This window comes from Triticum urartu, chromosome 5A (assembly GCF_056163025.1).
Source record: "Triticum urartu cultivar PI428250 chromosome 5A, HENAU_Tu73, whole genome shotgun sequence".
Taxonomy (NCBI): Eukaryota; Viridiplantae; Streptophyta; class Magnoliopsida; order Poales; family Poaceae; genus Triticum; species Triticum urartu.
The window spans coordinates 478,251,238-478,323,326 of record NC_141877.1 but is presented as its reverse complement, the minus strand read 5'-3'; positions in this window follow the sequence as shown (position 1 = coordinate 478,323,326).

Sequence of the window (72,089 nt, the reverse complement as noted above, 5' to 3'; positions counted from 1 at the left end):
TAATAGCACCCTCTCACCAGCCTTTAGTTGGCGTAGGAGGTGTTGCCCTTCCGGATTCAATCCGGCGCCATCTGCAATTTTATTTGTCAGATTCGTACCAAAGTCGTGCTTCGCCACATACTTATCTTTCGAGATGTATATTACCAGAGGGGGTCTCCTTAGGCTCCCCTGTCGCGGCTAGTGCGGCCTCCAGTTGGGCTTTGCACTCTTCCAGCTCCTAGGACAGTAGGGAATTCTTTTCTGTAAGAACCTGCATTTCAAATGATCCTTAAACTAGTTATTCTAACTGTTTTCAGTCTCGGGGGCTACTGCTACATATATATTTACCAAAATTTTCTTACCCGTATGTCTTTTACATATTGCTCCGTGGCTCTGGCTAGACCATTTTGAGCGGCACGGAGGTGTGCATCTCCCGAATTGAAGGCATCTAATGCCTCTTGGGAGAAACAAGCGTCGCGAAGAATTGTCCGGCGATGCCTGTGGTTCATGGCACTTTCCACCTCAGAGTTGGTGGCAGATAACCCGTCCGCATCCTCCATCGGAGGAACGTCTGGCACACGCCTTGCATTCGCTTCCGCCCCCGGACCAGGCTTTGGAGCCTGGCTGGTGGAGGCGCGATTAGCAGCCTCTCCGGATATAGTCCGACGAGGTCTCTTTGTCCTGAAAAAGGGCACGAGTGTCAAATGTGCCTCGAAGGTATAACAACTGGGATAAAGAGGTGCGCCATACCTTCGCGCTGATGCCTCGGTCCGGACTACACCTCTTTTCTGCCCATGGGGCCCTGCGGCCCCTGGTTGTTTTATCGCTGCAGGTTCGGCCATTCGCCTTAGAAACCTCCCCTGCAAAGTTCGGTTGCAATCAGGAAATTGAACACGCGTGGACGGACCCCTGTCCGGGGTACAGGGACTTCGGTCTCAGGTACCTGGGGTGTTCGGATTAGCCCTGGGTAATCGGCCGTAATGGCCACCAAGGCGTTGTCCTTGCTCAATTGATGGAACACTCCATCAATCAGCTCCACAGATATGTCCGGATCCTCTTGAGAGGCCGGGTCAAGAGACCGTCCTGGGTCCTCGGGTTGTGGAGGTGGGCTGCTTATGTCCTTAACGGCCCAGCGCTGTTCCTGCATTGAAGTCATCAGACTAAGTATTTAACAATGGGAACACTAAACGGATGAGCTAGTAAATCCGACCACTTACCCAGCTTCGGGGATTGTGCATAGAGAATCCACCCTGTGGGTTGACGCGGAGAAATTCCTCCTCTTCTCCCTTGGACAAAGTGGACAAGATCTTTAATAGAGCGGCAACTGAATCTGGCCCTTTACGGCCGTAGCGGGTGGCGTCGTCCTCCCCGTTGAAATCTCACAGGGGGTGGCTTCTGTACTGAAGCGGCTGCACCCCCCGCATGATGCATTCGGCCATAACTCTGATCATGGTTAGTCCGGAATGGGCCAACAATCTTATTCGGCCCATGAGATAAACGATGTCCCTGTCACTTTCCCTTCGAGGGCTCCGTGGACGCCAGCTTAGGCGCTTCTTTAAAGGAGCACTATCGAACTCTGGGAGGCCGATCCGGAAAGGATCCGACAGCGGGACGTCTTCTATATAGAACCATTCCGAGGGCCAATCTTCGGACGCATTCTTTGGGGTTCCGGATAGATATCCGGTCCCGGCGATGCGCCATACTTCGGCTCCGCCCACTTGATACATTGACCCTTTCTTGGAACGGGGCACGAGGCAAAATAGCTCCTTCCACAGTCCAAAATGGGCTTCGATACCCAAGAACAGCTCGCAGAGGGCTACAAAGCCCGCGATATGCAATACTGAGGCAGGCGTGAGATGATGGAGCTGGAGGCCGTAGAACTCCAGCAGCCCCCGGAGAAACGGGTGGATGGGAAATCCGAGCCCCCTTATTAAGTAAGGGACAAGGCACACCCGCTCTCCTTTGGATGGATTAGGGGCATTTTCTGCTTGCTCTCCACCGTTATAGACGGCAAGACCGGCTCGGACCGGGACCATATAGGCCGGGGGGAGAAATCCCTTGGTCTGAAGCGTCACTAGCTCGCTATGCGGAGTAGAACATCTCTCCCAATATCCAGGCTTAGGGCTAGAAGGGCGAGCGGAGGAGTTGCGGCGACTGGCCATGGTGGAATGGACCTTTGTCGGATGCGCTCTGATGAACACTCGTGGAGGGGAGAAGATGTGGATTGGATCTAAATCCTTGTCCCCTTAAAAAGGGCAACTCATTTACGCGGCTAGGGGTGTGAGCGTAAAAACACTCAGACTTTTCATATTCGTTTGGCATGTGGAAAACTGCCATTATTGGGCATAGAAACCAAGAAGCGCAACATCTACAAGAATCCGGACTTTATTCAAACAGGTACACGGAATTTGGAGGAGAACCCGCCTTGCAATGCCGAAGACAATCTGCGCGCCGGACTCATCATCATTGAAGCCTAGTTCGGGGGCTACTGAGGGAGTCCTAGATTAGGGGGTGTTCGGGTAGCCGAACTATACCTTCCGCCGGACTCCTGGACTATGAAGATACAAGATTGAAGACTCTGTCCCGTGTCCGGAAGGGACTTTCCTTGGCGTGGAAGGCAAGCTTGAAGATACGGATGTTCAGATATCCTACCATTGTAACCGACTTTATGTAACCCTAACCCTCTCCGGTGTCTATATAAACCGGGGGGTTTTAGTCCGTGGGACAACATACACATCAACAATCATATCATAGGCTAGCTTCTAGGGTTTAGCCTCTCTGATCTCGTGGTAGATCAACTCTTGTAATACCCATATCATCAATATTAATCAAGAAGGACGTAGGGTTTTACCTCCATCGAGAGGGCCCGAACCTGGGTAAAACTTCGTGTCCCCTGCCTCCTGTTACCATCCGGCCTAGACGCACAGTTCAGGACCCCCTACCCGAGATCCACCGGTTTTGACACTGAAAAAGGAATTTCTCCCTCCGGCATATATGGTGCCCGTTCAAGCCGGGCTTGCCACCTACAATGGCGGGGAGCAAGCGGAGAGCTTTCCTTGTCCCTCTATGGGGGAACAGGTCTGCCTTGTTCCTTATTTATTAAGGGGACTCGGATTTCCAATTCATCCGTTCCTCCGCGGGCTCCTGGAGTTCTATGGCCTCCAATTACACAATTTCACCCCTGGCACCATTCTACATATCACCGTCTATGTTGCTCTCTGCAAGTTGTTCCTAGGCTGCGAGGATCACTTCGAGCTATGGAAAAGGCTATTTTGCCTCGTCCCTCGCACACAGAGGGGGTCACTTTATCAAGTGGGCGGAGCCGAAATATGGCGCATCGTCGGTACCGGATACCTGTCCGGTACCCCCAAGAAGTCGTCCGAAGACTAGCCTTCAGAATGGTTTTATATGGAGGACGTTCCCCTTCCAGACCCTGTTTGGCGGGGTCTTCCTGAGTTCAACAATGCTCCTCTGAAGAAACGCCGAAGTTGGCGCCCACAGAGCCCCCAGGTGGAAGTCAATGGAGAAGTCCTCTATCTGATGAACCGGATTAAAGTACTGGCTCAATCAGGATTTACAGTAATCGAAGTTATGTCGATTTTCATAATGCGGGGAGTGCAACCACTTCAATATCGTGGCACCCCTTGTGGTGTTTTACCGGGGCGGGTGATGCCCCCCGCTGCGGGCGTAAGGGTCCGGACAATGCTGTCGCCTTAGCAAAAATTCTGTCCGAATTGTTCAAGGGAGAGGAAGAGGAGTTTACCCGCATCAAGCCACGGGATGGATTCTCCATGTACAATCCTCCAAGCTGGGTAAGTTATATCCCTGTACTCCCATTTTTCCCCATTCTTTGTCGTAAGTATTCTTGTATCTTCACGGCCCACCTGTCCGGCCCACGTCACATAGCCCGGACACCCGAGGACCCCATAATCCAGGACTCGCTCACCTGGTGCTCTTCCCGGATGGCCACCGGCGCTGCGCTAGCAGAATGAGGTGTGGCGGCCAGGAAAGCACCCGGGGCTCAAGAGGACGAGGCGCTACCATCACCGATAGGCTGGTGAGGTATCTCTTGAGATCTTGAAATGCCATGTTGGCCTCCGGAGTCCACTCGAACGTGCCCTTCTTCTTCATCATCTTGAAGAACGGGAGGGCGCGCTCCCCCAGCTTGGAGATGCAGCGCCCTAGTGAGGTCACGCAGCCCGCGAGTTTTTGCATTTCCTTGAGAGTTTGCGGCGGGCCCATGTCTTCTATTGCTTTGACCTTCTCCGGGTTCGCCTCGATCCCCCTGTGCGACACGAGGAAACCCAGTAGCTTGTCGGACGGGACGCCAAACACACATTTCTCTAGGTTGAGCCGCAAATCTACCTTGCGCAAGCTGGCAAAATTCTCCTCCAGATCCTGAATGAGGGTCCTAGCTTCTCGAGATTTTACCACAATGTCGTCAGCATAGGCTTCAGCATTCCTCCCGCGTTGTTGGCCTAGGGCGATGTTCATCAGCCGCTGGAAGGTCGCCCCAGCGTTACGCAGCTCGAAGGGCATGCAGGTGTAGGAGTACACCCCGCACGGGGTTAGGAATGTCGTCTTCTCTACGTCCTCCACCACCATATTGATGTGGTGGTATCCTGAGAAGGCATCTAGGAAACATAACAGGTCGCACTCGGTGATGGAGTCGACAATCTGATGAATGCACGAAAGCGGGAACGGGTCCTGAGGGCAGGCCTTGTTGAGGTTGGTGAAGTGCACGCACATGCGTTCCTTCCTTCCCTTCTTGGGCACGACGACGGGGTTTGCCAGCTACTCCGGGCATCAGACTTCGCGGATGACACTTGCCACCTGTAGCTTGCGGGTTTTCTAGATGATGAAGGACTGCTTCTCTATGGATTGTCGTCGCGCCTTCTGCTTCACCGAGCACTCATTGGGGCACACCCTCAAGTGGTGCTCGATTACTCCCCTTGGGACCCCCACCAGCTGCTTGGGCTCCCAGGTGAATACCTCCTTATTCGCGCGCAGGAATTCCACCAGTGCCTCTTCTTGATCCGGGTCAAGGTTGGCGCCTATGGTGAAGGTGGATCCCGAGGCTCCGTCATCCTCGGCTGGTACTTGCTTCGTCTTGGCTCGATCTTGCGAGAATAACTGCTTCTTCTTCGCCGGTGCAGCCCCTTGGGTCTTGGGGGATACTTCTCCAGCGGGGTGCACCGCCGCCGCGGCCCTGAAGACGAGGTTGAGGGTCGTCAGGGCCTCCTTGGTGTCTCCAGCCACGGCGAGGACGCCGTTGCTCCCCAGCATCTTCATGAGGTTGTATGCAAGGTGAGTCGCTTCCATGAACTGAGCCAGGGCAGGGTACCCGAGGATGGCGTTGTACGGGAGGCCGATGCGGGCGATGTCAAAGTCGATAAGCTCGGTGTGGTAGTTGTCGCGGGTGCCGAAGGTGACGGGGAGGCGGATCTACCCCAGGGGGCTGGTGGAACCACCACCGACTCCGGAGAAAGGCCTGGTGTGACGGAACTGGCCGAGCGGCACATGGAGCAAGCTGGAGGCTTCCACGGAGAGCATGTTAAGGCCGGCACCTCCGTCGATGAGGGTCTTGGTGACCGCTACGTTGCAGATGGTGGGCGTGCAGAGCATCGGGAGCGCGCCCGAGCCCGCGGTGATTGCTGGACGGTCTTCTGAGTTGAAGGTGATGTCAGCTTGGGGCGCCGCCCATCTCGGGGGTGCCCCCTACTTCACGCGGGCGGCGCCCATCTCGCGGACGAACTGCTTGACGTGACGACCCTTGGGCAGTGCCTGCGAACCACCAAGGAGGGCTGCTACAGCGGGGGGCGCCTGTGCCGCAAAGCGCGCGATGAAGAGGCTGCGCAGCTCCTCCCAGGAGGCTATAGAGGACCCCGACAGGTTGAGAAACCAGGCGCGCGGCACGCCAGCAAGGGCCATGGGGAACTAGTTGGCCATGACTTGGTCATCGCCTCCGGCTACGAGCACAGCCTCCTCGTACGTGATACGTCTCCAACATATCTATAATTTTTGATTGTTCCATGCTATTATATATTCAGTTTTGGATGTTTAATGGGCTTTATTATACACTTATATATTATTTTTGGGACTAACCTATTAACCCAAGACCAAGTGCAAATTCTTATTTTTTGCCTATTTCAGTGTTTCGCAGAAAAGGAATATCAAACGGAGTACAAACGGAATGAAACCTTCGGGAACGTGATTTTTTGGAACAAACATGATCCAGAGGACTTGGAGTGGATGTCAAGAAACAACCGAGGAGGCCACGAGGAAGGGGGCGCGCCCTCCCCCCTCGTGGGCCCCTCGTGGCTCAACCGACCTACTTCTTCCTCCTATGTATATACTCATATACCCTGAAAATATCCAGGAGCACCACGAAACCATATTTCCACCACTGCAACCTTCTGTACCCAAGAGATCCCATCTTGGGGCCTTTTCCGGAGCTCCGCCGGAGGGGGCATCGATCACGGAGGGCCTCTACATCAACTCCATGGCCCCTCCGATGATGTGTGAGTAGTTTACTTCAGACCTTCGGGTCCATAGCTATTAGCTAGATGGCTTCTTCTCTCTCTTTGGATCTCAATACAAAGTTCTCCTCGATCTTCTTGGAGATCAATTTGATGTAACTCTTTTTGCGGTGTGTTTGTCGAAATCCGATGAATTTTGGGTTTATGATCAAGTCTATCTATGAACAATATTTGATTCTTCTCCGAAATCTTTTATGCATGATTGGTTATCTTTGCAAGTCTCTTCGGATTATCAGTTTGGTTGGCCTACTAGATTGATCTTTCTTGCAATGGGAGAAGTGCTTAGCTTTGGGTTCAATCTTGCGGTGCTCGATCCCGGTGACAAAAAGGGAAATGACACGTATTGTATTGTTGCCATCAAGGATAAAAAGATGGGGTTTATATCATATTGCTTGAGTTTATCCCTCTACATCATGTCATCTTACCTAATGCGTTACTCTGTTCTTATGAACTTAATACTCTAGATGCATGCTGGATAGCGGTCGATGTGTGGAGTAATAGTAGTAGATGCAGGCAGGAGTCGGTCTACTTGTCGCGGACGTGATGCCTATATACAAGATAATGCCTAGATATTCTCATAATTATTCGCTTTTCTATCAATTGCTCGACAGTAATTTGTTCACCCACCGTAATACTTATGCTATCTTGAGAGAAGCCACTAGTGAAACCTATGGCCCACGGGCTATTGTTTATCATATAAGTTTCCAATCTATTTTACTTTGCAATCTTTATTTCCCTATCTATATCATAAAAATACCAAAAATATTATCTTATCATCTCTATCAGATCTCACTCTTGTAAGTGACCGTGAAGGGATTGACAACCCCTTTATCGCGTTGGTTGCGAGGTTCTTATTTGTTTGTGTAGGTACGAGGGACTTGCGTGTGTCCTCCTACTGGATTGATACCTTGGTTCTCAAAAATTGAGGGAAATACTTATGCTACTTTGCTGCATCACCCTTTCCTCTTCAAGGGAAAACCAACGCGGTGCTCAAGAGGTAGCAAGAAGGATTTCTGGCGCCGTTGCCGGGGAGTCTACATACCAAGTACCCATCACAAACTCTTATCCCTCGCATTACATTATTTGCCATTTGCCTCTCATTTGCCTCTCCCCCACTTCACCTTTGCCATTTTCTTCGCCCCTCTTCTGTTCGTCCTTCTGTTCGCTCATGTTTCCATGTGCCTTCTATTTGCTTGCATCTTTGCTTGCTAAAAATCTATTGATATGGATCCACTTAAAGTGTTCTACTTGGATTATCTTCGATCCTTATGCGCTCGTGCTGAAACCCCAACTAGCCTAGTTGATGGGAAATCTTTAGATGAGCATGCTCATTTTGTGCGTCACCGTTGTCTGAAAAAGGGGGACTCTTATGGGATCAAATAAACAGATTGCTATGTCATGCTTGGAATCTTTTTTGAAATTTGTGATCTTACTTGTTGCTCTAAGAACCCTAAAAAACACCTCCCCTACCTATGTGAGTTTAATGATAATGAAATCTTATCTTCTTATGCAAAGGGTGTTTATAGTTACTATGGTATAGAACAAATTGTAGCATTTGTTTGCTTTTAAGGGTGCTTATGAAGTTGCTTCTTTGATTGAAAAGTATGATGTTACCCACTACGAATCTGAAAATTTTGACATACTTAAATATTGCCATGAAAACTATGCTCATAATGTCTATGTCAAAGAATTTATTAAAAAAATGACCATTGCTTCGAAAGAAATAATGATATGCATGAATCTATAGATAATTATGATTCCGGTGATTTGATTGAAATATCCCTTGATGAACATGATGCTTGCTATTCTTGTGGCCATGATGGCAATATTTGTGAAGATGAGTTTGCTATAGTTCCTTATGTTAAACATGAGATCGTTGCTTTTGCACCCATACTTGATAGTTCTTTCGATGAAAAGCGTGATTGCAATGATGTTACTATAAATTATATTGATGTCAATTGTGCTAATAATATGCAAAACTCTAAGCTTGGGGATGCTAGTTTTGCTATGACTACTAGTTGTTGCAATGATCATGATTGGGGTGATTCTTCTTATGATCTTGAAAATTTATTTAATCCCCATGATGAATATGAGATTGATAATAGTGTTTGCAATATTATTGAAAGTGGGTTTGGAAGAGTGTCAACTTCAGATCCCACATATTTGGAGAATGTTCAATCTTATGAAGTTTTTGATAAAAGTGGGTTTGGAGAGGTCATGACTTTATTTAATGTTAATCCCACTATTTTGGAAGAGTGTCAACTTTGCATGCATGTGGATTGTGTTGAAAATATTTTGTGTGATAGCTATTTTGTTGAATTTGATTATAATCCTACATGTAATTATTATGAGAGAGGAAAATATGGTGGTAGAAATTTTCATGTTACTAAATTACCTCTCGTTATGTTGAGATTGCTATTGTTTCTTTCCGTTTCGTTGCATTTGCTAGTTTTTTCTTGCCTTGATAATTTGTTTGCCTATAAGATGCCTATGCATAGGAAGTATGTTAGACTTAGATGTGTGTGTGTCACGTGTTTTATGATGCTCTCTTTGTGCTTCAATTCTTGTCTTTCATGTGAGCATCGTTGAAATCTTTTGCCTAGCTAAAAGGCTTTAAAGAAAAGCGCTTGTTAGGAGACAACCCAATATTTTTTCCTTGCTGTTATTCAATAAATAATTCATCTAGCCTCTGTTTAGATATGGTTTTATGCTTTTAGTTAGTGCTTGTGCCAAGTAGAACCTTTGGGAAGACTTGGGAAAAGTCTTTGCGATCTTGCTGTAAAAAACAGAAACTTTAGCGCTCGCAAGATTTATTGACATTTTTTTACTGGAGAGTGCTATTTAGTTAATTATTTTTGCATATGATTAATAGATAAATTCCTCACTTCCAGAAATTTATTTTAGAATTTTTGGGGTTCTAGAAGTATTCGAAACCTATAGATTCTGTTTTCCTGTGTTGTTTGCTTATTTTGATGAATCTATGGCTAGTAATAGAGTTTATGAACCATAGAAAAGTTGGAATACAATATGTTTAACACCAATATAAATAAATAATGAGTTAATTACAATACCTTGAAGTGGTGGTTTGTTTTCTTTTACTAACGGAGCTCACGAGATTTTCTTTTAAGTTTTGTGTTGTGAAGTTTTCAAGTTTTGGGTAAAGATTTGATGGATTATGGAACAAGGAGAGGCAAGAGCCTAAGCTTGGGGATGCCCAAGGCACCCCAAGGTAAAATCCAAGGACAACCAAAAGCCTAAGCTTGGGGATGCCCCGGAAGGCATCCCCTCTTTCGTCTTCGTCCATCGGTAACTTTACTTGGAGCTATATTTTTATTCACCACATGATATGTGTTTTGCTTGGAGCATCTTGTATGATTTGAGTCTTTCCTTTTTAGTTTACCACAATCATCCTTGCTGTACACACCTTTTGGGAGAGACAGACATGAATCGGAATTTATTAGAATACTCTATGTGCTTCACTTAAATCTTTTGAGCTAGATAATTTTGCTCCAGTGCTTCGCTTATATCTTTTAGAGCACAGTGGTTTTATTTTATAGAAATTATTGATCTCTCATGCTTCACTTATATTATTTTGAGAGTCCTTTAAAACAGCATTTTAATTTTCTTTGGTTATGAATTTAGTCCTAATATGATAGGCATCCAAGATCGGTATAATAAAAACTATCATAAAAAGTGCATTGAATACTATGAGAAGTTTGGTACTTGGTGATTGTTTCGAGATATGAAGGTGGTAATATTAGAGTATGATAGTTGAATAGTTGTGAATTTGAGAAACACTTATTCTAAAGTTTGTGATTCCCGTAGCATGCACGTATGGTGAACCGTTATGTGATGAAGTCGGAGCATGATTTATTTATTAATTGTCTTCCTTATGAGTGGCGGTCCGGGACGAGCGATGGTTTTTTCCTATCAATCTATCCCCTAGGAGCATGCGTGTAGTACTTTGTTTCGATAACTAATAAAATTTTGCAATAAGTATATGAGTTCTTTATGACTAATGTCGAGTCCATGGATTATACGCACTCTCACCCTTCCACCATTGCTAGCCTCTCTAGTACCGCGCAACTTTCGCCAGTACCATTAACCCACCATATACCTTCCTCAAAACAGCCACCATACCAACCTATTATGGCATTTCCATAGCCATTCCGAGATATATTGCCATGCAACTTTCCACCGTTCCATTTATTATGACACGCATCATCATTGTCATATTGCCTTGCATGATCATGTAGTTGACATCGTATTTGTGGCAAAGCCACCATGCTTAATTTCTCATACATGTCACTCTTGATTCACCGCAATCCCGGTACACCGCCGGAGGCATTCACATAGAGTCATATTTTGTTCTAAGTATCGAGTTGTAATTCTTGAGTTGTAAATAAATAAAAGTGTGATGATCATCATTAGAGCATTGTCCCATGTGAGGAAAGGATGATGGAGACTATGATTCCCCCACAAGTCGGGATGAGACTCCGGACGAAAAATAAAAAAATAAAAAAGAGGCCATAAAAAAACAGAAAAGGAGGCCCAAATAAAAAAATGAGAGAAAAAGAGAGAAGGGACAATGTTACTATCCTTTTTCCACACTTGTGCTTCAAAGTAGCACCATGATCTTCATGATAGAGAGTCTCTTATTTTGTCACTTTCATATACTAGTGGGAATTTTTTCATGATAGAACCTGGCTTGTATATTCCAATGATGGGCTTCCTCAAATGCCCTAGGTCTTCATGAGCGAGCAAGTTGGATGCACACCCACTTAGTTTCTTTTTGAGCTTTCATACACTTATAGCTCTAGTGCATCTATTGCATGGCAATCCCTACTCACTCACATTGATATCTATTGATGGGCATCTCCATCGCCCATTGATACGCCTAGTTTATGTGAGACTATCTTCTCCTTTTTGTCTTCTCCACAACCACCATTCTATTCCACATATAGTGCTATGTCCATGGCTCACGCTCATGTATTGCGTGAAGATTGAAAAAGTTTGAGAACATCAAAAGTATGAAACAATTGCTTGGCTTGTCATCAGGGTTGTGCATGATTTAAATACTTTGTGTGGTGAAGATAGAGCATAGCCAGACTATATGATTTTGTAGGGATAACTTTCTTTGGCCATGATATTTTGAGAAGACATAATTGCTTAGTTAGTATGCTTGAAGTATTATAATTTTTATGTCAACATTAAACTTATGTCTTGAATCTTTCGGATCTGAATATTCATGCCACAATAAATGAAATTACATTGAAGAATATGCTAGAAAGCATTCCACATCAAAAAATCTGTTTTTATCATTTACCTACTCGAGGACGAGCAGGAATTAAGCTTAGGGATGCTTGATACGTCTCCAACGTTTCTATAATTTTTTTATTGTTCCATGCTATTATATATTCTGTTTTGGATGTTTAATGGGCTTTATTATACAATTTTATATTATTTTTGGGACTAACCTATTAACCCAAGGCCCAGTGCACTTTGTTGTTTTTTGCATGTTTCGGTGTTTCGCACAAAAGGAATATCAAACAAAGTCCAAACGGAATGAAACCTTCGGGAATGTGATTTTTGGAACAAACGTGATCCAGAGGACTTGGAATGGATGTCAAGGAACAACCGAGGAGGCCACGAGGCAGGGGGGCGCGTGATAACCCAAAAGTATAGGGGATCACAACAGTTTTCGAGGGTAGAGTATTCAACCCAAATTTATTGATTCGACACAAGGGGAGCCAAAGAATATTCTCAAGTATTTGCAGCTGAGTTGTCAATTCAACCACACCTGGAAACTTAATATCTGCAGCAAGGTATTTAGTAGCAAAGTAATATGATAGTAGTGGTAACGGTGGCAAAAAGTAACGGTAGCAAAAGTAATATTTTTGGGTTTTGTAGTGATTGTAACAGTAGCAGCGCAAAAGTAAATAAGCGAAGAACAATATATGGAAAAGCTCATAGGCATTGGATCGGTGATGGAGAATTATGTCAGATGCGGTCGATCATGTAACAGTTATAACATAGGGTGACACAGAACTAGCTCCAGTTCATCAATATAATGTAGGCATGTATTCCGAATATAGTCATACGTGCTTATGGAAAAGAACTTGCATGACATCTTTTGTCCTACCCTCCCGTGGCAGCGGGGTCCTATTGGAAACTAAGGGATATTAAGGCCTCCTTTTAATAGAGTACCGGACCAAAGCATTAACACATAGTGAATACACGAACTCCTCAAACTACGGTCATCACCGGTAAGTATCCCGATTATTGTCACTTCGGGGTTAACGGATCATAACACATAATAGGTGACTATAGACTTGCAAGTTAGGATCACAAACTTACATATATTCATGAAAACATAATAGGTTCAGATCTGAAATCATGGGACTTGGGCCCTAGTGACAAGCATTAAGCATAGCAAAATCATAGCAACATCAATCTCAGAACATAGTGGATACTAGGGATCAAACCCTAACAAAACTAACTTGATTACATGATAAATCTCATCCAACCCATCACCGTCCAGCAAGCCTACGATCGAATAACTCATGCACGGCGGTGAGCATCATGAAATTGGTGATGGAGGAAGGTTGACGATGACGATGGCGATGGATCCCCCTCTCCGGAGCCCCGAACGGACTCCAGATCAGCCCTCCCGAGAGAGTTGAGGGCTTGGCGGCGGCTCCATATCGTAAAACATGATGAATCCTTCTCTCTGATTTTTTTCTCCCCAAACACGAATATATGGAGTTGGAGTTGAGGTCGGTGGAGCGTCAGGGGGCCCATGAGGCAGGGGGCATGCCCAGGGGGGTAGGCACGCCCCCCACCCTCGAGGACAGGGTGTGGGCCCCTTACGTGGATTCTTCTTCCAGTATTTTTTATATATTCCAAAAATAATCTCTGTTGATTTTCAGGTCATTCCGAGAACTTCTATTTCTGCACAAAAATAACACCATGGCAATTCTGCTGAAAACAGCGTTAGTCCGGGTTAGTTCCATTCAAATCATGCAAGTTAGAGTCCAAAACAAGGGCAAAAGTGTTTGGAAAAGTAGATACGACAGAGATGTATCAGCGTGCCTACCCCTCTGGGCGCGCCCTCCCCCTTGTGGGCCCCTCGTGGCTCAACTGACCTACTTCTTCCTCCTATATATAATCATATACCCTGAAAATATCCTGGAGCACCACAAAACCCTATTTCCACCGCCACAACCTTCTGTACCCAAGAGATCCCATCTTGGGGCCTTTTCCGAAGCTCCGCCGGAGGGGCATCGATCACGGAGGGCCTCTACATAAACTCCATGGCCCCTCCGATGATGTGTGAGTAGTTTACTTCAGACCTTCGGGTCCATAGCTATTAGCTAGATGGCTTCTTCTCTCTCTTTGGATCTCAATACAAAGTTCTCCTCGATCTTCTTGGAGATCTATTCAATGTAACTCTTTTTGCGCTGTGTTTGTCGAGATCTGATGAATTGTGGGTTTATGATCAAGTCTATCTATGAACAATATTTGATTCTTCTCTGAAATCTTTTATGCATGATTGGTTATCTTTGCAAGTCTCTTCGAATTATCAGTTTGGTTTGGCCTACTAGATTGATCTTTCTTCCAATGGGAGAAGTGCTTAGCTTTGGGTTCAATCTTGCAGTGCTCGATCCCAGTGAGAGAAAGGGAAACAACACGTATTGTATTGTTGCCATCGAGGATAAAAAGATGGGGTTATATCATATTGCTTGAGTTTGTCCCTCCACATCATGTCATCTTACCTAATGCGTTACTCTGATCTTATGAACTTAATACTCTAGATGCATGCTGGATAGCGGTCGATGTGTGGAGTAATAATAGTAGATGCAGGCAGGAGTCGGTCTACTTGTCACGGACGTGATGCCTATATACATGATTGCTACCTCTTGAGCACCGCGTTGGTTTTCCCTTGAAGAGGAAAGGGTGATGTAGTAGAGCAGCATAAGTATTTCCCTTAGTTTTTGAGAGCCAAGGTATCAATCCAGTAGGAGACCACGTGCGAGTCACCTCGTCACTACACACACAAATAAGAACCTCGCAACCAACGCGATAAAGGGGTTGTCAATCCCTTCACGGCCACTTACAAGAGTGAGATCTGATATAGATGATAATAATAAGATAAATACTTTTGGTATTTTTATGATGTAGATTGAAAGTAAAGATTGCAAAATAAAGTAGATGGAAACTTATATGATGGAGAATAGACCTGGGGCCATAGGTTCACTAGTGGCTTCTCTCAAGAAAGCATAAGTATTACGGTGGGTGAACAAATTACTATCGAGCAATTGATAGAAAAGCGAATAATTATGAGAATATCTAGGTATGATCATGTATATAGGCATCACGTCCGTGAAAAATAGACCGAAACGATTCTGTATCTACTACTATTACTCCACACATCGACCGCTATCCAGCATGCATCTAGAGTATTAAGTTCATAAGAACAGAGTAACGCCTTAAGCAAGATGACATGATGTAGAGGGATAAAATCATGCAATATTATGTAAACCCCATCTTTTTATCCTCGATGGAAACAATACAATATGTGTTGGTTCCCTTTCTGTCACTGGGATCGAGCACCGCAAGATTGAACCCAAAGTTAAGCACTTCTCCCATTGCAAGAAAGATCAATCTAGTAGGCCAAACCAAACTGATAATTCGAAGAGACTTGCAAAGATAAACCAATCATACATAAAAGAATTCAGAGAAGATTCAAATATTGTTCATAGATAAACTTGATCATAAACCCACAATTCATCGGATCTCGACAAACACACCACAAAAGAAGATTACATCGAATAGATCTCCAAGAGAATCGAGGAGATCTTTGTATTGAGATCCAAAGAGAGAGAAGAATCCATCTAGCTACTAGCTATGGACCCGAAGGTCTGAAGTAAACTACTCACACATCATCGGAGAGGCCATGGAGTAGATATAGAGGCCCTCCGTGATCAATGCCCCCTCCGGCGGAGCTCCGGAAAAGGCCCCAAGATGGGATCTCCTGGGTACAGAAGGTTGCGGCGGTGGAAATTGGGTTTCGTGGTGCTCCTGGATGTTTGCGTGGTATGTGGATATATATATATATATATATATATATATATATATATATATATATATATGAGTAATAAGTAGGTCGGTGGAGCAACGATGGGCCCACGAGGGTGGAGGGCGTGCCCAGGGGGTGGGCGCGCCCCCCTGCCTCGTGGCCTCCTCGATTGTTTCTTGATGTCCACTCCAAGTCTCCTGGATCATGTTTGTTCCAAAAATAACGCTCCCGAAGGTTTCATTCTGTTTGGACTCCGTTTGATATTCCTTTTCGGCGAAACACTAAAATAGGAAAAAAAACAGCAATTTGGGTTGGGCCTCCGGTTAATAGGTTAGTCCCGAAAACAATATAAAAGTGTAAAAATAAGCCCATTAACATCCAAAATAGATAATATAATAGCATGGAACAATCAAAAATTATAGATACGTTGGAGACGTATCAAGCATCCCCAAGCTTAATTCCTGCTCGTCCTCGAGTAGGTAAATGATAAAAACAGAATTTTTGATGTGGAATGCTTCCTAACATATTTCTCAATGTAACTTTTCTTTATTGTGGCATGAATGTTCAGATCCAAAATATTCAAGATAAAAGTTTAATATTGACATAGAAATAATAATACTTCAAGCATACTAACTAAGCAATCATGTCTTGTCAAAATAACATGGCCAAAGAAAGTTATCCCTACAAAATCATATAGTCTGGCTATGCTCTATCTTCATCACACAAAATATTAAATCATGCACAACCCTGATGACAAGCCAAGCAATTGTTTCATACTTTTGATGTTCTCAAACTTTTTCAATCTTCACGCAATATATGAGCGTGAGCCTTGGATATAGCACTATGGTGGAATAGAATGGTGGTTGCGAAGAAGACAAAAAAAGGAGAAGATAGTCTCACATCAACTAGGTGTATCAACGGGCTATGGAGATGCCCATTAATAGATATCAATGTGAGTGAGTAGGGATTGCCATGCAACGGATGCACTAGAGCTATAAGTGTATGAAATCTCAACAAAAGAAACTAAGTGGGTGCGCATCCAACTTGCTTGCTCACGAAGACCTAGGGCAATTTGAGGAAGCCCATCATTGGAATATACAAGCCAAGTTCTATAATGTAAGATTCCCACTAGTTTATGAAAGTGATGACATAGGAGACTCTCTATCATGAAGATCATGGTGCTACTTTGAAGCACAAGTGTGGAAAAAGGATAGTAACATTGTCCCTTCTCTCTTTTTCTCTCACATTTTTTTTATTTGGGCCTTCTTTCTTCTTCTTTTTTGGCCTCTTTTCCTTCTTTTTTTATTTTTCGTCCGGAGTCTCATCCCGACTTGTGGGGGAATCATAGTCTCCATCATCCTTTCCTCACTGGGACAATGCTCTAATAATGATGATCATCACACTTCTTTTTACTTACAACTCAAGAATTACAGCTCAATACTTAGAACAAAATATGACTCTATGTGAATGCCTCCGGCGGTGTACTGGGATATGCAATGAATCAAGAGTGACATGTATGAAAGAATTATGAATGGTGGCTTTGCCACAAATACGATGTCAACTACATGATCATGCATGGCAATATGACAATGATGAAGCACGTCATAACAATGAAACAGTGGAAAGTTGCATGGCTATATATCTCGGAATGGCTATGGAAATGCCATAATAGGTAGTGTCGGAGTAATGGGCCATGGGTAGGCTAACCCGAGGCCCAGAACCTATCAAGACATCGGGGCTGACTGCGCCCCTCAAGACACCAGGATGGAGAGCCGCCTTCCAGAGGCCGGCTAAAGGAACAGTCGACTGCCCGCATGCGGCCGAGTCCTAGAGGCGAGGTCAAGACGGGCCGACTCCCGCCAGGCGGCTCCCAGAGAAGCCGGCCACGGGGAGTCGGCCCACCACACCAACAAAGCCCATGCCCTCATAAGGGGGGATGGGACGGGAGTGGCCACAGTAAAGCCCACTCCCTCCCCTTTTTATGGGATGGCTAGGCCACAGTGCGCCATACCAGCGGAGATCTCCGTCCGGCGAGGCACTGTTGCCGTGCCATCCCTGACATCAGCAATAGTAGGTGGAGTCCTGCACCCACGACGGCCTGTCGGTACAGTCTACAGACGATGGGCCCTACCGGTCAGCGAGAGTCCAGAAGACGGCAAGAGCGCCACCAGCCGGACCCGAAGGGAGCCGGCCCCCGGAAGTCGGCCTGCCCCTCCCACGGGTCCCACGCACCATTAACCAGATGAGACGGGGAGTGGCTACAGTAATCGCCCGCCAGGTAGCAGGGCTGTAGCCATGACCCCATGATCAATCATGCGTCATTAGAGGCACGGCTACAGTAATCGGCAGCCGGCAAGACCCGCAAGCGGCGGGTATGGCCTGTCGGCTCCGTACCAGACCAATCGGCGGGCCCCAGCAGTCGGCAAAGAAGCCGACGGGCGGAGAGACTGACGGCTGGGCCCTGTGCCCAGTCGGTTTACCATTGTACCCCGGGGGGTAGGCCTATATAAACCCCCCGGGGCACCCATGCAAAGGGTTCAGACCCATTAGAACAAAACCAGACCTTAGAGAAGGAAGAGTGCTGGCCTAGCCTCCTCCTGTCCACAGATACAGCTCGAGGAGCACCATTATACCCACTTTCGCCTTAGTGATCATGCGGAGACCCCGCAGAGCAGGACTAGGGGTGTTATCTCCTAGGAGAGCCCCGAACCTGGGTAAAGTTTGCCGGCATACGTGTCTACGCCTCATCCCGTTTCCAGGCACCGGCGACGTTCTAATCGCCCCCACCATGATAAGCCATCCATTGGCATATGTCGCACCCAACCCCCGACATTTGGTGCCCACCGTGGGGCCTGGTGCATCGTCATCCGGAGACCTGTTCTGGACGGGAACCCTTTTCCTCCCTGGCAAGCGCAGCCAGCCCGGCACGCCAGACGGAGTCTGCGCCGACGCGCTGCATGGCGCTGAAATCGCCTGCACGGCCAGTTGCCTCGCCGATCTTGTAGGCGAGGTCTGCCTCTCCGACGAGCCCGCATCCGACGCAGGCACAGGCAGCTCCGAGAGCCTCCTCGCGGGCCTCCTCGATCAACTTCACGTCGCCAGCGAGCTAGCTGGGGACTTGGAGTCCGTAGGCTCCACTGATCCGATGTTGGTCGACTCCGACACAGTGTCGCTTGACACGTTCCCCACCAACGTGGTGGTCTATGACGAGCCGCTTCCTCACGCGGAGAGTGGCGGAAGCACCGTCACAGAAGTGCTTGTCATCGATCATGGCGAGCACTCCGGCGGGGGTGATCACGACCCGCTCCATGCGGCGCTGCAAGACCTGGCATGGCCCATCCCTGAAGATGCCGACGCCGACGCTGGAGGCACGCCCCCTTCAGCTAGTCGAAGGCGCCAAAAAGCTTGCCAACATGAGACGCCTATCAGAAGCCTACCTGCGCGAGATGGACCACGCGGTGGGCGGCACGCCGGCTCCAGCTGGGCCTAGCCGCCTTGGCACGGTCCAGCAGCGCGGTGCGGCTATCGCCGATCTGTTCGGGGCGAATCGCCCCGTCTACGCCACACCTGCGAAGAATATTCAAGCCGCCCAGGTGGCGGCGGACGAGCTAGACAAGTTCAAGGGCGAAGAGCATCCTTGATGACGGAGCGCGTGCAGCGACTCCATAACGCGGCTGCTGAGCAGAACGAGGCCGGCTGCCACACTGATGCGTCGTGCCGACAGAATGTCAACCTGCTTCCGCACCGAGACCAAGGCGCGGAGTCTCGGATGCCGACTGGCGGCGTCCGCGGAAGGAAAGAAAAGGAGCCGGTTGCCAGCCGCAGTCGAACTCGCATCACCATAGAGCGCGACCGAGACGGCCGCCCAAGAACAGTGGAACGACGGCACGACTGCCCGCCTCCTCCCCCTCGGAGGGAAAGGAGAGTCTCCCCGCCGCTTGTTGATCACCCGACACTCGGCGACCGCCTTGGCCGCCGAGAGGGAGTCGGTGAGAACGACGCCCGCCATTGGATCGACCGTCTCCACCGATCCCTGGCGCTTGAGGAAGAAGATGAGTTGGGTCCGCCGTGTTTTGGCCCCCGCATCCGAGATGAGCCTTTCCCCAAAGGATTCACGCTCCCCAGAGACACACCCAAGTACACCGGCTCCATGAAGCCGGAGGACTGGCTGATCGACTACTCCACGGCCGTCAGCATAGCAAACGGCAACAAGCGTGTTGCTGTGAAGTACGTTCCACTCATGCTCCAGGGCACGGCCCGGACATGGCTGAACAGCTTGGCCCCGCAGCATCAACAGTCAGGTCGACTTCACCGACGCCTCCGTCCGCAACTTCACCAGCACGTACAAGCGACCTCCCAAACCCCGCCAGCTCTCCTTGTGCGTGCAAGGCCCCAGCGAGTCAACTCGCGACTACCTCACGCGCTGGGCCAAGCTCCACAACTCTTGCGAGGGCATGCACGAGGTGCGGGCTATTGAGTACTTCACTGCAGGATGCTGAGAGGGCACCCTCCTCAAGCACAAGCTTCTCTACGATGAGCCGGAAACCCTCGACGAGCTGCTGATCATAGCAGACAAATACGCCACGGCCGATTCCTCCATGAAGACGGAGATTCAAGTCAACGCAACCGGCAAGGTGGCTCCTCAGGCTCCCCGAACCCCAGCCGGGGACACCAGTCAGCGTCAGCAGCAGAATGACCACAAGCGTAAAGCCCCCCGCCGACTTCCACCAGTCGGCAGGTGGCAACAGTTGAAGACCAACAGCCGGAAGGGCAGCCTCCGCTCAGACGTCAAAAGGGCGGCAAGTCCAACTGGCAGGCGGCTTTCTCATATGAGCAGACTCTGGATGGACCTTGCAATTTCCACAGTGGCGCAAAGCCGTCCAACCACACCACTCAGAAATGCCACTGGCTCACCAGGATCGTCAAGGGAGACGGCCTTATGCCTCCCCCACCTACTGGGCAGCCGCCTCCCCCTCCGCCCAAACAGCCGGCGGTCAGACCCATCGGCGCAGTGCAAGACGAGTACCCAGAAGAGCAGGGAGCATACGTCGTGTTCACCAGTGTGGCCGACGATCAACGCAGCAGACGGCTGCAGCAGCAGGAGGTGAATACAGTAGCTTCTGACACACCTGAGTTCATGCACTGGTCTGAGAAGCCCATCAGCTGGAGTCGGGCTGACCACCCCGAAGTAATGCCCAGACCCGGCTCCAATGCTTTGGTTTTGGACGCCACCTTTGCCACGGACAAGCGAGCTGCTCGTTTTTCCAGAGTCCTGGTAGACGGCGGCAGCAGCATCAACATCTTGTACAAAGACACCATGGAGAAGTTGGGAATCAGGCAGAGGCAAATGCAGTCCAGCCGGACGGTGTTCCACGGCATAGTCCCTGGCCTTTCCTGCTCGCCAATCGGCAAGATCTTGATCGACGTCCTCTTCGGAGACAAAGATCATTTCCACCGTGAGTCAATATGGTTCGAGGTGGTGGACCTAGAAAGCCCATACCATGCACTGCTTGGCCGGCCAGCCCTGGCCAAGTTCATGGCCGTCCCCCACTATGCCTACCTCAAGATGAACATGCCGAGTTCCAAAGGGATTTTGACCATAACTTGTGACTACAAGAAGTCGTCCGCCTGTGCATCAGAGAGCAGTCGGCTGGCCGAGTCCCTCGTGATCGCACCTTGGAAGCGGCTGCTAGATCGAGTTGTGGCGTGGCAGGCAAGCAGCCAGAAATGTTGCCTGATCCCAAAGAGTCAGAAGATGAGAGTTCGTTCAAGCTGGCCAAGGAAACAAAGAAGATACCTTTGGACCCGGAGCACCCAGAGAGGTACGCTGTTGTAGGCGCCAACCTCGACAGCAAATAGGAAGGCGAGCTCGTCGTTTCCTCCTTGAGAATCGAGACATCTTTGCATGGTCCCCCAAGGACATGCCAGGTCTCCCGACGGAATTCGCCGAGCACAAATTACACGTCCGACCTGATGCCAAACTAGTCAGACAGCCTTTACGCCGCTTGTCAGAAGAGAAGAGGAGAGTTGTTGGAGAAGAGATAGCCCGGCTGCTCGCAGCCAGCTTCATCATGGAAGTATTCTTCCCAGAATGGCTGGCCAACCCGGTCTTGGTACTGAAGAAGAACAAGCAATGGCGAATGTGTATTGACTACACAAGCCTCAACAAGGCATGCCCCAAGGACCCGTTCGCCTTGCCAAGGATCAACCAAGTGATAGACTCCATAGCTGGATGCGAGCTGTTGAGTTTCTTGGATGCATATTCAGGGTATCACCAGATCAAGTTAAACCCAGCCGACAGGCTGAAGACTGCCTTCATCACGCCGTTTGGAGCTTTCTGCTACCTAACCATGACGTTCGGCTTGAGGAATGCCGGCGCCACCTTCCAATGATGCATGCAGAAGTGTCTCCTCAAGCAGCTCGGCAGAAATGCTCACATCTACATGGATGATGTGGTGGTAAAGACGGAGAAGCGTGGAACACTGCTGGAAGACCTCAAGGAGACCTTCGACAACTTGCGCCAATTCCAGATCAAGCTCAACCCGGAGAAATGCGTCTTCGGAGTACCAGCCGGCCAGGTCCTTGGTTTCCTGGTCTCCGAACGCAGCATAGAATGCAACCCTGTGAAGATCAAGGCGATTGAAAGGATGGAGGTACCCAGCCGGCTGTTGGACGTACAAAAATTCACCGGCTGTTTGGCGTCTGTCAGCCGATTCATCAGTCGACTGGGCGAGAAGGCCCTTCCCCTGTACCAACTCATGAAGAAGACCAGTTTTTTCGAGTGGAACCACAAGGTGGGCGAAGCATTTGTCCAACTAAATAAGATGCTGGCGACTCCACCTGTTCTGGCGGCTCCGACTCCTAAGGAGCCCATGCTCCTCTACATCGCCGCCACCAGCCGAGTGGTCAGCACGGTCATTGTAGTAGAGCGCAAGGAGGAAGGCAAAGCATTACTAGTTCAGAGACCGGTATATTACTTGAGTGAAGTAATGTCGACCTCCAAGCAAAACTACCCCCACTACCAGAAGATGTGCTATGGTGTGCATTTTGCCGCCAAAAAATTGAAGCCCTACTTCAAGAGCATCCAATCACTATGGTCTGCATGGCTCCTCTGGCTGAGATCATTGAGGGAGTCCTGGATTAGGGGGTGTTTGGGTAGCCGGACTATACCTTCAGCCGGACTCCTGGACTATGAAGATACAAGATTGAAGACTTCGTCCCGTGTCCGGATGGGACTTTCCTTGGCGTGGAAGGAAAGCTTGGCAATGCGGATATTCAAGATCTCCAACCATTGTAACCGACTCTATGTAACCCTAACCCTATCCGGTGTCTATATAAACCGGAGGGTTGTAGTCCGTAGGCAATCAACTCCATATACAACAATCATACCATAGGCTAGCTTCTAGGGTTTAGCCTCCCTGATCTCGTGGTAGATCTACTCTTGTACTACCCATATCATCGATATTAATCAAGCAGGACATAGGGTTTTACCTCCATCAAGAGGGCCCGAACCTGGGTAAAACATCGTGTTCCCTGCCTCCAATTACCATCCGGCCTAGATGCACAGTTCAGGACCCACTACCCGAGATCCGCCGGTTTTGACACCGACATTGGTGCTTTCATTGAGAGTTCCTCTGTGCCGTCGCCTTTAGGCTCGATGGCTCCTTTGATCATCAACAACGATACGGTCCAGGGTGAGACTTTTCTCCCCGGACAGATCTTCGTCTTCGGCGGCTTCGCTCTGCGAGCCAATTCGCTCGGCCACCTGGAGAAGATCGAAAGCTACGCCCCTGGCCATCAAGTCAGGTTTGGAAGCTTAAACTACACGGCTGACATCCGTGGAGACTTGATCTTCGACGGGCTCGAGCCACGGCCAAGCGCGCCGCACTATCTCGAGGGGCATGATCTAGCTCTGCCCCCGAACAGTGTCCTGGAGGCCGCACACGCATCGGTTCCGACCCCTAACTCGGAGCCTATTGCGACAATCGAGGATGAGCGGTTGGACGTCACCTCGGGGGCTGCGATCCCGAAAGTGATCGAGCCGAATGCTAGCCCCGCACTCTGCACGACCCGTGACTCCGAGGATCCGGACTCCTCCCCAGACTCCGAACCCCCCGCGCCCCTGCCAATCGAATCCAATTGGGCGCCGATAATGGAGTTCACCGCCACAGACATCTTTCAGCACTCGCCTTTTGGCGATATCCTGAACTCTCTCAAGTCTCTCTCCTTATCAGGAGAGCCCTGGCCAAACTACGGTCAGTGAGGATGGGATACGGATGATGAAGAAATTCAAAGCCCACCCACCACCCACTTGGTAGCCATTGTCGACAATTTAAACGACGTGCTCAACTTCGACTCCGGAGACATCGACAGCATGGATGACGATGCAGGAGATACCGACGAACCAACGCCCATAGGGCATTGGACAGCCACCTCATCTCATGATGTGTACATGGTGGATACCCCTAAAGGAAGCGACAACGAGGAAAAAGGGGATGGGATGGGAGATCGATCCCCCGAAAAGCAATTAAAGCGTCGGCGTAAATGCCGACCCAAGCCCCGCCTCGACAAAAACCCAGCCATAGAGCAGGACGAGCCGGTAGACGACGAGCAGGCCTTAGAGCAACCGTCCGAACAGGCCAACACGGATAGAGAAACCGAACATCCCTCCTCCGGAGAAAACGGCATTCCGGACGATCTCACGCCGGATAAACCTATGGAGCAGAAGAATCTCCATGAGAGGCTCGTTGCAACTGCACGCAGCCTAAAAAAGCAGAAGCGGAAGCTAAAAACAGTGGAAGATGCACTCCGGATTAGATGGAGCAAAGTAATCAATACCGCAGCTAAATACGGCGACAGTCGCCGCACTAAAAGCTATCCGAAAAGAAAGCTACTGCCTGAATTCGACGAAGAGGCCCTAGAGCCCTCGCATTCAAAAAATGAGAAAGCCACACGGTCGGATAGACGACCCCATAAAGCGGCAAGCGGCGCCGCACCTAAATCGGCATGCGACCCACTTAAGGATTCGCATCATGGCCCAGTCAGGTCCATTTATGGGCCAAGAAAGCAAGCTCTCGTAAGCAACACTATGAAGCCATCATCCGAATCCGGCACACCCAAATACAGGGGCGCCGCACACCCCCTATGTTTCACCGATGAGGTCCTGGACTATGAATTTCCAGAGGGATTCAAACCCGTAAACATAGAGGCATATGATGGAACAACAGACCCTGGAGTTTGGATCGAGGATTATATCCTCCACATACACATGGCTAGAGGAGATGATCTCCACGCCATAAAATATTTACCCCTTGAGCTTAAAGGGCCAGCCCGGCATTGGCTTAAAAGCCTTCCCGAAAACACAATTGGAAGCTGGGAAGAGCTCGAGGATGCTTTCCGAGCAAACTTTCAAGGGACCTATGTCCGCCCTCCGGATGCAGACGATCTTAGTCACATAACTCAACAACCCGGAGAATCAGCTCGGCAGTTCTGGAATAGATTCCTCACTAAAAAGAATCAGATAGTCGACTGTCCGAACGCCGAAGCCTTAGCAGCTTTCAGGCATAACGTCCGAGACGAATGGCTCGCCAGACACCTCGGCCAAGAAAAGCCAAGAACAATGGCCGCACTAACAAGCCTCATGACCCGCTTTTGTGCAGGGGAGGACAGCTGGTTGGCAAGGTGCAGCCCTAGCGACCCAAGTACATCTGAAATTAGGGATGGAAATGGAAAACCGCGACGCAACAAGGACCGTCGCTGGACTAAGGACAAAAGTCCGAAGAGCACGGCAGTCAATGCCGGATTCAAAGGCTCACGACAAAATCAGGCAAAATCGCCCCCCCCCCAGGATAACAGGGACGATCCATCCAACCTAAATAAAATCCTAGACGGGATATGTCAGATACACAGTACTCCCGGGAAGCCTGCTAACCATACCCACAGAGACTGTTGGGTTTTCAAACAATCCGGCAGACTCAATGCCAAACACAAGGGGATCGACACACCAAGCAAAGACGAGGACGAACCCCAAAAGCAGAGCACCAGGAAACAAAAGAACTTCCCACAAGAAGTAAAAACAGTGAACTCACTTCACATAACGAAACGTGCGGCGCCCGTAAAGGTACGCACCACACGGCCCATCCCCAAAGGGTCCTGCCACTGGTTGTCAAAACCGATCATCTTCGATCAGCTAGATTATTCTAGAAATATAAAGAATGTAGACTGGACTGCCTTGATACTCGATCCAATAATTGGCGGACTCTAGTTTTCAAATGTCCTTATGGACGGCGGCAGTGGACTAAACCTGATATATCAGGATACAATCCAGCACATGGGGATAAACCCAGCAAGAATCCGCTACAGCAAAACCTCCTTTCAAGGGGTAATACCTGGTCCGGACACCCATTGTATGGGTTTTCTCCGGCTCGAAGTCATATTCGGCTCTGCCGATAACTTCCGCCGTGAAAAGCTGACCTTCCATATCGTCCCGTTCTCAAGTCGCTATCAAGCACTACTGGGATGCGAAGCTTTCGCTCGCTTTAACACAATACCACACTATGCATCTCTTACGCTTAAGATGCCCGGTCCACGAGGCATCATCTCTTTGAAGGGGAAGCACTAAAGTGCGCCTCCCCAAGCGGAGGACTGTGCGGCTGCTTTGACAGCCCCACAGCAAAATGGCCTCACCGGCCAGAAAACTTCGAAATAGGTCATTCAAGACCACGAACGCGGATAGACGAGTTCGGTGCAAAATCATCATTGATGCAGGCCTAGTGGCCATATACCCCCGCACTAGGGGCTCCACGCATATACAATAAGAGACAATAAAGCTCAATCTTATATATTTTACTTTATACTTTGTTTATTTTAAACCTTTTCGGCACGACCCGTTTTCAACTCAGTTCCTCTCTTTTGCAGATGAACGTCGTGCGGCGCCCGTCCAGGATACGGCACAACGGAGACACAGGCGCAGACGTGCAGTAGGGACCCGTCCTAAAGGATTCTTTTTAGATTAAGACCCTGCGTAAACCTTTTTTATTGCCTCTTGTTGCTACACATCCCCTAGTTTTTTCTGATATAACCAAGGAGGAGGCTGGCGTCTTGGCATGTGGCCACGTCAGAATTTTTGCACGTACCTGGACACTAGGGGCTTTTTTAATAAAGAGTGTTGTTTCGCCCACACTCATAAAGACCGAACACGTTAGGGAGTGTTCGGCGTCGCGAGTTTTGGCATTATATGCATCAGCTCCGAATCATGTCTTTGGTCAAATGTTGGGTTGCCCGGCTCCTGAGTTCGGCTACCTTACGTTCCGCTCTATCGGCTAAGGTAGCACCAGGACAACTACTGCGATTGTGCCCCGGTTCGGCCGGGCGAGCACCTCAGTAGAGAAAGCTGAAAACTGACTGTCATGATGTAGCGTGAGACTGGTCAGCCACTCGATGACCTATCGGAATCTATCGGATTCCTCCGCTTTAACGAAGGGCCGCTTCCCGGTCAGGCACATACGCGCCCCGAACTCGGACGAGCGCAGTTGCCACCAAGGGGCTACCTAAATAGTCTCACTGTCAAACTCCTATGGCTAAGTGAAAGTGTTAAAGCATTATAGTCCGGTTGCCTGGCCCGCTGCGCTATCACCTCCTTTGTAGGACCAAGACGTTGGGTTAAGTGTGAAAATGCGTCTTCTGCGAGCACCCCCGCACTATGTGTGTGGGGGCTGAAGCCAACGACTGCCATCTTTCAGATTTTGTATATATATATATATATATATATATATATCTTAAAACGGCCGCACAGGAGGTGTTCCCAATACTTGGAGGCACAAGTATAAAAAAAGGCCACTACAGTTTATCAAAATATTACTTTATAATTACATATGCTATCATAACATAGCATCTTTCGGGCACTGCGTCTCTATTACACGAGCGCCTTCAAGAACTTCCTAAAAATAGTGCTCGGAGGGTACTCGGCTTTTGTCCGAATCTCAGGACGCAACAACGGTGGTCTCCATCTCTGCCCAGTATGTCTTAACACGGGCAAGAGCCATCCTAGCGCCCTCTATGCATGCTGACCTCTTCATTGCATTTATACGCGGCACCGCGTCAAGGAATTGCTACACTAAGCTGAAATAACTCTTCGGCTCCGATCTCCCTGGCCACAGGTGACCCATGACGTACTTCATGGCGAGTCCAGACAACCTATTCAGTTCGGCCCATTGAGCCAAACGATCATCCACTGCCAGTGGATGCCCTGGATTGTGAAACTGTGACCAGAAAAGCTTTTCCACTTCGCGATCTTTCTGATCTCGGAAGTGTTCGGTCGCATCAGCAGCACTCACTGCCAAGTCCAGATAGGTATCCTCCACACTCCACATCCGGTCCAACGGAGCAAACTTCGGATCGCAAAATTTCCTTCGCAGCATAAAGGGCTTTCCAGCCGCAATCTGTTCGGCCTGACGCAGCTCCTCCTTCGCAGCTCTCATCGCAGAGCGCGCGTCCTTGGCATTGGCAACGGCCTTCTCTAAGTCTGTCTGTTTCGCCTGGTCTTCTTTTTCAAGAAGTCTGCAACGGTCTGTAGCGCTTTTTAACTTTTCGGCCATCTCGGCCATCTCTTCCTTGCTTCGGCAATGAGCAGCCTGTTCGGCTCTCAGCTCTTCAAGGGCTTTCCTGGTGGCCGCATCACTTTCGCTGGCTTGTTCTTTAACTCGGGCAAGTTCTGCCCTAAGACTCTCCACGGTGGCCGCACCATCTGCGTCAAGCACACACATCGTAAGACACAGGCATAAAACTGTTCTTACCTGATGCCGCCCGAGGAATTACATACCTTGAGCCTCATGAAGCCACTTATTGACAAGTGTGATGTCGGCATCTGCCACGTCCAGTTGCCGCTTTAGTTCGGCAAAATCGTCAGTTCGGCTCGATTCCGGACACCCTGCCGCCTACATTCAAAGGCGACATCTTAGACCTGGGATTATGATCCTCTGTGTGCCGTCATTTCTTGACGACGCGCAGAGTCTCAGGGGCTACTATCTACACAGGGCGCATCTTATTCATGCGCAACTGACAAAAGTATACATTATCTAATGTACCTCGAAACCCGTCAGTAAACTTTTGACGGCCTCATATAATCCGCTCTCTACGGATGAAATCCTTTCAATCACCGTTCCCATCAATGCACGGTGCTCCTCTGAGATAGAAGCTCGCCCCAGCAGAATCTTTAGCTCCTCCGGTCGAGCACCAGACGGTGCCGGGCTCGTCCCATGACCTCTTTCGAAGGCCGGACGCGGAGAACCTCGGGGGGGCGCATAGCCACCTTCCGCCCCTGCCGGATTTGGAGAAACCCTCCACGATGACACCTCAGGGTCGCCCGCCTCGCTAGGCGGCACGACAGGGGGAGGCGTCCTGCTCTCCATCATCTCCGGAAGGAGATCCCCCGAAGATGAGCTCTGCTGAGAAGGGCTGAGGTCCGAGCTACAAGGTAAAGGTTTGGTTAATCTTCTCAGATATAAATCAAGGATTTCCCTCATCCCTTAAAAGGAAAATCTTTTCTCCACTTACGGCTCGCTGGAGGGCTGATCCCCTTGAGGGCGTAGTCCGGCCGAGGAACTCCCCGGCGTCGGACCCTCTGACGAGGATTTTCTCCCCCGCTTCGAGGCCATGGTTTCCAGGTCGTCAGAGGCGGCTCTCTTCTTCCCCTTAGGAGAGGAGTTGTCGGTTCCTCCCTTCGGAGAAGCCTCCTTCGAGGAGGCCATAGCTTCCTTGTCCTCCCCCTCCAAAGGCATTATCTCCAGCATCCTGACCAGCATGGGATCCGGCCTGGTTTCAGGAAGGGGAGCCAGACACCTGATCAGCTTTGCCTTCGCTATCCACTCCTGTTTAAAAGGACGGCTCTTTTAGGGGCAAGTTTATGACAATTATACGGATAGAAGGTCCGGGCACAAGGTTGCTTACTTGAGTATCCGGGCGATTGCAGCTTAGGCCTGCGTCCTTGGTTAAATCCGGACACATCTCTTGTGATCCGAAGAATAGTCTATACATCTCCGCGGGCGTTGTGCCCATAAAGTTCTGGAGAGCTCGCGGTCCGTCTGGATTAAACTCCCACAGGCGAAGGGGGCGACGTTTGCCGGGCAATATTCGGCGAATCAGCATGACCTGCGTCACCTTGACCAAGCTGAGGCCTCCTTCCAAGAGATCCTTAAGTCGGCCCTGTAACAAGGGCACGTCTTTGGGAAAACCCCAATCTAACCCTCTGTTAACCCATGACGCTAGCCGTGGTGGGGGACCCGAGCGAAAGGCAGGAAGCGCCACCCACTTGGTGCTCCGGGGAGTGGTGATATAAAACCACTCTCGTTGCCACAAGCCTAGCTCCTCTTGAAAAGAGCCCTTGGGCCATGGAGCATCAGCATTTTTGCTTATAATAGCGCCTCCGCACTCTGCGTGTCGTCCCTTAATCATCTTCGGCTCCACTTTGAAAGTCTTGAGCCATAAACCGAAGTGAGGGGTAACACGGAGGAACGCTTCGCATACAATGATAAACGAGGAGATATGGAGGATGGACTCCGGAGCTAAGTCGTGGAATTCCAGCCCGTAATAAAACAGTAGTCCCCTCACAAAGGGGTCCATCGGGAAGCCTAACCCCCGAAGGAAGTGAGACACGAACACTGCGCTCTCACCGGGCTGGGGACTGGGGATAGCCTGCCTTTGAGCAGGCAACCTGTGCGAAATTTCGGTGGTCAAGAACTTAGCCTCTCTCAACTTTAGCACGTCCTCCTCCGTGACGGAGGAGGGCACCCATCGGCCTTGAAGGTCGGAACCGGACATTGTCGAAGGTCTGAGGCGCCCGGAATCTGGAGCCTAGGGTGTTGGAACTCGAGGCGATGGGCGAGCTTGTTTTGGGATTGGAGAAAAGGAGTAAGGCCCTGGTCTCTTTATAAGAGGTTGAATACCAGGAGCCCTCCCTGTAACCGATTGGGACTCGCCTTTAATCAAGAAAACATGCTAATGGGCACGATTGGGTTACCCACGTCCGTATTGATGACAATCCCGTAAAACGGGGGCACACGATCTCTGCTTTGACAAGACGTGCCAAGGAAACCGCCCCGCAAAACACGCTGTGGTGGAAAAGTGAAAACGATTCGAGTAAAGGACTTGGTTGTAGTGTGATGACGCACTGTGGAATACGTCAGCAGATTTGATTTGTGTTAATATCATTCTCTCTATGGCAATATGTGGAGGCTTATTTTGCAGAGCCGGACACTACTCTTGGTGTTTACAATCTTCTATGAAGGACTTGGAGGAGGAACCTGCCTTGCAATGCCGAAGACAATTTGCGCGCCGGACTCGTCGTCATTGAAGCCTGGTTCAGGGGCTACTGAGGGAGTCTTGGATTAGGGGGTGTTCGGGTAGCCGGACTATACCTTCAACCGGACTCCTGGACTATGAAGATACAAGATTGAAGACTTCGTCCCGTGTCTGGATGGGACTTTCCTTGGCGTGGAAGGCAAGCTTGGCGATGCGGATATTCAAGATCTCCCACCATTGTAACCGACTCTATGTAACCCTAACCCTATCCGGTGTCTATATAAACCGGAGGGTTGTAGTCCACAGGCAATCAACTCCATATACAACAATCATACCATAGGCTAGCTTCTAGGGTTTAGCCTCCTTGATCTCGTGGTAGATCTACTCTTGTACTACCCATATCATCGATATTAATCAAGCAGGACGTAGGGTTTTACCTCCATCAAGAGGGCCCGAACCTGGGTAAAACATCGTGTTCCCTGCCTCCTGTTACCATCCGGCCTAGACGCACAGTTCGGGATCCACTACCCGAGATCCGTCGGTTTTGACACCGACAATCATCGACAGCCGAGACGCTTCAGGACGAGTGGCCAAGTGGGCCATAGATTTGGCCCCCTACACCATCTACTACCAACCTCGCACTGCCATCAATTCACAAGCGCTGGACGACTTCCTCGTCGACTGGGCCGAAACCCAGTATCTACCACCAGCGCCCGACTCCACCCATTGGCGAATGCACTTCGATGGCTCCAAAATGCGCACCGGCTTGGGAGCCGGCATCGTCCTCACCTCTCCCAAGGGCGACAAGCTCAAGTATGTGCTGCAAATCCATTTTGCCGCCTCCAACAACGTCGTTGAGTACGAGGCACTCATCCATGGGCTCCGGCTAGCCAAAGAGCTCGGCATTCGCCGGATCCTGTGTTATGGTGACTCCGACTTGGTGGTCCAGCAGTCGTCAGGCGATTGGGACGCCAAGGACGCAAACATGGCAAGCTACCACTTCCTCGTACAGCAACTCAGTGGGTATTTCGAGGGATGCAAGTTTCTCCATGTACCAAGAAACGACAACGACCAAGCAGACGCCCTGGTGCGAATCGGCTCCACCCGTCAGGCGATACCGTCTGGCGTTGCCCTTCAGTGCCTCCTCAAGCCGTCCATCAAGCCATCACCGGAGTCAGACTCCATTTTCATGCCGCCACCTCCTGAAGTAGTCGGATCCGACTCAAGAGCCCCCGCAGACGGCGCGAGTGTTCCGGCAGACGGCGCGGGGATCGTGGCAGTCGCACCCGGCCCAGGGACTGCGGCGGCCGGCCCGGAGACTTCAGAACCCGGCCCGGGGACTGCACCAATCTGCCCGGGGACTTCAACGACGCAGCAAGCGGCTGCCGACTCCAACCCGCCACCTCCCGACCCACCCACCCTCATTCAAGTCGCAGTCTTGGTGGTTGCAAAAATTACAGCACCTTCATGGGCCCAACCCATCCTCAAATTCTTGGCGAACAAAGAGCTGCCAGCCGATGAGATCTCGGCTCGGCAAGTGCAACGCCGGGCGGCAGCGTACACCATCATCAATAGAGAGCTCGTAAGGCGCAGTGTCACTGGTATTCACCAGCGATGTGTGGAGCGAGAGAAAGGCCAAGCAATCCTCAAAGACATCCATCAAGGCGAATGTGGCCATCACGCGGCTTCAAGAGCACTCGTCGCCAAAGCTTTCCGCCATGGCTTCTTCTGGCCGACTGCTCTTGAGGACGCCAAGTCTCTAGTCCAAAAATGCAAGGGGTGCCAGAAGTTCCGCTCTAAGCCTCATCAGCCGGCTTCAGCACTCAAAACTATTCCTATTGCCTGGCCCTTTGCTGTTTGGGGCCTGGACATGGTCGGACCATTCAAGACGGCACGAGGTCGTTTGACTCATTTACTTGTTGCAGTGGACAAGTTCACCAAATGGATAGAAGCAAAGCCAATCAAGAGTTTGAATGGTCCGACTGCTGTGGCCTTCATCTCTGACATCACAATTCGGCACGGCATACCGCACAGCATCATCACCGACAATGGCACAAACTTTGCCAAGGGTGCCTTGGCTCGTTTCTGCGCAACGCAGGGCATCCGACTGGACTTAGCGTATGTTGCCCATCCGCAGTCCAATAGCCAAGTAGAGCAAGAAAATGGCCTAATCCTATCCGGCATCAAGCCCCGGCTGGTCGAGCCTCTGGAGCGCTCGGCAGGCTGCTGGCTTGATGAGTTGCCAGCCGTCCTCTGGAGCCTGCGCACGACTCCAAACAAGTCAACCGGCTTCACGCCCTTCTTCCTCGTCTACGGTGCCGAAGCCGTCATCCCAACGGACATAGAGTTCGACTCCCCTCGAGTCACCATGTACACCAAGGAGGAAGCAGAGGAAGCACGTCAAGACGGTGTCGAACTGCTGGAAGAGGGCCGGCTGTTGGCACTCAGCCGGTCCAGCATCTACCAGCAGAGCCTACACCGATACTACAATCGGAAGGTCAAGCTGCGATCTTTCCAAGACGGAGACCTTGTGCTTCGGCTGATTCAGCGAACAGCTGGCCAGCACAAGCTCTCAGGACCTTGGGAAGGCCCCTTCATCATCAGCAAGGTGTTGGGAAATGACTCCTACTACCTGATCGACGCTCAGAAGCCTCGAGCACGCAAAAGAGACTACTCCAGCAAGGAGACGGAGCGACCATGGAATGCAAATCTCCTCCGAAGATTTTACAGTTAATGCAGTATGTATCACGCTACCTTTTGTATTAAAGTACGAAGACTTCGGTCCCCTCGAGAAGATCTCGGGGACTGCCTTCTTTTATCTTTATGATAATGAGTTATGCCTATGAGTATGTTATTCTTTATCGCTTGGCACCGGTTTCGACTAGTCGGCCCGGGGACTTGCCGTCTTGAGCTATGAAATGACTTCCTGCAGCCGGACAAGTAGTGTGTGGCACTCAAGCCGTCTCTTGTTAGAAGCCGCAGATCGCAGAGCGACTGACTGGCAAGCAGGAGTAAGGTAGAATGGGTGTCCATATGAAAAATGGCTAAGGACTCAAAGCATGCACATAGCTTAAGCTGGTTTCCAGCCCTTTCGCAACCGACTCTCGAGCAGCCGGCTCGCTGTTTTCTAAATTAACTTGCTAAAAACTCTAAATGGCTAAGTACTTGCCTCCCAATGAAGCCAAGTATTTGATCTAGAGGCAGTCCGCAGAGCGGCTGTCCGACTAGTCAAACGGCAACCAAGCGAAGGCAGCAAAGGAAAAAAGCCAAAGAGCAATAAGCAAGAAGAGATAGAACGCGAATAAATATTTACAAAGAAAGGCCCTGGGCCGAATCATCAAATAGGAGTTCAAGATACACCCACACCCAGTGGGTGGAATTGTGCAAAATAACAAGTTCGTTGAGACTACTAAGCAGGAAAAACAAAGATAAAGTGGCAGCCTAGGAAGCCGCGGACGGACTCGGGGGACCAAAGGGGTCGGCGGTGCCAGTTGGTGGGGCAGTCGGCTGGTTGGTCTCCGCTTGATCACCCCTGGCGATAGCTGGCTCAGTTGTGCGTGGCTCGTTGCTGGAGGCGCGGTCGGGCTGGGGCTGGCCGTCTGCCTCGACCTCTGGTGCCTCCTCCTCGTCTCCTTCCTCCTCCTCGCCTTCCTCTTCGCCACTAGAGTCGATCACCTCCGCCGAGTCCTCGCCATCGTCCGGGTTCAGCCCGAACCACTCCGGCAGCGCCTCGTCGCCATTCTTAGCCCACTCTGGGACGAAGACACTGGTGTCGGTGTACTCAGCGATCGATGTGGCGCGCCTGACGAGATCATCCTCCACCGTTGCCAGCTCCGCCTAAGCTTCCAGCCGGAACGTGGCTAACTAGGCTAAACTCAGCCCAGGATACCATGCCTTGGCGAACTCCAAGGCCCGGCGGGCTCCAGCCCGGGCTGCAGAGCCCTTCCAGGCCTCAAGACGGCCGGCTGCCACCTCCAACCAGTCAGCAGTCCGACTGGGGGTGCATGGCGCCTGCATGTCCGGCCACAGGGCGGCAATCGCCTGGGCGCCGACACGTTGAAGCCGGCGCAGCATCCGGTGGGCTGGCCGAAGACGGGCCTCGATGCTCAGAATCTGCTTGTTAAGAGTTCGGGGGGCGTCGGCGGTGACCTGTGCGCCGTCCGCCCTCCGTGCTTCACGATCAGCCTCGATGGCCTGATTGGCGGCGTCAGAATGGCCGGGGAAGAAGTCTGCTAAGGAAGAAGAGCAAAGAAACAAAGTTAAAAATTTAAGGCCGACTCGACTAGCAGTCGAAAGCCCGGAAAAGGAAACAAATGGAAGCTCACCATCGATAAGATCTTCGATCGCCTGGAAGCTGGAGACCAGTTTCGCCTCCTTGTCGGTCCAGGAGGAGCGCTCAGATGCAAATTCAGCAAGAAGGGCGGTCTCCTTGTCCTCCGCCTCCTTTTGGACCCTCTAGAGCAGCTCCTTCTGCTCCGTCAGCTGCGTAGCCAGCCGGCCGCACTCCTCCTCCCTAATGCGGAGCACGGTTTTGACTTCGCCCAGCTGCTACTGAAGGGCGGTGTTGGCCTCTGAAAAAAGAGGGGGAGGGATGTCAGTCGTCAGCAAAGAAGAAGGGTCGCCGGGCAGATCCGGCCCAACTGCTCAGCAGTCGGCCCGAATCTCGGGGACTACAACCCGCGGGTGCGCCAGCGCGCCCCTGCAGAGAAAGAAGAAAACTCACCCCAGCTGTCCGACAAGTCGGCGGTCCGCTTGGCCAGCTCCTCAACATTGGCGTTGAAGGAGGTCACGCGAAGATTGTGGTAATCCTGCATCAAATTTTAAGAAAAAAGCATTGGTACTTGGAACTCGCCGATTAGAGTTCCGAGCCGCCTGCTCAGCAGCCGGCCCGAAACTCGGGGACTACACCCAGTGGGTGCGCTGGCGCGCCCCCACAAAGAAAAAAAACAAGGAAGCAAAGCAAAGAAAGGATGCGTACCCGGATGGCTGTTCGTGACGCCAGGTATGCCTTGGTGCACTCCTTCATGGCGTCGCCCTCGGCCCGGAGCTTGGCTTGGACTTCCAAGAGCGCCTGGTTCAACGGGCCCGTCCCGCCTCCCCGCACGCACCCGGTGGGCGCGGCGCTTGACACCTCGGTGTCCGGGATCGAGGAGCTCGCAGCGCCTGTATCTAGAGGACGCGGCGCTGAGGCCGCCTTCGCGAGACAGCGGTGCGTCGGCATACCGACCTCGAGGGCCAGGCCCGTCGCCGCCGCGCCTCCAGTTGGCGGCACTGGCGGATCCGCCGGTTGTCCGCCTGGCGTGCGTCCGGAGGGTGGCGGTGGCGGCACAATGACCTCCGGCATAGCGGTGACGTCGGCGTCCCTCTCCATGACCGGGTTCTCATTGCCGGCTTCCCCAGTCTGCGTCGAGAACTCCGGTGGCGGCGGTGCGGAGTTCAAGGGGACAACAAACACTATTGACTGGTGGCGCGCGGCTTCTTCCATGCGCTTCTTCTCCGCATCGACGGCCTCGGTTTCCGCCAGCTTCTTCAGAGAGGCGGCCTCCACCTTGTTGGCTTCCGCCTTCTTCAGGCGGGCGGCTTCCCGCTCCTCACGCACCTCCCGCGCGTTCTGCTCCGTCGCCTCCCGGAGGTCGGGGCGGGGTCAACCCGCCGGGTGGTGGAGGAGGTCTCCGCCGACTTCACGACGGAGCCGGCGGCCGACTTCTCAAGAGAGAGAGGGGCCCTAAAGCCGGAAAACAAAGTAAAGAAATTTCAGACAGACACAATAAAGAAATACGAAGATACGAGGGGAGGTGGTGCTTACGGTGAAATGAGCTGCGGCGTCTTCACCACCTTGCGAAAGCGGTTGGCCTTTGCGGCCGCCTCGTCCCGCTTGGTCGCCGCCGCTGAGCCCTTGGGCTTCTCCGGCCGGCTGCCAAACAGGCTCGCCCTGGCCCTGCGCTTCTTGCCGCCGCCTTGTGCGTTCGGCGGAGCTGACGAGCCCGCGCCCGACTGGCCGGCTCCTGGCTGGTGGCGTGGGACGACCTCCTCGTCATCATCGGGCCAGTCCTCGAGACTGGCCCCAAGTCTCGGGCCGCCCGTTGCACCGCCTCCTCCCTCGGCGTCGTCCTCCAGGGCCGCCGCCCTCAGGTCGGGGTCATCAACATCACTCTCCGCCCGGTCGGGGAGGAATTCGCGGTCCGGCCCCGCGGTGCCGGCTGCTGGCTGGAGGAGGGGGTTCTAACCAAAGCCGGCTGGTCCGATCGGACAAAACGGACTCGGCAACGAAGAAGTCAGAGAGAAAGAGAAAAAGAAAATGACTCATCAGAGGCGGAGGGGCGGCACGTGAATACGGCTCCTTGCCGAATTGCCACTCTTCTCGGAGGTCGCAGCTCGCCAGATAATTCACCATATAGGCCACCTCCTCGCGAGGCATCTCCTTGGTGCACATCCGACTCGGGTCCCGGTGCCCGCTCATCTGGCAGATCATGTGGGGGCGACTTTGAAGAGGGAGCACTCGGCGGGCCATGAAGGCGGCCAGCAAGTCCGGCCCGGTCAGGCCCTCCGACTGCGCCAGTACTCGAAGCCGCGCAACGGCACCGGCTCCCGCTTGCATCAATGTCTGGGCCCGGTACGACCAGTTGGGTTGCCTCCCAGCCGGCGGGCCGGCTATGAAGGCCGGCAGGTTGATCCAGTCGCCCTCCGCAGAGACGTTCTTCACGTAGAAGTACGACCGCTGCCACATCTTCACCGACTTGATCAGCTTGATGGAGGGAAACGGGTTGTCGGCCCCCGACCTCCGCACGGCGATGAACGTGCCGCACTGAGCCGGCAGGCCCGCGGCCTGGGTGCCGAGCTTGGAGAAGAAGAACTCCCCCCAGAGCTCCATGGTGGGGAGAACGCCGATGAAGCCCTTGCACAGGGTGACGAAGGCGGATAGCAACACCATCATGTTGGGGGTGAGGTGGTGAGGCTAGAGTCCGTAGAACTCAAGGAAGGAGCAGAAGAAGTTGCTCGCCGGCAGGCCCAGGCCGCGCAGGCAGTGCGAGTGGAAGACGACCCGCTCGCCCTCCTGCGGCGCCGGCGAGATCTCTCCTCTCCGCGCGAGGCGGACCCTCACGAGGTCCTCGTCGGGCAGTCGACGCGTCTTGCGGAGGAAGTCGATGTGATCCTCGTGGACCTCCGAACCATCCCAGGTGCCGGAGTGCGCCGCCGGGGGCGTAACGGCGGAGGAAAAGCTCATCGTGAGCGGACCGCTGCGACGTTCAACGAGGCTCGAGGAACGGAGAGGGAGAAGAAGGAGAAGAAGCAATGGGGAGGTGGTACGCGCGTGCTCCACCGCTTCCCTCCTCCCCCTACTTATAGCCCAGTGGGCTGCGAAGCCGAGGGGGCAGTAGTGGGATTTACTGCGCCCACTACTCCACGCCCCCACGTCTTTCATGCAAAGTTACTGCGCGCGGTAATTCTGTGGGAACCTCAACCGCCCCCCACGGCCGCAGCAGATCCACTCGCGCGCTGAGGCATGGTAGTGGCGGGGCCCACCTGCAGACATGTCCCATCTCGCGGAGGGATAGGCGGGCTGGCCCGGCCATTGGTTGCCACATGGCGGGCACAGAGTGGGTGGAGGTCGGGAAGCTTAGCTCATACGCTACCGAGTTCCCGCCAGGGAATTCGAAAGCATTTCTGGACTAGTCAAGGTCAGGCGACTCCGACTCCTACCAGTCGGCCCGGCAGAAGTCAAACGAGATCTCACCTCAAGCACTCGGAGAAAGAAACTGCTGAGGCTCCTCGGCTGATCGTCCGCGATGCCTCACCAGTTTCGGGGACTACTGTCGGAGTAATGGACCACGGGTAGGCTAACCCGAGGCCCAGAACCTTTCAAGACATCGGGGCTGACTGCGCCCCTCAAGACACCAGGATGGAGAGCCGCCTTCCAGAGGCCGGCTAAAGGAACAGCCGACTGCCCGCATGCGACCGAGTCCTGGAGGCGAGGTCAAGACGGGCCGACTCCCGCCATGCGGCTCCCAGAGAAGCCGGCCACGGGGAGTCGGCCCACCACACCAACAAAGCCCATGCCCTCATAGGGGGGATGGGACGGGAGTGGCCACAATAAAGCCCACTCCCTCCCCTTTTTATGGGATGGCTAGGCCACAGTGCGCCGTACCAGCGGAGATCTCCGTCCGGCGAGGCACTGTTGCCGTGCCATCCCTGACATCAGCAACAGTAGGCGGAGTCCTGCACCCACGACGTCCTGTCGGTACGGTCTACGGACGATGGGCCCTACCGGTCAGCGAGAATCCAGAAGACGGCAAGAGCGCCACCAGCCGGACCCGAAGGGAGCCGGCCCCCGGAAGTCGGCCTGCCCCTCCCACGGGTCCCACGCGCCATTAACCAGACGAGACGGGGAGTGGCTACAGTAATCGCCCGCCAGGTAGCAGGGCTGTAGCCACGACCCCATGACCAAGCCTGCATCATTAGAGGAACGGCTACAGTAATCGGCAGCCGGCAAGACCCGCAAGCGGCGGGTACGGCCTGTCGGCTCCGTACCAGACCAGTCGGTGGGCCCCAGCAGTCAGCAAAGAAGCTGGCGGGCGGAGAGACTGACAGTTGGGCCCTGCGCCCAGTCGGTTTACCATTGTACCCCCGGGGGTAGGCCTATATAAACCCCCCGGGGCACCCATGCAAACGGTTCGGACCCATTAGAACAAAACCAGACCTTAGAGAAGGAAGAGAGCTGGCCTAGCCTCCTCCTGTCCATAGATATAGCTCGAGGAGCACCATTATACTCACTTTCGCCTTAGTGATCATGCGGAGACCCCACAGAGCAGGACTAGGGTGTTATCTCCTAGGAAAGCCCCAAACCTGGGTAAAGTTCGTCGGCGTACATGTCTACGCCTCATCCCGTTTCCAGACACCGGCGACGTTCTACTCGCCCCCACCATGATAAGCCATCCATTGGCATATGTCGCACCCAACCCCCGACAGGTAGGTATGGTGGCTGTTTTGAGGAAGGTATATGGTGGGTTTATGGTACCGGTGAAAGTTGCGCGGTACTAGAGAGGCTAGCAAATGTGGAAGGGTGAGGGTGTGTATAATCCATGGACTCAACATTATTCATAAAGAACTCACATACTTATTGCAAAAATCTATTAGTTATCGAAACAAAGTACTATGCGGATGCTCCTAGGGGGATAGATTGGTAGGAAAAGACCATCGCTCGTCCCCGGCCGCCACTCATAAGGAAGGCAATCAATAAATAAATCATGCTCCGACTTCATCACATAACGGTTCACCATACGTGCATGCTACGGGAATCACAAACTTCAACACAAGTATTTCTCAAATTCACAACTACTCAACTAGCATGACTCTAATATCACCATCTCCATATCTCAAAACAATCATCAAGTATCAAACTTCTCTTAGTATTCGATGCACTTATATGAAAGTTTTTATTATGCCTAAAAGCAAATTGCCATGTTGTTCTAAAGGACTATCAAAATAATATAATTGAAGCATGAGAGATCAATTATTTCTATAAAATAGAACCACTGTCGTGCTCTAAAAGATATAAGTGGAGCACTAGAGCAAAAACTATATAGCTCAAAAGATATAAGTGAAGCACATAGAGTATTCTAATAAATTCTAATTCATGTGTGTCTCTCTCAAAAGGTGTGTACAGCAAGGATGGTTGTGGTAAACTAAAAAGCAAAGACTCAAATCATACAAGACGCTCCAAGCAAAACACATATCATGTGTATAGCTCCAAGTAAAGTTACCGGTGAACAAAAACAAAAGAGGGGATGCCTTCCGGGGCATCCCCAAGCTTAGGCTTTTTGGTGTCCTTGTATTTTACCTTGGGGTGCCATGGGCATCCCCAAGCTTAGGCTCTTGCCACTCCTTGTTCCATATCCATCAAATCTTTACCCAAAACTTGAAAACTTCACAACACAAAACTTAACAAGAAAATCTCGTGAGCTCCGTTAGCGAAAGAAAACAAAACACCACTTCAAGGTACTGTAATGAACTCATTCTTTATTTATATTGGTGTTAAACCTACTGTATTCCAACTTCTCTATGGTTTATAAACTCTTTTACTAGCCATAGATTCATCAAAATAAGCAAACAACACATGAAAAACAGAATCTGTCAAGAACAGAACAGTCTGTAGTAATCTGTAACTAACGCAAACTTATGGAACCCCAAAAATTCTAAAATAAATTTATGTATGTGAGGAATTTATCTATTAATCATCTGCAAAAAGAATTAACTAAATAGCACTCTCCAATAAAAAATGGCAGCAATTCTCCTGAGCGCTAAAGTTTCTGTTTTTTCCAGCAAGATCAAAAAGACTTCCCCCAAGTCTTCCCAACGGTTCTACTTGGCACAAACACTAATTAAACACAAAAAACACAACCAAAACAGAGGATAGATAAATTTTTTATTACTAAACAGGAGCAAAAGGCAAGGAATAAAAATAAAATTGGGTTGCCTCCCAACAAGCGCTATCGTTTAACGCCCCTAGCTAGGCATAAAAGCGAGTATAAATCTAGGTATTGCCATGATAATGATAAGGTAGATCGCGAAAGCTCATCTCATACTCCCTACTTAAGCAGCAAGCTTTCTTTGTGGCAAGCAAAAGTAATCAAAAGGGCTAAATTTAATGGGACAAAAGTCCCCAAAATCAAGCTCGGGCTAAATTTAATGGCACAATCAATTCATCATTATAAGCATTCTTTTGGCAAAAAGTCATGAGCCTTTGTTCAAGGGAAAAACCTAGCCCATTGTTCTGGATGGAAAAATTATCATTAAGTTCAGAGATCCTATTAACAAGAGCATCGATAGGAACCTTTTTTCTAAGGTTTTCATTAAAAGCAACATGATATAAAGATCATAAACGCATAATGTCTTCTTGATAGAAAAGGATCGCTTCTATGGGAGGACGGCCAGCATCCACCCTATAATGCGCAAAAATTTCATTGGCTTCTTTTATTATAAATATGAACTCATGAGCTAAAAATATGGTTGCTGCTCGCTTAACAGAAGAATGCTCAATATTAGAAAATTCTAGGAAAACCCTTTGTATGGAAGGATGCATATGCAAAAATTGTCTTTCGAGTTCAACTATGAGCGAAGATATAGCATCTGCGAGACTACTAGTTTTATGAAGGATAGATCCAGTCATGGTGGGCAAAGCACCGGCACAGGTAAAGAAATCTTGAATAACTCCCTTCCCAATAATATTACCGCTACCAATCCGAAACTTTTTAGTGTGTAAAGTAGTAGGATTTTCAAGAGGATCATCAATAGCATCAAAATTTTCCATATTATTATCCTTATCAACGATAACCTCCCCATTTTCAGACATGATGGCAACAGATTGCAAAAAGAATGAGCACATAGAAGGCAGGAAGGAAAAAGAGGCGAACGGAAAGATAGAGCGAAAGGAAAAGAGGGCGAATAAAACGGCAAGGGTGAAGTGGGGGAGAGGAAAACGAGAGGCAAATGGCAAATAATGTAATGCGGAGGATAAGAGTTGTGATGGGTACTTGGTATGTCTTGACTTGGCGTAGATCTCCCCGGCAATGGCGCCAGAAATCCTTCTTGCTACCTCTTGAGCACTGCGTTGGTTTTCCCTTGAAGAGGAAAGGGTGATGCAGTAGAGCAGTGTAAGTATTTCCTTCAGTTTTTGAGAACCAAGGTATCAATCCAGTAGGAGACCACGCGCGAGTCACCTCGTACCTACACACACAAATAAGAACCTCGCAACCAACGCGATAAAAGGGTTTTCAATCCCTTCACCGCCACTTGCAAGAGTGAGATCTGATAGAGATGCTAATGATAAGATAAGTATTTTTGGTATTTTTATGATATATATTGAAAGTAAAGATTGCAAAATAAAGTAGATGGAAACTTATATGATGGAGAATAGACCCGGGGGCCATAGGTTTCACTAGTGGCTTCTCTCAAGAAAGCATAACTATTACGGTGGGTGAACAAATTATTGTCGAGCAATTGATAGAAAAGCGAATAATTATGAGAATATCTAGGTATGATCATGTATATAGGCATCACGTCCGTGACAAATAGACCAAAACGATTCTGCATCTACTGCTATTACTCCACACATCGACCGCTATCCAGCATGCATCTAGAGCATTAAGTTCATAAGAACGGAGTAATGCCTTAAGCAAGATTACATGATGTAGAGGGATAAAATCATGCAATATGATGTAAACCCCATCTTTTTATCCTCGATGGCAACAATACAATACGTGTCGGTTCCCTTTCTGTCACTGGGATCGAGCACCGCGAGATTGAACCCAAAGCTAAGCACTTCTCCCATTGAAAGAAAGATCAATCTAGTAGGCCAAACCAAACTGATAATTTGAAGAGACTTGCAAAGATAAACCAATTGTACATAAAAGAATTCAGAGAAGATTCAAATATTTTTCATAGATAAACTTGATCATAAACCCACAATTCATCGGATCTCGACAAACACACCGCAAAAGAAGATTACATTGAATAGATCTCCAAGAGAATCGAGGAGATCTTTGTATTGAGATCCAAAGAGAGAGAAGAAGCCATCTAGCTACTAGCTATGGACCCGAAGGTCTGAAGTAAACTACTCACACATCATCGGAGAGGCCATGGAGTTGATGTAGAGGCCCTCCGTGATCAATGCCCCCTCCGGGGGAGCTCTGGAAAAGGCCCCAAGATGGGATCTCTTGGGTACAGAAGGTTGCGGCGGTGGAAATAGAGTTTTGTGGTGCTCCTGGATGTTTGCGGGGTATATGGATATATATAGGAGGAAGAAGTAGGTCGGTGGAGCAATGAGGGGCACACGAGGGTGGAGGGCGTGCCCAGGGGGTGGGCGCCGCCCCCCCCCTAGCCTCGTGGCCTCCTCGATTGTTTCTTTGCATCCAGTCCAAGTCTCCTGGATCACGTTTGTTCCAAAAATAACGCTCCCGAAGGTTTCATTCCGTTTGGACTCCGTTTGATATTCCATTTCGGCGAAACACTAAAATAGGCAAAAAAAACATCAATTTGGGTTGGGCCTCCGGTTAATAGGTTAGTCCCAAAAATAATATAAAAGTGTAAAAATAAGCCCATTAACATCCAAAATAGATAATATAATAGCATGGAACAATCAAAAATTATAGATACATTGGAGACGTATCAATGATCATGCTTAGATATTCTCATAATTATTCGCTTTTCTATCAATTGCTCGACAGTAATTTGTTCACCCACCGTAATACTTATGCTATCTTGAGAGAAGCCACTAGTGAAACCTATGGCCCCCGGGTCTATCTTTTATCATATAAGTTTCCAATCTATTTTACTTTGCAATCTTTATTTCCCTATCTATATCATAAAAATACCAAAAATATTATCTTATCATCTCTATCATATCTCACTGTCGTAAGTGACCGTGAAGGGATTGACAACCCCTTTATTGCATTGGTTGCGAGGTTCTTATTTGTTTGTGTAGGTACGAGGGACTTGCGTGTGGCCTCCTACTGGATTGATACCTTGGTTCTCAACAACTAAGGGAAATACTTACGCTACTTTGCTGCATCACCCTTTCCTCTTCAAGGGGAAACCAACGCAGTACTCAAGAGGTAGCAGTACGCCAGCAGGAAGGCCGCTGGATCCGCCGTGCTGTCATAGCGAGGTGGCATCTCTGGCTTGAACTTGTGCGGACACCGCACTTGCCACAAGGCGGGGGTGAGTGCCCGGAGGCCCTCGCTGCCTCCTCGTGCGCCCGTCGACCCTGTTGGAGGACTGGCGCCTGCCATGGGAGCAGGACGAAGCAGGCAGAGAGACGAAGCTTCGGCACACCCCTACCTAGCGCGTCAAATGTCGGGTTGTGGGTTCCGGCTATCCCTTGAGGTTTGAACTCTGGGGTGTGCATGAAGAACACTCTCCCTAGTTCACTCGCTCAACGATCTCATGGCCTAGCTCGATGAATGATACGTCTCCAACGTATCTATAATTTTTGATTGCTCCATGCTATATTATCTACTATTTTGGACTATATTGGGCTTTATTTTCCACTTTCATATTATTTTTGGGACTAACCTATTAACCGGAGGCCCAGCCCAGAATTGTTGTTTTTTGCCTATTTCAGTGTTCGGATAAACAGAATATCAAACGGAGTCCAAACGGAATAAAATCTTCGGAAACGCGATTTTCTCACCGAACGTGCTCCAGGAGACTTGGACCCTACTGCAAGGGATCAAAGAGGTGGTCACGAGGGTGGGGGGCGCCCCCCCTAGGGCACGCCCCCCCTGCCTCATGGGCCCCTCGGTACTCCACCGACGTACTCCTTCCTCCTATATATACACACGTACCCCCAAACGATCAAAACATGAGCCAAAAACCTAATTCGACCGCTGCAACTTTCTGTATCCACGAGATCCCATCTTGGGGCCTGTTCCGGAGCTCCGTCGGAAGAGGGCCGTCATCACGGAGGGTTTCTACATCATCCTAGCCCATCCGATGAAGTGTGAGTAGTTTACCTCAGACCTTCGGGTCCATAGTTAGTAGCTAGATGGCTTCTTCTCTCTCTTTGAATCTCAATACAAAGTTCTCCCCCTCTCTTGTGGAGATCTATTCGATGTAATCTTCTTTTTGCGATGTGTTTGTTGAGATCGATGAATTGTGGGTTTATGATCAAGTCAATCTATGAATAATATTTGAATCTTCTCTGAATTCTTTTATGCATGATTGGTTATCTTTGCAAGTCTCTTCGAATTATCCGTTTGGTTTGGCCAACTAGATTGGTAGTTCTTGCCATGGAGAAGTGCTTAGCTTTGGGTTCGATCTTGCAGTGTCCTTACCCAGTGGCAGAAGGGGCAGCAAGGCACGTATTGTATCGTTGCCATCGAGGATAACAAGATGGGGTTTATTTCATATTGCATGAATTTATCTCTCTACATCATGTCATCTTGCTTAAGGCGTTACTCTGTTTTTAACTTAATACTCTAGATGCATGCTGGATAGCGGTCGATGAGTGGAGTAATAGTAGTAGATGCAGAATCATTTCGATCTACTTGTCACGGACGTGATGCCTATATACATGATCATGCCTAGATATTCTCATAATTATGCTCAATTCTATCAATTACTCAACAGTAATTTGTTCACCCACCGTAGAATACTTATGCTCTTGAGAGAAGCCACTAGTGAAACCTATGGCCCCCGGGTCTATTCTCATCATATCAATCTCCATCACTTTTATATTGTTATGCTATTTAATTTGCTTTTACCTTTTACTTTGCATCTTTATATCAAAAATACCAAAAATATTATATCTATCAGATCTCACTCTCGTAAGTGGCCGTGAAGGGCTTGACAACCCCTAATCGCGTTGGTTGCGAGTAGCTATCGCTTTGTGCAGGTACGAGGGACTTGGGCGTGGGCTCCTACTGGATTGATACCTTGGTTCTCAAAAACTGAGGGAAATACTTACGCTACTCTGCCGCATCATCCCTTCCTCTTCGGGGAAAACCAACGCAAGCTCAAGACGTAGCAAGAAGGATTTCTGGCGCCGTTGCCAGGGAGTCTACGCAAAAAGTCAATATACCAAGTACCCATCACAATCCCTATCTCTCGCATTACATTATTTGCCATTTGCCTCTCATTTTCCTCTCCCCCCCAATTCACCCTTGCCGTTTTATTCGCCCTCTCTCTCTCTCTCTATCCTCCCTCTCTGTTTGCCTTTTTTGTTTGCTCGTGTGCTAGTTTGTTTGCTTGTCGTCATGGCTAGTCTCATATCTTCTCCTTTGTCTCCCGAGAGTGAAGTTCTAAATTTTAAACAAAGGGAGGGAGAAAATCTAAAAGATGCTTGGTATAGGATTTGCAATGCTCAAAATAGATCTACCAGGAAACAATCTACCTTAGTTCTTCTCCGCAATTTTTATGTAGGTATTAATCCTTGGAATAGATATATCCTCGATACCATTACCGGAGGGAACTTCTTGGGTAGCCATACTTTCGATTCTTATAATGCTATGTTAGATTTATTTGGCTCACCACCTCTTTTGGTTAATGGAACCATGTTAACTTTAGAGCATGTTATATAAAGACTTGGAATTATTGAAAATAAAGTTGCTACTATTGAATCAATTGAAAATCTAGATAAAAAGATCCACAATGAAATCACTCAATATGGATCTAAGGTAGGAATAACTTTGAAAAATATTAAGGAAAAGGAACCCATAGTTAATGAGAAGATGAACTTAGATTCTACTAGAATTGATAAACTTGAGGGTATCATTACAAATTTGGGAACCGCTTTTTCTTCCGTAAAGAATACTCCTAGTCCTCCTACTAAAATTGCCAAGCTCATGTATGTTCCTAAAAATAAGGGTGAATCATCTAGTAAGGAAACTGCTGATCTTAAATCTATAAGTATTCATCCCAATCTTTTTGCTATCATTAAGGAACCATTTATTACAAATGAATTTTTCGATCTTGTGCCTAAAAGTTTGATAATTAATAAAAATAAAGAAATTCCTAAAGATGGTAGATGCCTAATTGAAGAATTTGTTGGAAATATGCCCTAGAGGCAATAATAAAAGCATTATTATTATATTTCCTTGTTCATGATAATTGTCTTTATTCATGCTATAATTGTGTTATCCGGAAATCGTAATACATGTGTGAATAACAGACACCAACATGTCCCTAGTAAGCCTCTAGTTGACTAGCTCGTTGATCAACAGATAGTCATGGTTTCCTGACTATGGACATTGGATGTCATTGATAACGAGATCACATCATTAGGAGAATGATGTGATGGACTAGACCCAATCCTAAACATAGCACAAGATCGTATAGTTCGTTTGCTAGAGTTTTCCAATGTCAAAGTATCTTTTCCTTAGACCATGAGATCGTATAACTCCCGGATACCGTAGGAGTGCTTTGGGTATACCAAACGTCACAACGTAACTGGGTGACTATAAAGGTAGACTACGAGTATCTCCGAAAGTGTCTGTTGGGTGACATGGATCAAGACTGGGATTTGTCACTCCGTATGACGGAGAGGTATCGCTGGGCCCACTCGGTAATGCATCATCATAATGAGCTCAAAGTGACCAAGTGTCTGGTAACGGGATCATGCATTACGGTACGAGTAAAGTGACTTGCCGGTAACGAGATTGAACGAGGTATTGGGATACCGACGATCGAATCTCGGGCAAGTAACATATCGATAGACAAAGGGAATTGCGTACGGGGTTGATTGAATCCTCGACATTGTGGTTCATCCGATGAGATCATCGTGGAGCATGTGGGAGCCAACATGGGTATCCAGATCCCGCTGTTGGTTATTGACTGGAGAGTCGTCTCGGTCATGTCTGCTTGTCTCCCGAACCCGTAGGGTCTACACACTTAAGGTTCGGTGACGCTAGGGTTGTGAAGATATGTATATGCAGTAACCCGAATGTTGTTCGGAGTCCCGGATGAGATCCCGGACGTCACGAGGAGTTCCGGAATGGTCCGGAGGTAAAGAATTATATATAGGAAGTGCTGTTTCGGCCATCGGGACAAGTTTCGGGGTTATCGGTATTGTACCGGGACCACCGGAGGGGTCCCGTGGGCCCACCGAGTGGGGCCACCTATCCCGGAGGGCCCCATGGGCTGAAATAGGAAGGAACCCAGCCCATAGTGGGCTGGGGCGCCAGCCCCTATAGGCCCATGCGCCTAGGGTTTCCACCATGGAAGAGTCCATGTGGTGGAAGGCACCCCTAGGTGCCTTGGGGGGGAGGGAAACCTCCCCTTGGCCGCCGCCCCCCCTAGTAGATCTCATCTACTAGGGCCGGCGCCCCCCCCCCCTTGGCACCCCTATATATAGTGGGGGGAAGAGGAGGGATTTCACACCAGCCCCTGGCGCCTCCATCCCCCCCGTTACGTCTCTCCCTCGTAGTCTTGGCGAAGCCCTGCTTCTGTGACACCCTGCATCCACCACCACGCCGTCGTGCTGCTGGATCTTCATCAACCTCTCATTCTCCCTTGCTGGATCAAGAAGGAGGAGACGTCTCCCGTCCCGTACGTGTGTTGAACGCGGAGGTGCCGTCCGTTCGGCGCTGGTCATCGATGATTTGGATCACGTCGAGTACGACTACATCATCACCGTTCTTTTGAACACTTCCGTGCGCCATCTACAAAGGTATGTAGATGCATCCGATGACTCGTTGCTAGATGAACTCCTAGATGATCTTGGTGAAACGAGTAGGAAAATTTTTGTTTTCTGCAACGTTCCCCAACAGTGGCATCATGAGCTAGGTCTATGCGTAGTTCTTCTTGCGCGAGTAGAACACAATGAGTTGTGGGCGTAGATTTGTCAACTTTCTTGCCGTTACTAGTCTTTTCTTGCTTCAGCGGTATTGTGGGATGAAGCGGCCCGGACCAACCTTACACGTACGCTTACGTGAGACCGGTTCCACCGACTAACATGCACTAGTTGCATAAGGTGGCTGGCGGGTGTCTGTCTCTCCCATTTTAGTTGGAGCGGATTCGATGAACAGGGTCCTTATGAAGGGTAAATAGAAGTTGACAAATCACGTTGTGGCTTTAACGTAGGTAAGAAGACGTTCTTGCTAGAACCCTAATTCAGCCACGTAAAACTTGCAACAACAATTAGAGGATGTCTAACTTGTTTTTGCAGCAAGTGGTTTGTGATATGATATGGCCAAAGTTGTGATGAATGATGATTGATCTATATGTGATGTATGAGATGTTCATGCTATTGTAATAGGAATCACGACTTGCATGTCGATGAGTATGACAACCGGCAGGAGCCATAGGAGTTGTCTTTATTCTTTTATATGACATGCGTGTCATCGAGGAACGCCATGTAAATTACTTTACTTTATTGCTAAACGCGTTAGCCATAGTAGTAGAAGTAATAGTTGGCGAGCAACTTCATGGAGACACGATGATGGAGATCATGGTGTCAAGCCGGTGACAAGATGATCATGGAGCCCCAAGATGGAGATCAAAGGAGCTATGTGATATTGGCCATATCATGTCACGTTTATTAATTGATTGCATGTGATGTTTATCATGTTTTGCATCTTGTTTACTTAGAACGACGGTAGTAAATAAGATGATCCCTCATACTAATTTCAAGAAGTGTTCCCCCTAACTGTGCACCGTTGCGACAATTCGCTGTTTCAAAACATCACGTGATGATCGGGTGTTTTATTCAGACGTTCACATACAACGGGTGTAAGACAGATTTACACATGCAAACACTTAGGTTGACTTGACGAGCCTAGCATGTACAGACATGGCCTCGGAACACAGAAGACCGAAAGGTCGAGCATGAGTCGTATAGAAGATACGATCAACATGAAGATGTTCACCGATGTTGACTAGTCTGTCTCACGTGATGATCGGACACGGCCTAGTCAACTCGGATCATGTAATACTTAGATGACTAGAGGGATGTCTAATCTAAGTGGGAGTTCATTAATAATTTGATTAGATGAACTTAATTATCATGAACTTAGTCTAAAATCTTTGCAATATGTCTTGTAGATCAAATGGCCAACGTAGTCCTCAACTTCAACGCGTTCCTAGAGAAAACCAAGCTGAAAGACGATGGCAGCAACTATACGGACTGGGTCCGGAACCTGAGGATCATCCTCATAGCTGCCAAGAAAGATTATGTCCTACAAGCACCGCTAGGTGATCCTCCTGTCCCACGGAACCAAGACGTTATGAACGCTTGGCAGACACGTGTTGACGACTACTCCCTTGTTCAGTGCGGCATGCTTTACAGCTTAGAGCCGGGGCTCCAAAAGCGTTTTGAGAGACATGGAGCATATGAGATGTTCGAAGAGCTGAAAATGGTTTTTCAAGCTCATGCCCGGATCGAGAGATATGAAGTCTCCGATAAGTTCTTCAGCTGTAAGATGGAGGAAAATAGTTCTGTCAGTGAACACATACTCACTATGTCTGAGTTGCATAACCGCTTGTCTCAGCTGGGAGTTAATCTCCCGGATGATGCGGTCATTGACAGAATCCTCCAGTCGCTTCCACCAAGCTACAAGAGCTTTGTGATGAACTTCAACATGCAGGGGATGCAAAAGACCATTCCTGAGTTGTTCGCAATGCTGAAATCAGCGGAGGTAGAAGTCAAGAAGGAGCATCAAGTGTTGATGGTCAATAAAACCACTAAGTTCAAGAAAGGCAAGGGTAAAAAGAACTTCAAGAAGGACGGCAAGGAGGTTGCCGCGCCTGGCAAGCAAGCTGCCGGGAAGAAGCCAAAGAATGGACCCAAGCCCGAGACTGAGTGCTTTTATTGCAAGGGAAGCGGTCACTGGAAGCGGAACTGCCCTAAGTACTTAGCGGATAAGAAGGCCGGCAAAACAAAAGGTATATGTGATATACATATAATTGATGTGTACCTTACTAGTGCCCGTAGTAGCTCCTGGGTATTTGATACCGGTGCAGTTGCTCACATTTGTAACTCAAAGCAGGGGCTGCGGAATAAGCTGAAACTAGCAAAGGACGAGGTGACGATGCGCGTCGGGAATGGTTCCAAGGTCAATGTGATCGCCGTCGGCACGCTGCCTCTGCATCTCCCTTCGGGATTAGTTTTAAACCTTAATAATTGTTATTTAGTGCCAGCTTTGAGCATGAACATTGTATCAGGATCTCGTTTAATTCGAGATGGCTACTCTTTTAAATCTGAGAATAATGGTTGTTCCATTTTTATGAGAGATATGTTTTATGGTCATGCTCCTATGGTGAATGGTTTATTCTTTATGAATCTCGAACGTGATGCTACACATGTTCATAATGTGAGTACCAAAAGAAGTAAGGTTGGTAATGATAGTCCCACATACTTGTGGCACTGCCGCCTTGGTCACATAGGTGTCAAACGCATGAAGAAGCTCCATGCAGATGGACTTTTAGAGTCTCTTGATTATGAATCATTTGACACATGCGAACCATGCCTTATGGGTAAAATGACCAAGACTCCGTTCTCAGGAACAATGGAGCGAGCAACCGACTTATTGGAAATCATACATACTAATGTGTGCGGTCCAATGAGTGTTGAGGCTCGCGGTGGCTATCGTTATGTTCTCACCCTCACTGATGATTTAAGTAGGTATGGGTATATCTACTTAATGAAACACAAGTCTGAAACCTTTGAAAAGTTCAAGGAATTTCAGAGTGAGGTTGAAAATCAACGTGACAGGAAACAAATGGAAGCTCACCATCGACAAGATCTTCGATCGCCTGGAAGCTGGAGACCAGTTTCGCCTCCTTGTCGGTCCAGGAGGAGCGCTCAGATGCAAATTCAGCAAGAAGGGCGGTCTCCTTGTCCTCCGCCTCCTTCTGGACCCTCTAGAGCAGCTCCTTCTGCTCCGTCAGCTGTGTAGCCAGCCGGCCGCACTCCTCCTCCCTAATGCGGAGCACGGTTTTGACTTCGCCCAGCTGCTACTGAAGGGCGGTGTTGGCCTCTGAAAAAAGAGGGGGAGGGATGTCAGTCGTCAGCAAAGAAGAAGGGTCGCCGGGCAGATCCGGCCCAACTGCTCAGCAGTCGGCCCGAATCTCGGGGACTACAACCCGCGGGTGCGCCAGCGCGCCCCTGCAGAGAAAGAAGAAAACTCACCCCAGCTGTCCGACAAGTCGGCGGTCCGCTTGGCCAGCTCCTCAACATTGGCGTTGAAGGAGGTCACGCGAAGATTATGGTAATCCTGCATCAAATTTTAAGAAAAAAGCATTGGTACTTGGAACTCGCCGATTAGAGTTCCGAGCCGCCTGCTCAGCAGCCGGCCCGAAACTCGGGGACTACACCCAGTGGGTGCGCTGGCGCGCCCCCACAAAGAAAAAAAACAAGGAAGCAAAGCAAAGAAAGGATGCGTACCCGGATGGCTGTTCGTGACGCCAGGTATGCCTTGGTGCACTCCTTCATGGCGTCGCCCTCGGCCCGGAGCTTGGCTTGGACTTCCAAGAGCGCCTGGTTCAATGGGCTCGTCCCGCCTCCCCGCACGCACCCGGTGGGCGCGGCGCTTGACACCTCGGTGTCCGGGATCGAGGAGCTCGCAGCGCCTGTATCTAGAGGACGCGGCGCTGAGGCCGCCTTCGCGAGACAGCGGTGCGTCAGCGTACCGACCTCGAGGGCCAGGCCCGTCGCCGCCGCGCCTCCAGTTGGCGGCACTGGCGGATCCGCCGGTTGTCCGCCTGGCGTGCGTCCGGAGGGTGGCGGTGGCGGCACAATGACCTCCGGCATAGCGGTGACGTCGGCGTCCCTCTCCATGACCGGGTTCTCATTGCCGGCTTCCCCAGTCTGCGTCGAGAACTCCGGTGGCGGCGGTGCGGAGTTCAAGGGGACAACAAACACTGTTGACTGGTGGCGCGCGGCTTCTTCCATGCGCTTCTTCTCCGCATTGACGGCCTCGGTTTCCGCCAGCTTCTTCAGAGAGGCGGCCTCCACCTTGTTGGCTTTCGCCTTCTTCAGGCGGGCGGCTTCCCGCTCCTCACGCACCTCCCGCGCGTTCTGCTCCGTCGCCTCCCGGAGGTCGGCGGCGGGGTCAACCCGCCGGGTGGTGGAGGAGGTCTCCACCGACTTCACGACGGAGCCGGCGGCCGACTTCTCAAGAGAGAGAGGGGCCCTAAAGCCGGAAAACAAAGTAAAGAAATTTCAGACAGACACAATAAAGAAATACGAAGATACGAGGGGAGGTGGTGCTTACGGTGAAATGAGCTGCGGCGTCTTCACCACCTTGCGAAAGCGGTTGGCCTTTGCGGCCGCCTCGTCCCGCTTGGTCGCCGCCGCTGAGCCCTTGGGCTTCTCCGGCCGGCTGCCAAACAGGCTCGCCCTGGCCCTGCGCTTCTTGCCGCCGCCTTGTGCGTCCGGCGGAGCTGACGAGCCCGCGCCCGACTGGCCGGCTCCTGGCTGGTGGCGTGGGACGACCTCCTCGTCATCATCGGGCCAGTCCTCGAGACTGGCCCCAAGTCTCGGGCCGCCCGTTGCACCGCCTCCTCCCTCGGCGTCGTCCTCCAGGGCCGCCGCCCTCAGGTCGGGGTCATCAACATCACTCTCCGCCCGGTCGGGGAGGAATTCGCGGTCCGGCCCCGCGGTGCCGGCTGCTGGCTGGAGGAGGGGGTTCTAACCAAAGCCGGCTGGTCCGATCGGACAAAATGGACTCGGCAATGAAGAAGTCAGAGAGAAAGAGAAAAAGAAAATGACTCATCAGAGGCGGAGGGGCGGCACGTGAATACGGCTCCTTGCCGAATTGCCACTCTTCTCGGAGGTCGCAGCTCGCCAGATAATTCACCATATAGGCCACCTCCTCGCAAGGCATCTCCTTGGTGCACATCCGACTCGGGTCCCGGTGCCCGCTCATCTGGCAGATCATGTGGGGGCGACTTTGAAGAGGGAGCACTCGGCGGGCCATGAAGGCGGCCAGCAAGTCCGGCCCGGTCAGGCCCTCCGACTGCGCCAGTACTCGAAGCCGCGCAACGGCACCGGCTCCCGCTTGCATCAATGTCTGGGCCCGGTACGACCAGTTGGGTTGCCTCCCAGCCGGCGGGCCGGCTATGAAGGCCGGCAGGTTGATCCAGTCGCCCTCCGCAGAGACGTTCTTCACGTAGAAGTACGACCGCTGCCACATCTTCACCGACTTGATCAGCTTGATGGAGGGAAACGGGTTGTCGGCCCCCGACCTCCGCACGGCGATGAACGTGCCGCACTGAGCCGGCAGGCCCGCGGCCTGGGTGCCGAGCTTGGAGAAGAAGAACTCCCCCCAGAGCTCCATGGTGGGGAGAACGCCGATGAAGCCCTTGCACAGGGTGACGAAGGCGGACAGCAACACCATCATGTTGGGGGTGAGGTGGTGAGGCTAGAGTCCGTAGAACTCAAGGAAGGAGCAGAAGAAGTTGCTCGCCGGCAGGCCCAGGCCGCGCAGGCAGTGCGAGTGGAAGACGACCCGCTCGCCCTCCTGCGGCGCCGGCGAGATCTCTCCTCTCCGCGCGAGGCGGACCCTCACGAGGTCCTCGTCGGGCAGTCGACGCGTCTTGCGGAGGAAGTCGATGTGATCCTCGTGGACCTCCGAACCATCCCAGGTGCCGGAGTGCGCCGCCGGGGGCGTAACGGCGGAGGAAAAGCTCATCGTGAGCGGACCGCTGCGACGTTCAACGAGGCTCGAGGAACGGAGAGGGAGAAGAAGGAGAAGAAGCAATGGGGAGGTGGTACGCGCGTGCTCCACCGCTTCCCTCCTCCCCCTACTTATAGCCCAGTGGGCTGCGAAGCCGAGGGGGCAGTAGTGGGATTTACTGCGCCCACTACTCCACGCCCCCACGTCTTTCATGCAAAGTTACTGCGCACGGTAATTCTGTGGGAACCTCAACCGCCCCCCACAGCCGCAGCAGATCCACTCGCGCGCTGAGGCATGGTAGTGGCGGGGCCCACCTGCAGACATGTCCCATCTCGCGGAGGGATAGGCGGGCTGGCCCGGCCATTGGTTGCCACATGGCGGGCACAGAGTGGGTGGAGGTCGGGAAGCTTAGCTCATACGCTACCGAGTTCCCGCCAGGGAATTCGAAAGCATTTCTGGACTAGTCAAGGTCAGGCGACTCCGACTCCTACCAGTCGGCCCGGCAGAAGTCAAACGAGGTCTCACCTCAAGCACTCGGAGAAAGAAACTGCTGAGGCTCCTCGACTGATCGTCCGCGACGCCTCACCAGTTTCGGGGACTACTGTCGGAGTAATGGACCACGGGTAGGCTAACCCGAGGCCCAGAACCTTTCAAGACATCGGGGCTGACTGCGCCCCTCAAGACACCAGGATGGAGAGCCGCCTTCCAGAGGCCGGCTAAAGGAACAGCCGACTGCCCGCATGCGGCCGAGTCCTGGAGGCGAGGTCAAGACGGGCCGACTCCCGCCATGCGGCTCCCAGAGAAGCCGGCCACGGGGAGTCGGCCCACCACACCAACAAAGCCCATGCCCTCATAGGGGGGATGGGACGGGAGTGGCCACAATAAAGCCCACTCCCTCCCCTTTTTATGGGATGGCTAGGCCACAGTGCGCCGTACCAGCGGAGATCTCCGTCCGGCGAGGCACTGTTGCCGTGCCATCCCTGACATCAGCAACAGTAGGCGGAGTCCTGCACCCACGACGTCCTGTCGGTACGGTCTACGGACGATGGGCCCTACCGGTCAGCGAGAATCCAGAAGACGGCAAGAGCGCCACCAGCCGGACCCGAAGGGAGCCGGCCCCCGGAAGTCGGCCTGCCCCTCCCACGGGTCCCACGCGCCATTAACCAGACGAGACGGGGAGTGGCTACAGTAATCGCCCGCCAGGTAGCAGGGCTGTAGCCACGACCCCATGACCAAGCCTGCATCATTAGAGGAACGGCTACAGTAATCGGCAGCCGGCAAGACCCGCAAGCGGCGGGTACGGCCTGTCGGCTCCGTACCAGACCAGTCGGCGGGCCCCAGCAGTCAGCAAAGAAGCTGGCGGGCGGAGAGACTGACAGTTGGGCCCTGCGCCCAGTCGGTTTACCATTGTACCCCCGGGGGTAGGCCTATATAAACCCCCCGGGGCACCCATGCAAACGGTTCGGACCCATTAGAACAAAACCAGACCTTAGAGAAGGAAGAGAGCTGGCCTAGCCTCCTCCTGTCCGTAGATACAGCTCCAGGAGCACCATTATACTCACTTTCGCCTTAGTGATCATGCGGAGACCCCGCAGAGCAGGACTAGGGTGTTATCTCCTAGGAAAGCCCCAAACCTGGGTAAAGTTCGTCGGCGTACATGTCTACGCCTCATCCCGTTTCCAGACACCGGCGACGTTCTACTCGCCCCCACCATGATAAGCCATCCATTGGCATATGTCGCACCCAACCCCCGACAGGTAGGTATGGTGGCTGTTTTGAGGAAGGTATATGGTGGGTTTATGGTACCGGTGAAAGTTGCGCGGTACTAGAGAGGCTAGCAAATGTGGAAGGGTGAGGGTGTGTATAATCCATGGACTCAACATTATTCATAAAGAACTCACATACTTATTGCAAAAATCTATTAGTTATCGAAACAAAGTACTATGCGGATGCTCCTAGGGGGATAGATTGGTAGGAAAAGACCATCGCTCGTCCCCGGCCGCCACTCATAAGGAAGGCAATCAATAAATAAATCATGCTCCGACTTCATCACATAACGGTTCACCATACGTGCATGCTACGGGAATCACAAACTTCAACACAAGTATTTCTCAAATTCACAACTACTCAACTAGCATGACTCTAATATCACCATCTCCATATCTCAAAACAATCATCAAGTATCAAACTTCTCTTAGTATTCGATGCACTTATATGAAAGTTTTTATTATGCCTAAAAGAAAATTGCCATGTTGTTCTAAAGGACTATCAAAATAATATAATTGAAGCATGAGAGATCAATTATTTCTATAAAATAGAACCACTACCGTGCTCTAAAAGATATAAGTGGAGCACTAGAGCAAAAACTATATAGCTCAAAAGATATAAGTGAAGCACATAGAGTATTCTAATAAATTCTAATTCATGTGTGTCTCTCTCAAAAGGTGTGTACAGCAAGGATGGTTGTGGTAAACTAAAAAGCAAAGTCTCAAATCATACAAGACGCTCCAAGCAAAACACATATCATGTGGCGAATAAAAATATAGCTCCAAGTAAAGTTACCGGTGAACAAAAACAAAAGAGGGGATGCCTTCCGGGGCATCCCCAAGCTTAGGCTTTTTGGTGTCCTTGTATTTTACCTTGGGGTGCCATGGGCATCCCCAAGCTTAGGCTCTTGCCACTCCTTGTTCCATATCCATCAAATCTTTACCCAAAACTTGAAAACTTCACAACACAAAACTTAACAAGAAAATCTCGTGAGCTCCGTTAGCGAAAGAAAACAAAACACCACTTCAAGGTACTGTAATGAACTCATTCTTTATTTATATTGGTGTTAAACCTACTGTATTCCAACTTCTCTATGGTTTATAAACTCTTTTACTAGCCATAGATTCATCAAAATAAGCAAACAACACATGAAAAACAGAATCTGTCAAGAACAGAACAGTCTGTAGTAATCTGTAACTAACGCAAACTTATGGAACCCCAAAAATTCTAAAATAAATTTATGTATGTGAGGAATTTATCTATTAATCATCTGCAAAAAGAATTAACTAAATAGCACTCTCCAATAAAAAATGGCAGCAATTCTCCTGAGCGCTAAAGTTTCTGTTTTTTCCAGCAAGATCAAAAAGACTTCCCCCAAGTCTTCCCAACGGTTCTACTTGGCACAAACACTAATTAAACACAAAAAACACAACCAAAACAGAGGATAGATAAATTTTTTATTACTAAACAGGAGCAAAAGGCAAGGAATAAAAATAAAATTGGGTTGCCTCCCAACAAGCGCTATCGTTTAACGCCCCTAGCTAGGCATAAAAGCGAGTATAAATCTAGGTATTGCCATGATAATGATAAGGTAGATCGCGAAAGCTCATCTCATACTCCCTACTTAAGCAGCAAGCTTTCTTTGTGGCAAGCAAAAGTAATCAAAAGGGCTAAATTTAATGGGACAAAAGTCCCCAAAATCAAGCTCGGGCTAAATTTAATGGCACAATCAATTCATCATTATAAGCATTCTTTTGGCAAAAAGTCATGAGCCTTTGTTCAAGGGAAAAACCTAGCCCATTGTTCTGGATGGAAAAATTATCATTAAGTTCAGAGATCCTATTAACAAGAGCATCGATAGGAACCTTTTTTCTAAGGTTTTCATTAAAAGCAACATGATATAAAGATCATAAACGCATAATGTCTTCTTGATAGAAAAGGATCGCTTCTATGGGAGGACGGCCAGCATCCACCCTATAATGCGCAAAAATTTCATTGGCTTCTTTTATTATAAATATGAACTCATGAGCTAAAAATATGGTTGCTGCTCGCTTAACAGAAGAATGCTCAATATTAGAAAATTCTAGGAAAACCCTTTGTATGGAAGGATGCATATGCAAAAATTGTCTTTCGAGTTCAACTATGAGCGAAGATATAGCATCTGCGAGACTACTAGTTTTATGAAGGATAGATCCAGTCATGGTGGGCAAAGCACCGGCACAGGTAAAGAAATCTTGAATAACTCCCTTCCCAATAATATTACCGCTACCAATCCGAAACTTTTTAGTGTGTAAAGTAGTAGGATTTTCAAGAGGATCATCAATAGCATCAAAATTTTCCATATTATTATCCTTATCAACGATAACCTCCCCATTTTCAGACATGATGGCAACAGATTGCAAAAAGAATGAGCACATAGAAGGCAGGAAGGAAAAAGAGGCGAACGGAAAGATAGAGCGAAAGGAAAAGAGGGCGAATAAAACGGCAAGGGTGAAGTGGGGGAGAGGAAAACGAGAGGCAAATGGCAAATAATGTAATGCGGAGGATAAGAGTTGTGATGGGTACTTGGTATGTCTTGACTTGGCGTAGATCTCCCCGGCAATGGCGCCAGAAATCCTTCTTGCTACCTCTTGAGCACTGCGTTGGTTTTCCCTTGAAGAGGAAAGGGTGATGCAGTAGAGCAGTGTAAGTATTTCCTTCAGTTTTTGAGAACCAAGGTATCAATCCAGTAGGAGACCACGCGCGAGTCACCTCGTACCTACACACACAAATAAGAACCTCGCAACCAACGCGATAAAAGGGTTTTCAATCCCTTCACCGCCACTTGCAAGAGTGAGATCTGATAGAGATGCTAATGATAAGATAAGTATTTTTGGTATTTTTATGATATATATTGAAAGTAAAGATTGCAAAATAAAGTAGATGGAAACTTATATGATGGAGAATAGACCCGGGGGCCATAGGTTTCACTAGTGGCTTCTCTCAAGAAAGCATAACTATTACGGTGGGTGAACAAATTATTGTCGAGCAATTGATAGAAAAGCGAATAATTATGAGAATATCTAGGTATGATCATGTATATAGGCATCACGTCCGTGACAAATAGACCAAAACGATTCTGCATCTACTGCTATTACTCCACACATCGACCGCTATCCAGCATGCATCTAGAGCATTAAGTTCATAAGAACGGAGTAACGCCTTAAGCAAGATTACATGATGTAGAGGGATAAAATCATGCAATATGATGTAAACCCCATCTTTTTATCCTCGATGGCAACAATACAATACGTGTCGGTTCCCTTTCTGTCACTGGGATCGAGCACCGCGAGATTGAACCCAAAGCTAAGCACTTCTCCCATTGAAAGAAAGATCAATCTAGTAGGCCAAACCAAATTGATAATTTGAAGAGACTTGCAAAGATAAACCAATCGTACATAAAAGAATTCAGAGAAGATTCAAATATTTTTCATAGATAAACTTGATCATAAACCCACAATTCATCGGATCTCGACAAACACACCGCAAAAGAAGATTACATTGAATAGATCTCCAAGAGAATCGAGGAGATCTTTGTATTGAGATCCAAAGAGAGAGAAGAAGCCATCTAGCTACTAGCTATGGACCCGAAGGTCTGAAGTAAACTACTCACACATCATCGGAGAGGCCATGGAGTTGATGTAGAGGCCCTCCGTGATCAATGCCCCCTCCGGGGGAGCTCTGGAAAAGGCCCCAAGATGGGATCTCTTGGGTACAGAAGGTTGCGGCGGTGGAAATAGAGTTTTGTGGTGCTCCTGGATGTTTGCGGGGTATGTGGATATATATAGGAGGAAGAAGTAGGTCGGTGGAGCAATGAGGGGCACACGAGGGTGGAGGGCGTGCCCAGGGGGTGGGCGCCGCCCCCCCCCCCTAGCCTCGTGGCCTCCTCGATTGTTTCTTTGCATCCAGTCCAAGTCTCCTGGATCACGTTTGTTCCAAAAATAACACTCCCGAAGGTTTCATTCCGTTTGGACTCCGTTTGATATTCCATTTCGGCGAAACACTAAAATAGGCAAAAAAAACATCAATTTGGGTTGGGCCTCCGGTTAATAGGTTAGTCCCAAAAATAATATAAAAGTGTAAAAATAAGCCCATTAACATCCAAAATAGATAATATAATAGCATGGAACAATCAAAAATTATAGATACATTGGAGACGTATCAATGATCATGCTTAGATATTCTCATAATTATTCGCTTTTCTATCAATTGCTCGACAGTAATTTGTTCACCCACCGTAATACTTATGCTATCTTGAGAGAAGCCACTAGTGAAACCTATGGCCCCCGGGTCTATCTTTTATCATATAAGTTTCCAATCTATTTTACTTTGCAATCTTTATTTCCCTATCTATATCATAAAAATGCCAAAAATATTATCTTATCATCTCTATCATATCTCACTGTCGTAAGTGACCGTGAAGGGATTGACAACCCCTTTATTGCATTGGTTGCGAGGTTCTTATTTGTTTGTGTAGGTACGAGGGACTTGCGTGTGGCCTCCTACTGGATTGATACCTTGGTTCTCAACAACTAAGGGAAATACTTACGCTACTTTGCTGCATCACCCTTTCCTCTTCAAGGGGAAACCAACGCAGTACTCAAGAGGTAGCAGTACGCCAGCAGGAAGGCCGCTGGATCCGCCGTGCTGTCATAGCGAGGTGGCATCTCTGGCTTGAACTTGTGCGGACACCGCACTTGCCACAAGGCGGGGGTGAGTGCCCGGAGGCCCTCGCTGCCTCCTCGTGCGCCCGTCGACCCTGTTGGAGGACTGGCGCCTGCCATGGGAGCAGGACGAAGCAGGCAGAGAGACGAAGCTTCGGCACACCCCTACCTAGCGCGTCAAATGTCGGGTTGTGGGTTCCGGCTATCCCTTGAGGTTTGAACTCTGGGGTGTGCATGAAGAACACTCTCCCTAGTTCACTCGCTCAACGATCTCATGGCCTAGCTCGATGAATGATACGTCTCCAACGTATCTATAATTTTTGATTGCTCCATGCTATATTATCTACTATTTTGGACTATATTGGGCTTTATTTTCCACTTTCATATTATTTTTGGGACTAACCTATTAACCGGAGGCCCAGCCCAGAATTGTTGTTTTTTGCCTATTTCAGTGTTCGGATAAACAGAATATCAAACGGAGTCCAAACGGAATAAAATCTTCGGAAACGCGATTTTCTCACCGAACGTGCTCCAGGAGACTTGGACCCTACTGCAAGGGATCAAAGAGGTGGTCACGAGGGTGGGGGGCGCCCCCCCTAGGGCACGCCCCCCCTGCCTCATGGGCCCCTCGGTACTCCACCGACGTACTCCTTCCTCCTATATATACACACGTACCCCCAAACGATCAAAACATGAGCCAAAAACCTAATTCGACCGCTGCAACTTTCTGTATCCACGAGATCCCATCTTGGGGCCTGTTCCGGAGCTCCGTCGGAAGAGGGCCGTCATCACGGAGGGTTTCTACATCATCCTAGCCCATCCGATGAAGTGTGAGTAGTTTACCTCAGACCTTCGGGTCCATAGTTAGTAGCTAGATGGCTTCTTCTCTCTCTTTGAATCTCAATACAAAGTTCTCCCCCTCTCTTGTGGAGATCTATTCGATGTAATCTTCTTTTTGCGATGTGTTTGTTGAGATCGATGAATTGTGGGTTTATGATCAAGTCAATCTATGAATAATATTTGAATCTTCTCTGAATTCTTTTATGCATGATTGGTTATCTTTGCAAGTCTCTTCGAATTATCCGTTTGGTTTGGCCAACTAGATTGGTAGTTCTTGCCATGGAGAAGTGCTTAGCTTTGGGTTCGATCTTGCGGTGTCCTTACCCAGTGACAGAAGGGGCAGCAAGGCACGTATTGTATCGTTGCCATCGAGGATAACAAGATGGGGTTTATTTCATATTGCATGAATTTATCTCTCTACATCATGTCATCTTGCTTAAGGCGTTACTCTGTTTTTAACTTAATACTCTAGATGCATGCTGGATAGCGGTCGATGAGTGGAGTAATAGTAGTAGATGCAGAATCATTTCGATCTACTTGTCACGGACATGATGCCTATATACATGATCATGCCTAGATATTCTCATAATTATGCTCAATTCTATCAATTACTCAACAGTAATTTGTTCACCCACCGTAGAATACTTATGCTCTTGAGAGAAGCCACTAGTGAAACCTATGGCCCCCGGGTCTATTCTCATCATATCAATCTCCATCACTTTTATATTGTTTTGCTATTTAATTTAATTTTACCTTTTACTTTGCATCTTTATATCAAAAATACCAAAAATATTATATCTATCAGATCTCACTCTCGTAAGTGACCGTGAAGGGCTTGACAACCCCTAATCGCGTTGGTTGCGAGTAGCTATCGATTTGTGCAGGTACGAGGGACTTGAGCGTGGGCTCCTACTGGATTGATACCTTGGTTCTCAAAAACTGAGGGAAATACTTACACTACTCTGCCGCATCATCCCTTCCTCTTCGGGGAAAACCAACGCAAGCTCAAGACGTAGCAAGAAGGATTTCTGGCGCCGTTGCCAGGGAGTCTACGCAAAAAGTCAATATACCAAGTACCCATCACAATCCCTATCTCTCGCATTACATTATTTGCCATTTGCCTCTCATTTTCCTCTCCCCCCCAATTCACCCTTGCCGTTTTATTCGCCCTCTCTCTCTCTCTATCCTCCCTCTTTGTTTGCCTTTTTTGTTTGCTCGTGTGCTAGTTTGTTTGCTTGTCGTCATGGCTAGTCTCATATCTTCTCCTTTGTCTCCCGAGAGTGAAGTTCTAAATTTTAAACAAAGGGAGGGAGAAAATCTAAAAGATGCTTGGTATAGGATTTGCAATGCTCAAAATAGATCTACCAGGAAACAATCTACCTTAGTTCTTCTCCGCAATTTTTATGTAGGTATTAATCCTTGGAATAGATATATCCTCGATACCATTACCGGAGGGAACTTCTTGGGTAGCCATACTTTCGATTCTTATAATGCTATGTTAGATTTATTTGGCTCACCACCTCTTTTGGTTAATGGAACCATGTTAACTTTAGAGCATGTTATATAAAGACTTGGAATTATTGAAAATAAAGTTGCTACTATTGAATCAATTGAAAATCTAGATAAAAAGATCCACAATGAAATCACTCAATATGGATCTAAGGTAGGAATAACTTTGAAAAATATTAAGGAAAAGGAACCCATAGTTAATGAGAAGATGAACTTAGATTCTACTAGAATTGATAAACTTGAGGGTATCATTACAAATTTGGGAACCGCTTTTTCTTCCGTAAAGAATACTCCTAGTCCTCCTACTAAAATTGCCAAGCTCATGTATGTTCCTAAAACTAAGGGTGAATCATCTAGTAAGGAAACTGCTGATCTTAAATCTATAAGTATTCATCCCAATCTTTTTGCTATCATTAAGGAACCATTTATTACAAATGAATTTTTCGATCTTGTGCCTAAAAGTTTGATAATTAATAAAAATAAAGAAATTCCTAAAGATGGTAGATGCCTAATTGAAGAATTTGTTGGAAATATGCCCTAGAGGCAATAATAAAAGCATTATTATTATATTTCCTTGTTCATGATAATTGTCTTTATTCATGCTATAATTGTGTTATCCGGAAATCGTAATACATGTGTGAATAACAGACACCAACATGTCCCTAGTAAGCCTCTAGTTGACTAGCTCGTTGATCAACAGATAGTCATGGTTTCCTGACTATGGACATTGGATGTCATTGATAACGAGATCACATCATTAGGAGAATGATGTGATGGACTAGACCCAATCCTAAACATAACACAAGATCGTATAGTTCGTTTGCTAGAGTTTTCCAATGTCAAAGTATCTTTTCCTTAGACCATGAGATCGTATAACTCCCGGATACCGTAGGAGTGCTTTGGGTATACCAAACGTCACAACGTAACTGGGTGACTATAAAGGTAGACTACGAGTATCTCCGAAAGTGTCTGTTGGGTGACATGGATCAAGACTGGGATTTGTCACTCCGTATGACGGAGAGGTATCGCTGGGCCCACTCGGTAATGCATCATCATAATGAGCTCAAAGTGACCAAGTGTCTGGTAACGGGATCATGCATTACGGTACGAGTAAAGTGACTTGCCGGTAACGAGATTGAACGAGGTATTGGGATACCGACGATCGAATCTCGGGCAAGTAACATATCGATAGACAAAGGGAATTGCGTACGGGGTTGATTGAATCCTCGACATCATGGTTCATCCGATGAGATCATCGTGGAGCATGTGGGAGCCAACATGGGTATCCAGATCCCGCTGTTGGTTATTGACTGGAGAGTCGTCTCGGTCATGTCTGCTTGTCTCCCGAACCCGTAGGGTCTACACACTTAAGGTTCGGTGACGCTAGGGTTGTGAAGATATGTATATGCAGTAACCCGAATGTTGTTCGGAGTCCCGGATGAGATCCCGGACGTCACGAGGAGTTCCGGAATGGTCAGGAGGTAAAGAATTATATATAGGAAGTGCTGTTTCGGCCATCGGGACAAGTTTTGGGGTTATCGGTATTGTACCGGGACCACCGGAGGGGTCCCGTGGGCCCACCGAGTGGGGCCACCTATCCTGGAGGGCCCCATGGGCTGAAATAGGAAGGAACCCAGCCCATAGTGGGCTGGGGCGCCAGCCCCTATAGGCCCATGCGCCTAGGGTTTCCACCATGGAAGAGTCCATGTGGTGGAAGGCACCCCTAGGTGCCTTGGGGGGGAGGGAAACCTCCCCTTGGCCGCCGCCCCCCCTAGTAGATCTCATCTACTAGGGCCGGCGCCCCCCCCCCTTGGCACCCCTATATATAGTGGGGGGAAGAGGAGGGATTTCACACCAGCCCCTGGCGCCTCCATCCCCCCCGTTACGTCTCTCCCTCGTAGTCTTGGCGAAGCCCTGCTTCTGTGACACCCTGCATCCACCACCACGCCGTCGTGCTGCTGGATCTTCATCAACCTCTCCTTCTCCCTTGCTGGATCAAGAAGGAGGAGACGTCTCCCGTCCCGTACGTGTGTTGAACGCGGAGGTGCTGTCCGTTCGGCGCTGGTCATCGGTGATTTGGATCACGTCGAGTACGACTACATCATCACCGTTCTTTTGAACACTTCCGTGCGCCATCTACAAAGGTATGTAGATGCATCCGATGACTCGTTGCTAGATGAACTCCTAGATGATCTTGGTGAAACGAGTAGGAAAATTTTTGTTTTCTGCAACGTTCCCCAACAGAATTGCCTACCAAAGATGGCAATACCTAGATCTATCCTCGCTTTTATGCCTAGCTAGGGGCGTTAAACGATAGTGCTTGTTGGGAGGCAACCCAATTTTATTTTTATTTCTTGATTTTTTTCTCCTGTTTAGAAATAAATAAAATTATTTAGCCTCTGTTTTGGTTGTGTTTTTTGTGTTTAATTAGTGTTTGTGCCAAGTAGAACCGTTGGGAAGACTTGGGGAAGGTCTTGTTGAACTTGCTGTAAAAACAGAAACTTTAGCGCTCACGAGAACTGCTGTCATTTTTACTTGAAGAGTTATATTTAGTTAATTATTTTTGCAGATGATTAATAGATAAATTCCTCACGTCCAACAATTTATTTTAGAATTTTTGGGGTTCCAGATCTTGCGCTAGCTACAGATTACTACAGACTATTCTGTTTTTGACAGATTCTGTTTTTCGTGTGTTGTTTGCTTATTTTGATGAATCTATGGCTAGTAAAAAAGTTTATAATCCATAGAGAAGTTGGAATACAGTAGGTTTAACACCAATATAAATAAAGAATGAGTTCACTACAGTACCTTGAAGTTGTCTTTTGTTTTCTTTCGCTAACGGAGCTCACGAGTTTTCTATTTTGAGTTTTGTGTTGTCAAGTTTTCAAGTTTTGGGTGAATTCTTTTGATGGATCATGGAACAAGGAGTGGCAAGAGCCTATGATTGGGGATGCCCATGGCACCCCCAAGATAATCCAAGGACACCAAAAAGTCAAAGCTTGGGGATGCCCCGGAAGGCATCCCCTCTTTCGTCCACTTCCATCGGTAATTTACTTGGAGCTATATTTTTATTCACCAACATGATATGTGTTTTGCTTGGAGCGTCTTGTATTATTTGTGTCTCTGTTTTTTAGTATGCCACAATCATCCTTGCTGTACACACCTTTTGAGAGAGCCATACATGAATTAAAATTTGATAGAATGCTCTATGTGCTTCACTTATATCTTTTGAGCTAGATAATTTTGCTCTATGTGCTTCACTTATATCTTTTGAGCTAGATAATTTTGCTCTATGTGCTTCACTTAGATCTTTTAGAGCATGGTGGTGGATTCGTTTTAAAGAAACTATTGATCTCTCATGCTTCACTTAAATTATTTTGAGAGTCTCTTAATGGCATGGTAATTTGCCTAATAATAATATGCTTGGTATTCAAGATTTGTGAAACTTTCTTTTGAGTGTGTTGAATACTAAGAAAATATTGAAGCATGATAATTGTTTTGAGATATGGAGGTGATAATATTAAAGTCATGCTAGTTGAGTAGTTGTGAATTTAAAGAATACTTGTGTTGAAGTTTGTGATTCCCGTAGCATGCACGTATGGTGAACCGTTATGTGATGAAGTCGGATCATGATTTATTTATTGATTGTCTTCCTTATGAGTGGCGGTCGGGGACGAGCGATGGTCTTTTCCTACCAATCTATCCCCCTAGGAGCATGCGCGTAATACTTTGCTTTGATAACTTATAAATTTTTGCAATAACTATATGAGTTCTTTATGACTAATGTTGAGTCCATGGATTATACGCACTCTCGCCCTTCCACCCTTGCTAGCCTCTCTAATACCATGCAACTTTCACCGGTATCATACACCTACTATATACCTTCCTCAAAACAGCCACCATACCTACCTATTATGGCATTTCCATAGCCATTCCGAGATATATTGCCATGCAACTTTCCACCATCTAGTTCATCATGACACATCCATCATTGTCATATTGCTTAGCATGATCATGTAGTTGACATAGTATTTGTGGCAAAGCCACCATTCAAAATTATTTCATACTTGTCACTCGTGATTCATTGCATATTCCGGTACACCGCCGGAGGCATTCATATAGAGTCATACTTTGTTTTAGTATCGAGTTGTAATCATTGAGTTGTAAATAAATAGAAGTGTGATGATCATCATTCAATAGAGCATTGTCCCAAAAAAAGGGGGGAAGGCCAAAGAAAAAAAGAAGGCCCAAAAAAAAGGGGCAATGCTACTATCCTTTTTTCCACACTTGTGCTTCAAAGTAGCACCATGATATAGCAAGTCTCATATATTGTGCTTCAAAGTAGCACCATGTTCTTCATATAGAGAGTCTCATGTGTTGTCACTTTCATATACTAGTGGGAATCTTACGTTATAGAACTTGGCTTGTATATTCCAATGATGGGCTTCCTCAAATTTCCCTAGGTCTTCGTGAGCAAGCAAGTTGGATGCACACCCACTAGTTTCTTTTGTTGAGCTTTCATACATTTATAGCTCTAGTGCATCCGTTGCATGGCAATCCCTACTCACTCACATTGATATCTATTGATGGGCATCTCCATAGCCCGTTGATACGCCTAGTTGATGTGAGACTATCTTCTCCTTTTTGTCTTCTCCACAACCACCATTCTATTCCACCTATAGTGCTATATCCATGGCTCACGCTCATGTATTGCGTGAAGATTGAAAAAGTTAGAGTATGAAACAATTGCTTGGCTTGTCATCGGGGTTGTGCATGATTTAAATACTTTGTGTGGGGAAGATGGAGCATAGCCAGACTATATGATTTTGTAGGGATAACTTTCTTTGGCCATGTTATTTTGAGAAGACATAATTGCTTTGTTAGTATGCTTGAAGTATTATTATTTTCTATGTCAATATAAACTTTTGTCTTGAATCTTTCTAATCTGAATATTCATACCACAATTAAGAAGATTTGCATTGAAATTATGCCAAGTAGCACTCCGCATCAAAAATTCTCTTTTTATCATTTACCTACTCGGGGACAAGCAGGAATTAAGCTTGGGGATGCCTGATACGTCTCCAATGTATCTATAATTTTTGATTGCTCCATGCTATATTATCTACTGTTTTGGACTATATTGGGCTTTATTTTCCACATTTTTATTATTTTTGGGACTAACCTATTAACCGGAGGCCCAGCCCAGAATTGTTGTTTTTGCCTATTTCAGTGTTTCGATAAACAAAATATCAAATGGAGTCCAAACGGAATAAAATCTTCGGAAACGCGCTTTTCTCACCGAACGTGATCCAGGAGACTTGGACCCTACTGAAAGGGATCAAAGAGGTGGTCACGAGGGTGGGGGCGCGCCCCCTGCCTCGTGGGCCCCTCGGTGCTCCACCGACGTACTCCTTCCTCCTATATATACACACGTACCCCCAAACGATCAGAACAGGAGCCAAAAACCTAATTCCACCGCCGCAACTTTCTGTATCCACGAGATCCCATCTTAGGGCCTGTTCCGGAGCTCCGCTGGAAGAGGGTCGTCATCACGGAGGGCTTCTACATCATCCTAGCCCCTCCGATGAAGTGTGAGTAGTTTACCTCAGACCTTTGGGTCCATAGTTAGTAGCTAGATGGCTTCTTCTCTCTCTTTGAATCTCAATACAAAGTTCTCCCCCTCTCTTGTGGAGATCTATTCGATGTAATCTTCTTTTTGCGATGTGTTTGTTGAGACCGATGAATTGTGGGTTTATGATCAAGTCTATCTATGAATAATATTTGAATCTTCTCTGAATTATTTTATGCATGATTGGTTATCTTTTCAAGTCTCTTCGAATTATTTGTTTGGTTTGGCCAACTAGATTGGTAGTTCTTGCCATGGGAGAAGTGCTTAGCTTTGGGTTCGATCTTGCGGTGTCCTTACCCAGTGACAGAAGGGGCAGCAAGGCACGTATTGTATCATTGCCATCGAGGATAACAAGATGGGGTTTATTTCATATTGCATGAATTTATCTCTCTACATCATGTCATCTTGCTTAAGGTGTTACTCTGTTTTTAACTTAATACTCTAGATGCATGCTGGATAGCGGTCGATGAGTGGAGTAATAGTAGTAGATGCAGAATCGTTTCGATCTACTTGTCACGGACGTGATGCCTATATACATGATCATGCCTAGATATTCTCATAATTATGCTCAGTTCTATCAATTGCTCGACAGTAATTTGTTCACCCACCGTAGAATACTTATGCTCTTAAGAGAAGCCACTAGTGAAAGCTATGGCCCCCGGGTCTATTCTCATCATATCAATCTCCATCACTTTTATATTGTTTTGCTATTTACTATGCTTTTACCTTTTACTTTGCATCTTTATATCAAAAATACCAAAAATATTATATCTATCAGATCTCACTCTCGTAAGTGACCGTGAAGGGCTTGACAACCCCTAATCGCGTTGGTTGCGAGTAGCTATCGCTTTGTGCAGGTACGAGGGACTTGAGCATGGGCTCCTACTGGATTGATACCTTGGTTCTCAAAAACTGAGGGAAATACTTACGCTACTCTGCTGCATCATCCCTTCCTCTTCGGGAAAAACCAACACAAGCCCAAGACGTAGCAACGAACCCAAGGAACAAGAGACACAAGGGTTTATACTAGTTTGGGCCACCTTGCGGGGTAATACCCTACTCCAGTGTGGTGTTGGTGGATTGCCTCACGGGCTAAGGATGAACTAGTACAATGGATGAACACCCTCAGGAGGAGAGGTGTTCATGAGCTCGGCGAGCTGATGGATGTGAGATGGAATGGATCCGATCCAGGATGAGTCGATCCCTCCCTATGGTGGTGGCTAGTCCTATTTATAGAGGCCCTGGTTCTCTTCCCAAATGTTAGGCGGGAAGGGATCCCACAACAGCCAAGTTTGAAGGGAGACAACTAGTACAAGCTGTCTTGACAAAAGGTGGTCTTCGCCTACCAAAGGCTCTGGTGGTGACGCTGTTGTGGGCTTCGTGGTGACCTCCGTCCTGCTGGTCTTGGTCTTGTTGCACCGATATGGAAACCTTTGCCTGAAGCCTCAGGACTCCTCTCCTGCACCTGCCTCTTTAGCACGAAAGAGGAAACTGGTACACTACGCCCGCTGGCGCCCGCCTGGCCTTGGTCGTCATGGCTCACGTCACGTGAACCTCGCGAGGTGCCCCTTGCATAGAGATCTCCGCTCCTCGGGAGCCAGCCTAGTGAGGCTGCTCCCGAGGAGGTCTTGGTGTCGTCTGCCTCGCGAGGCTTGGCCCCTCGTGAGGTTCTTGAGTGGTTGCTGCTGAAGATGGGCCGTACCAGGCCGTTGATGGAGTCACGCACAAGCCCGCGGGCAGGCAAGTATGGGCACCCCCGGTCCTAGAACGCCAACAGTTTTCACTAGAGGCTTCTCTCTTGAACATAGCATACGATGGGTAAACAAATTACTGTTGGGCAATTGATGGAAAATCGCATAGTTATGACGATATCCAAGGCAATGATCATGTATATAGGCATCATGTCCGAAACAAGTAGACCGACTCCTACCTGCATCTACTGCTATTACTCCACACATCAACCGCTATCCAGCATGCATCTAGGGTATTAAGTTTATAAAGAACGGTGTAACGCCTTAAGCAATATGACATGATGTAGACAAAGTAAACCAATCAATGTGAATAAACCCCATTATTTTATCCTTAATGGCAATGATGCAAATATGTGTCATGTGCCTTTCTATCACTGTGATTGAGTACCGCATGATCGAACCCATCACAAAGCACCTCTCCCATTACAAGATAAATCGATCTAGTTGGCCAAACCAACCAAATAGATCGGAGAGAAATACAAAACTATGAAAATCATGCATACAAAAGTTTAGAGAAGACTCAAATAATATTCATAGATAATCTGATCATAAACCCACAATTCATCGGATCCCAACAAACACACCGCAAAAGAAGATTACATCGAATAGATCTCCAAGAACATCGAGGAGAACATTGTATTGAAGATCAAACAGTGAGAAGAAGTCATCTAGCTACTCGCTATGGACCCGTAGGTCTGTGGTAAACTACTCACACATCATCGAAAAGGCAGCAAGGTTGATGTAGAGGCCCTCCGTGATCGATTCCCCATCCGGCAGAGTGCTAAAAAAGGCCTCCAGATGGGATCTCGCAAGAACATAAGCTTGCGGCGGCGGAAAAAGTATTTTGGGTGGATTCCTGTTGGTTTCCCGATTTTAGAGAATTTAT